The 72089-nt window shown below is 40.5% G+C and overlaps 1 protein-coding gene across 3 annotated transcripts; it reads right to left on the bottom strand.

Moving 5' to 3' along the window:
* Positions 1–34372: 34372 nt before the first annotated feature.
* On the bottom strand, positions 34373–50220 carry LOC148107020 (ubiquitin-like modifier-activating enzyme 1). 3 transcript variants are annotated; one of them, XM_087859345.1, is made up of 26 exons: positions 50135–50220; positions 48484–48600; positions 48311–48369; positions 48041–48209; positions 47813–47947; positions 46733–46839; positions 46377–46467; positions 46133–46265; positions 44797–44894; positions 44567–44713; positions 44261–44437; positions 44027–44131; positions 43858–43938; positions 43365–43520; positions 41372–41537; positions 41075–41271; positions 39668–39732; positions 39242–39437; positions 38445–38519; positions 38141–38330; positions 36239–36327; positions 35940–36032; positions 35626–35817; positions 35024–35125; positions 34816–34916; positions 34373–34667 (listed from the first exon to the last, which is right to left on the bottom strand). In XM_087859345.1, exons 2-26 carry the CDS (start codon positions 48598–48600, stop codon positions 34532–34534), a joined length of 3177 nt encoding a protein of 1058 aa, XP_087715471.1. In that variant the 5' UTR covers positions 50135–50220; the 3' UTR covers positions 34373–34531. The 3 variants fall into 3 exon arrangements, with proteins under 3 accessions (XP_087715471.1, XP_087715472.1, XP_087715473.1); XM_087859346.1 differs by lacking the exon at positions 50135–50220 and adding an exon at positions 49962–50095; XM_087859347.1 differs by lacking the exon at positions 43858–43938.
* Positions 50221–72089: the final 21869 nt, after the last annotated feature.

Raw genomic sequence — 72089 nt, 5'->3', positions numbered from 1 at the left:
TCTAGAAACTATAAATCACTCTTGAAAGACATTGAGGAAGACAGAAAAAGATGGAAAGATATTCCATGCTCATGGATCGGAAGAATTAACATAGTTAAAATGTCCATGCTACCCAGAGCAATCTACACTTTCAATGCTATCCCGATCAAAATACCAAGGACATTTTTCAAAGAACTGGAACAAACAGTCCTTAAATTTGTATGGAAACAGAAAAGGCCCCGAATCTCCAAGGAACTGTTGAAAAGGAAAAACAAAGCTGGGGGCATCACAATGCCGGATTTCGAGCTGTACTACAAAGCTGTGATCACAAAGACAGCATGGTACTGGCACAAAAACAGACACATAGACCAATGGAACAGAATAGAGAGCCCAGAAATGGACCCTCGGCTCTTTGGGCAACTAATATTTGATAAAGCAGGAAAAAACATCCAGTGGGAAAAAGACAGTCTCTTCAATAAATGGTGCTGGGAAAATTGGACAGCTACATGCAAAAGAATGAAACTTGACCACTATCTCACACCATACACAAAAATAAACTCCAAATGGATGAAAGACCTCAATGTGAGACAGGAATCCATCAAAATTCTAGAGGAGAACATAGGCAGCAACCTCTACGACATCGGCCAAAGCAACCTTTTTCATGACACATCCCCAAAGGCAAGAGAAACAAAAGATAAAATGAATTTATGGGACTTCATCAAGATTAAAAGTTTCTGCACATCCAAGGAAACAGTCAGAAAAACTAAGAGGCAGCCCACGGAATGGGAGAATATATTTGCAAATGACACTACAGATAAAGGACTGGTATCCAAGATCTACAAAGAACTTCTCAAACTCAATACACGAGAAACAAATAAACAAATCAAAAAATGGGCAGAAGATATGAACAGACACTTTTCCAATGAAGACATACAAATGGCTAACAGACACATGAAAAAATGTTCAAAATCATTAGCCATCAAGGAAATTCAAATCAAAACCACACTGAGATACCACCTTACGCCAGTTAGAATGGCAAAAATAGACAAGGCAAGAAACAACAATTGTTGGAGAGGATGTGGAGAAATGGGATCCCTCCTACATTGTTGGTGGGAATGCAAGTTGGTACAGCCACTCTGGAAAACAGTGTGGAGGTCCCTTAAAAAGTTAAAAATTGAGCTACCCTATGATCCAGCCATTGCACTACTGGGTATTTACCCCAAAGATACAGACGTAGTGAAGAGAAGGGCCATATGCACCCCAATGTTCATAGCAGCAATGTCCACAATAGCTAAATCGTGGAAGGAGCCGAGATGCCCTGCAACAGAAGACTGGATTAAGAAGTTGTGGTCCATTTATACAATGGAATATTACTCAGCTATCAGAAAGAACGAGTTCTCAACATTGGCTGCAATATGGACGGCACTGGAGGAGATAATGCTAAGTGAAATAAGTCAAGCAGAGAAAGACAACTATCATATGATTTCTCTCATCTATGGAACATAAGAACTAGGATGATCAGTAGGGGAAGAAAGGGATAAAGAAATGGGGGGTAATCAGAAGGGGGAATGAAACATGAGAGACTATGGACTATGAGAAACAAACTGAGGACTTCAGAGGGGAGGGGGGTGGGGGAATGGGATAGACCGGTGATGGGTAGTAAGGAGGGCACGTATTGCATGGTGCACTGGGTGTTATACATAACTAATGAATCATCGAGGCTTACATCGGAAACCGGGGATGTACTGTATGGTGACTAACATAATATAATAAAAAATCATTAAAAAATAAAAAATGAAAAATAAAAAATAAATTTGAGGGTCTATTTCTGGAGTCTCTATTCTGTTCCATTGATCTCTGTGTCTATGTGTGTGCCAATACCATGCTGTCTTGGTGATCACAGCTTTGTAAGATAGCTTGAAGTCAAGAATTGTGATGTTCCCAGCTTTGTTTTTCATTTTGAATAATCCCCTGGTGATTCAGTGTCTTTTCTGGTTCCATACAAATTTTAGGATTGTTTGTTCCAGCTCTGTGAAATATGTCGATGGTATTTTGATAGGAAATGCCTTCAAAGTCTAGATTGCTCTGAGCAGCACGAATATTTTCACAATGCTTATTCTTCCAATCCATGGGCATGGGATGTTTTTCCATCTCTTTGAGTCTTCCTCTGTTTCTTTCATAGTGTTCTATAGTTTCTAGAGTATAGATCCTTTACCTCTTTGATTAGGTTTATTCCTAGGTATCTTATGGTTTCTGGTGCTATTGTAAATGGAATAAATTCCTTAATTTCTCTTTCTACAGTTTGACTGTTAGTGTTAGAAATGCAACTGATTTATGTGCATTAATATTGGATCCTGCCATGTTGCTGAATTGCTGTATGAGTTCTAGTAATTTGGGGGTGGTGTCTTTTGGGTTTTTCACATAAAGTGTCATGTAATCTGTGAAGAGAGAGAACCGGCACCCCAATGTTCATAGCAGCAATGTCCACGATAGCCAAACTGTGGGAGGAGCTGAGATGACCTTCAACAAATGAATGGATGGAGACGATGTGGTCCATATATATAATGGAATATTACTTGGCCATCAGAAAGGATGAAAACCCACCATTTGCATCAACATGGATGGAACTGGAGGGAATTATGCTGAGTGAAACAAGTTAAGCAGAGAAAGACAATTATCATATGGTTAACTCATATGTGGAACATAAGGAATAGCATCGACAACCACAGGGAAGGTAGGGAAAACTGAATGGGAAGAAATCAGAGATGGAGACAAACCATGAGAGACTCTGGACTCCAGGAGCCAAGCTGAGGGTTACAGAAGGGAGGGGTGGGGGAATGGGGTAGCTGGGTGATAGGCATTGAGGAGGGCACATGATATGATGAGTGCTGGGTGTTATATGCAGCTAATGAATCATTGAGCAGTACATCAACAAGTAATGATGAACTACGTGTTGCCTAATTGAACACAATAAAAATAAAATAAAATAATGAAATGCTTGAGAACTGTTCTTAAAAAAAAAAAAGAAAGAAACCCAGAAGCTAGAGAAACAAGAGTGATTGATTTCTTTTCCGTGAGAGCTCACTGAAGAGTGTGTGTGTTACGGGGGTGCAAATTTTCAGCTTCAGGGCTAGAAAGCGGGGTGCTGCCATATTCATTCCACCCATCAGTGGTGAAAGACTTAGAGAGGGAAGGGCAAGATGGTGGAGGAATGGGGGACTCTGTTTCAACCAGTCCCCTGAATTAGCTGGATATCTACCAAGACATTCTGAACAGCCATGAAATCAGCCTGAGATGTAAGATTATACATCCGGATTTCTAACAGGGTAGAGGATCATCAGTTGGGAGATACAAAGATTGGAGTTGATTGCATGGACAGATATCAGATGACAAACAGAAGGAGGAGGGAGCCACCAGAACCTAGCCACTGGAAATTAATGTAATACCCCAGTGAAAAAGCATCCTGTACCTGGGGACCAGCAATAGCTTGCAGAGCGGTGGCAGTGAGTCGGGAAGGGCCTGATAACAGTGCTCAAACAGAATGCAGGAGCTTAAGGGACAAACCCTGGAACCAGGGCAGCTGCTTGTGTGCATCTGTGTTCATGGACTCCTGGGCGCTTGCCAGCCACCACTGTGACCTCCACCCATGCCCGCCTAGACTGGATTCCCTAGAGGTTTTGGAGGCACAGGGGCAGACACAAGTGGGAGCCTGAGTCCACCACTGAAAGAATTGCCAGTGGCATGCACCGCCTCAGGGAGGCTGCGGTGTTCAGCAGAGCTTAGGGAGGGGGAGACTGTTCTGGAGGATTCAGAGAAGAGCAGATTATGGCTTCTCTCCTCAGGAGTTGAGGTCTGGGAGCAGACATTTTCCTTCACTCTGACCCTCCAAAAAGGCAGGAAAAGCTGCCAGAGAACAAAAGTCTAAAAAAACCATTTTCCACAGATCCCAGCCCCCTGATAGGTGGCAGGGCAACTCCGCCTAAGCAGGGTTTCCTGAAAAACAACGTGGTAGACCTCTCCCCCAGAAGACAAGCTGGAAGAACAAGAGGACGACCACCCAAGGGTCCGCATAAAACTGTAAAACCCCAACCAGGGGACAACAGTATATTGAGCTCCTGGTGTTGCCTCATGGCCTGTGTATTTCTTAGACATTTTTTTATAAATTCTTCCTCATGTTTCTTCTCTGGGTTTTGGTTTGGTTTGGTTTTTTACATATTTATCATTTCAACTAGATGTTTAATACAACATATTCTATAGTAACTTTTTAACTTGTATTTTTTCACACCTATACGTTCTTCTTTTTCTTTATATATAGATTGATAGATGATAGATGATAGATAGATAGATGATAGATGATGATGATGATGATAGATAGATGATAGATAGATAGATAGATAGATAGATAGATAGATAGATAGATAGATAGATGATATAAGCTTCAAAGTAGTTCTTTTTTCCCTATTAAGGTATATATATACATATACATATATACACATATAGATAGATAGATAGATAGATAGATAGATAGATAGATAGATAGACAGATGATAGATAGATAGATAGATAGATAGATAGATAGATAGATAATAGATAGATGATAGATGATAGATAGATAGATAGATAGATAGATAGATAGATAGATAGATAGATAGATAGATAGATATAGATAGATAGATAGATAGATAGATAGATAGATAGATAGATAGATAGATAGATAATAGATGGAAAGAAGTAGATCTATCTATCTATCTATCTATCTATCATCTATCTATATCTCAGATTTAATTTCCCTGTAACTCTGGGAAATAGTGTTCTCTAACAAAGTCAACAAAATACACCCAAGAACTGAAACACCCTACCTCACCCACATTGAGAGATAAGAGTCCCTCTCCCAATACCCCACCTTTCTCCTGAACTTCATAAATCTTATTCTTGGGTTTCATTTTGTCTCAGTATTTGTTTTTTGGTGGGGGCTTGCAATTGCTCTGAACTACCCCAGGGTGTACCCTGCCTGGATTGTGGTGTATATTTTCAACTCTGTACATTTCCTCAGCCACCCCTCAACAGAATGATTAGGAGGAGACACTGCCAACAAAGAAAAGAACCAGAGACAATGACCTCTCCCACAGACCTAATGGGTATGGATACAAGCAAGATGTCAGAAATGGACTTCAGGATAACAATTACGAAGACAATAGCTAGATTTGAGAAAACCATTAATGGTAACATAGACTCCCTAAGGGCAGAAATGAGAGTTTATCAGACAAAACTTAAAAATGCTATGAATGAGATGCAGTCTAAACTAGGTATTCTAGGAAGGGGGGAAAGATGGTGGAGGAGTAGGGGACCCTATTTCAACTGGTCCCTGGAATTGAACTGGAAACCTATCAGACCATTTTGAACACCCACAAAATCAGCCTGAGATGTAAGAAGATATATCTGGATCTCTATAAACAGAACATCTCTGGCAGTTGGTCATGAGGGTGCAGGACAACTCTGCCCAAACAGGGTTGCCTGAGTATCAGTACAACATGCCCCTCCCCCAGAAAGCAGGCTGGAAGAACAAGAGGCCCACATCCCTAAGGTCCCTATAAAACAGGTGCATCTTGCTTGGGTCCTGGTCAATAGTTTGGACTCTGTACATTCCCACAACCACACCTCATCAGAATGACAACAAGGGACGTCCCATCTCTGGGGGCCAAGACGCATAGCCTGAGCTTACTGGGGAATATACCCTATAATTCAGAAAAGGCTGCTCGAGGTGGAAGCCAGCAAACCACATTTTGAAAAAAGAAAAAGAAGGAACTTGGAGTTAAGATGGTGGAGGAGTAGGGGACCCCTTTTTCAGTTGGTCCCCTTAGTCGAGTTGGATAGGTACCAGACCTGCCTGAACATCCATGGAATCAGCCTGAGACACAGGAAGATACCTCTGGATCTCTACAAATGAACATCTCCAGCAATGAGTATTGAGGTACGATGTGGGGAGCCGTGAAACCGCACACAGATATTAGAAGATAAATGGAAGGGGGACGGAGTTGCCGCATTCGGGCCCAGGGAAGCGGTAGCCACCTGCATGGGGGAGAGGGCAGACTCACGGACTAGCAGACATGAGAGAGCAGACTAAGACTGTGAGCCAGGGAACGTGCGCCACCAAACTGAAACAGAGCTCCAGTGTGCTCACTGGAACCAGACTGAGACCAGGAGCTCCAGAGCGCACAAGGGCGGCTTTCAGCTGGTGGCTGGGGTTGTTGGAAACACAAAGGACAGAGATGCGTAAGCCCTGGAAGTGAGGGCTGGGATGCCAGGTGTGGGGTGCACATCGTGGGACACTGCAGGGTTGAGCAGCACCAACAGAAACAGAGTTAAAGTGGCCAGAACATCAGTGGAGAATGGTCCACGATCCCTCTGTTCTGAGACAGAGGCTGAGATTCAGCTACAGCTGCTCTGACTCTCAGAAGAGGCACAGCAGGAGGAGGAGTTAAGATGGCGGAGGAGTAGAGGACCCCTTTTTCAGCCGGTCCCCTGAGTCGAGCTGGATAGGTACCAGACCAGCCTAAATAACCACAGAATCAGCCTGAGATGCAGGATGATGCATCTGGATCTCTACAAATGAACATCTCCAGCGCTGAGTATTGAGGTACGAAGAGGGGAGCTGTAAACCGTGCACAGATATCGGAAGATAAACAGAAGGGGGAGGGAGCCGCCGCGTTTGGGCGCCGAGAAGCGGCAGCCACCTGCACGGGGGAGCGGGAGGACTCACAGAGGGCACCCACGAGAGAGCGGACTGAGACCGGTGAGCCATGAACCCGCGCCACCAGGCATTTCCCGGAACACCGGAATCCCGGTGTGCTCATGGGATCCAGACTGAGACCGGGAACTCCCGGAGCGCACGCGGGGCAGCTGGCGGCTGGCGGGCCACCTGCACAGGGGAGCGGAAGGACTCGCAGTCGGCACCCATGAAACAGCAAACTGAGACCCTGAACCGGGTGCGCGCGCCACCAGGCTTCTCACGAAACTCCGGAATCGAGGTGTGCTCACCAGGCATAGACTGAGACCGGGAGACCCTGGAGCGTGCGGGGCGGCTGGTGGCTGGTGGCATTAGAAACACAAAGGACAGAGACGCGCCTGCCCTGGAAGTGAGGGCAGGGACACAGGGTTGGTTCGCACATCCCGGGACGCTGCAGGTTTGAGCAGCACCAACAGTAATAGAGTTAAAGTGGCCAGAACATCAGTGGAGAACGGGCCGCAATCCCTCTGTTCTGTGACAATGCAGCCTCTGCTGCTCTGACTCTCAGAAGAGGCAAAGCCGACCGCCAGGGAAAGCCACCAGAGAACAAAAGCCTGGAAATACCGGCTCAGAGAGTTCCCATCCCCATCCACCCTCGCAGGAGACACGGAGACTCTAACCAAACAGGGTTGCCTGAGTATCGGCGCGGCAGGCCCCTCCCCCAGAACACAGAAGGCAGGCTGAAAAATCAAGAAGCCCACAACCCGGGCGCCTGGGTGGCACAGTCATTGAGCGCCTGTCTCCGGCTTAGGGCTTGATCCCAGCATTCCGGACAGGAGTCCCTCATCGGGCTCCTCTGCTGGGAGCCTGCTTCTTCCTCTCTCACTCCCCTGCTTCTGTTCCTTTCTTGCTGACTGTCTGTCTCCCTCTCTCAGATAAGTAAATAAATAAAATCTTTAAAGAAGAAGCCCACATCTCTAAGATCCCTATAAAACAAGGGGCACGGCCTGGGACCCAGTCAATAATTTGGGCTCTGGACAACCCCACAACCTCTCCTCATTAGAATGACAAGAAGGAGAAGCCCCCCCCCCCAAGCAAAGAAAAGACAGTGAGTCTGTGGCCTCTGCCACAGAAATAACGGATATGGATGTAACCAAATTATCAGAAATGGAATTCAGAGTAACAATGGTCAAGATAATGAGTAGACTTGAAAAAAAATATTAAGGAAAATGTTACTGAGAATATAGAATCCCTAAGGGCGGAAAGGAGAGCGAATTTGACAGAAATTAAAAATTCTATGAGCCAAATGCAGGCAAAACTAGAGGCTCTGACGGCCAGGGTCACCGAAGTAGAAGAAAGGGTTAGTGAATTGGAGGATGGGTTAATAGAGGAAAAAATAAAAATAGAAGATGGTCTTAAATCCACGCCCACGAATGTTGGCTACGGGAGATTACTGACTAAGCGAAACAATCCAATGTTAGAATCATCGGCATCCCCGAGGGGGTGGAGAAAAACAGAGGTCTAGAAGAGATACTTAAACAAATTGTAGCTGAAAACTTCCCTAATCTAGCAAGGGAAACAAAAATTCGTGTCCAAGAGGCAGAGAGGACCCCTCCCAAGCTCAACCATGACAGACCTACACCACGTCACGTAATAGTGCAATTTGCAAATATTAGATGCAAGGATACAGTATTGAAAGTGGCCAGGGCAAAGAAATTTCTCACGTACCAAGGCAAAGGCATCAGAATTACGTCAGACCTGTCTACACAGACCTGGAATGAGAGAAAGGGTTGGGGGAGCATATTTAAACCTCTTTCAGAGAAAAACATGCAGCCAAGGATCCTTTATCCAGCAAGGCTGTCATTCAGAATTGATGGAGAAATAAAGATATTTCAGAATCGACAGTCACTAGCCAATTTCGTAACCACAAAACCAGCCCTACAGGAGGTATTATGGGGGGTTCTATAAAAGTAAAAAGGCCCCAAAGTGATACAAAACAGAAAGTCACAGCCAATACAAACAAAGACTTTACTGACAACATGGCAGAATTAAAAGCATATCTCTCAGTACTCAGCCTTAACATTAATGGTTTAAATTCTTGCTTTAAATGCCACAGGGTTGCAGATTGGATAAAAAGAAATGACCCATCAATTTGCTGTCTACAAGAGACTCATTTCAAACCCAAAGATGCATTCACTGAGAGTAAGGGGATGGAGTACCATCTTTCACGCAAATGGACCTCAAAAGAAAGCTGGGGTAGCAATTCTCATATCAGATAAACTGGATTTTAAACTAGAGACTATAGTTAGAGATGCAGAAGGGCACTATATTATTCTTAAAGGAAGTATTCAAAAAGTGGATATGACAATTATAAATATATATGCCCCCAACAGGGGAGCAGCAAGATACAGAAGCCAACTCTTAACCAGAATAAAGAGACATATAAATAAAAATACATTAATAGTAGGGGACCTCAACACTCCACTATCAGAAATAGACAGAACACCCTGGCAAAAACTAAGCAAAGAATCAAAGGCTTTGAATGCCATACTCGACGAGTTGGACCTCTTAGATATGTATAGAACACTACACCCCAGAACCAAAGAATACTCATTCTATTCTAATGCCCATGGAACATTCTCAAGAATAGACCATGTTCTGGGACACAAAACAGGTCTCAGCCGATATCAAAAGATTGAAATTATCCCCTGCATATTCTCAGACCACAACGCTCTGAAATTGGAACTCAACCACAAGGAAAAATTTGGAAGAAACTCCAACACTTGGAGACTAAGAACCTTCCTGCTCAGGAATGATTTGATAAACCAGGAAATCAAAAATCAATTTAAACAACTTATGGAGACCAACGAGAATGAAAACACAATGGTCCAAATCCTATGGGATACTGCAAAGGCAGTCCTAAGGGGGAAATACGTAGCCATCCAAGGCTCACTCAAAAGAATAGAAAAATCTAACATGCAGTTTTTATATTCTCACCTCAAGAAGCTGGAACAGCAACAGAGGGACAGGCCTAATCCACGCACGAGGAAGCAGTTGACCAAGATTAGAGCAGAAATCAATGAATTTGAATCCAGGAGCACAGTAGAGCAAATCAACAGAACTAGAAGCTGGTTCTTTGGGAGAATCAATAAAATTGACAGAACACTAGCAAGACTTATCCAAAAGAATAGAGAAAGGACCCATATTAATAAAATTATGAATGAAAAGGAGAGGTCACAACCAACACCAATGAAATTGGAAAGATTATTAGAAACTTTTATCAACAGCCTTATGCCAATAAATTAAGCAATCTGGAAGAGATGGAGGCCTCCCTGGAAACCTATAAACTAACAAGACTGAAACAGGAAGAAATTGATTCTTTAAACAGGCCAATTAATTATGAAGAGATTGAAACAGTGATTAAAAACCTTCCAAAAATTAAAATGCCAGGACCGGACGGTTTTCCTGGGGAATTCTACCAAAAGTTCAAAGAAGAAATAATACCTTTCTCCTAAAGCTGTTTCAAAAAATAGAAACAGAAGGAGAGCTATCAAACTCATTCTATGACACCAATATTACCTTGATCCCCAAACCAGGCAAAGACCCCATCAAAATGGAGAATTACAGACTGATTTCCCTAATGAATATGGAGGCCAAAATCCTTAACAAGATCCTGGCTAATAGAATCCAACAGTACATTAAAAGGATTATCCATCAGACCAAGTGGGATTCATCCCTGGGATGCAAGCATGGTTCCACATTCGCAAATCAAACGTTGTCATACATTTTATCCAGAAAGAAAAATTCCAAAATCATATGATTCTTTCAATAGATGCAGAATAAGCATTTGACAAAATACTTTCCTGATTAAAAAACTTCAGACTGTAGGCATAGAGGCATAGAGGGTACATTCCTCAATCTCATAAAAACCATCTATGAAAACCCTACAGCAAATATCATTCTCAGTGGGGAAAAGCTGGTAGAATTTCCCTTATGATCAGGAACATGAAAAGGATGCCCACCCTCACCATATTATATTCAACAAAAGTCCTTGTAACAGCAATCAGACAACAAAAAGTGATAAAATTTACCCAAATTGGCAAAGAAGTCAAAATGTTTCTCTTCACAGATGACATGATACTCTATATGGAAAACCCAAAAGAATCCACACCCAAATTATTAGAAGTTATAGAGCAATTCAGTAATGTGATGGGATACAAAATCAATGCTCAGAAATCAGTTGCATTTCTATACAAAAGAATGAGACTGAAGAAAGAGAAATTAGGGAATCCATCCATTTATAATAGCACCAAAAACCATACGTTACCTTGGAATTAACCAGAGACGTAAAGGACCTATATTCTAGAAACTATAAATCACTCTTGAAAGACATTGAGGAAGACAGAAAAAGATGGAAAAATATTCCATGCTCCTGGATTGGGAGAATTAACATAGTTAAAATGTTCATGCTACCCAGAGCAATCTACACTCTCAATGCCATCCTGATCAAAATACCGAGGACATTTTTCAAAGAACTGGAACAAATAATCCTTAAATTTGTATGGAACCAGAAAAGACCCCAAATTGCCAAGGAACTGTTGAAAAGGAAATATAAAGCTGGGGGCATCACAATGCCAGATTTCGAGCTGTACTACAAAGCTGTGATCACAAAGACAGCATGGTAGTGGCACAAAAACAGACAAATAGACCACTGGAACAGAATAGAGAACCCATAAATAGACCCTCAGCTCTTTGGGGAACTAATCTTTGATAACGCAGGAAAAAACATCCTTGGAAAAAAGACAGTCTCTTCAACAAATGGTGCTGGGAAAATTGGACAGCTACATGCAAAAGAATGAAACTTGACCACTCTCTCACACCATACACAAAGATAAACTCCAAATGGATGAAAGACCTTGATGTGAGACATGAATACATCAAAATCCTAGAAGAGAGCATAGGCAGCAACCTTTTTGTCATCGACCACAGCAACTTTTTCCATGACACATCTCCAAAGACAAGAGAAAGAAAAGATAAAATGAACTTGTGGGACTTCATCAAGATAAAAAGCTTCTGCACAGCCAAGGAAACAGTCAAAAAAATTAAGAGGAAGCCCATGGAATGGGAGAAGATATTTGCAAATGATGCTACAGATAAAAGACTGGTATCCAAGATCTACAAAGAACTTCTCAAACTCAATATGAGAGAAAGAAACAAATCATAAAATGGGCAGAAGATATGAAGAGACATTTTTCCAATGATGACATACAAATGGCTAACAGACACATGAAAAAGTGTTCCAAATCTCTAGCCATCAGGGAAATTCAAATCAAAACCACACTGAGATACCACCTTATGCCAGTTAGAATGGCAACATAGACAAGGCAAGAAACAACACAATTGCTGGAGAGGATGTGGAGAAAGGGGATCCCTCCTACATTATTGGTGGGAATGCAAGTTGGTACAGCCACTCTGGAAAACAGTGTGGAGGTCCCTTAAAAAGTTAAAAATTGAGTTACCCTATGACTCAGCCATTGCACTACTGGATATTTACCCCAAAGATACAGACATAGTGAAGAGAAGGGCCATATGCACCCCAATGTTCATAGCAACATTGTCCACAATAGCTAAATCGTGGAATGAGCTGAGATGCCCTTCAACAGATGACTGGATTAAGAAGTTGTGGTCCATATATACAATGGAATATTACTCAGCTATCAGAAAGAACGAGTTCTCAACATTGGCTGCAATATGGACGGCACTGGAGGAGATAATGCTAAGTGAAATAAGTCAAGCAGAGAAAGACAACTATCATATGATTTCTCTCATCTGTGGAACAGAAGAACTAGGAAGTTCGGTAGGGGAAGAAAGGGATAAAGAAAGGGGAGGGGTAAGCAGAAGGGGGAATGAAGCATCAGAGCCTATGGACTCTGAGAAACAAACTGAGGGCTTCAGAGGGGAGGAAGGGTAATGGGATAGACTGGTGATGGGTAGTAAGGAGGGCACGTATTGCATGGTGCACTGGGTGTTATACACAACAAATGAATCATCGAACTTTACATCAGAAACCAGATTGACTGTATGGTGACAAACATAATACTCTAGAAAAACATTAAAAAAAAAAAAGATTGATGAGGAGGAGGAACCCCCAGCAAAGGAAAGAAACAGAGACTGCAGCCTCTGCCACAGAATTAATGGATATGGATATAACCAAATTGTCAGAAATGGACTTCAGTAACAGTTATCAAGGTGATATCTAGGCTTGAGAAAAATATTAACAAAAATATGGAATCTCTAAGAGCTGAAAAGAGATCTAATCTGGCAGATCTTAAAAATGTAATGAACGAAATGCAGTCTAAACTGGATGCTCTGACTACCAGGGTAAATGAGGCAGAAGAATAAATTAGTGAGTTAGAGGATAAGATCATAGAAAAGAGGGAAAAAGAGGTGGCCTGGGAAAAACAAATCCAATTTCAAGAAATCAAGCTGAGACAGATTACCAACTCAAAGAATGTTCCAATATCAGAATGATTGGGATCCCCAAGGAGGTGGAGGAAGAGAGAAGTCTAGATTTGAGCAAATCGTAGCTGAGAACTTCCCTAATCTGGGAATGGAAACAAGTTTTCATGGCCAAGAGGCAGAGAGGACGCTTCCCAAGATCAATGAGAACAGACTGACACCACACAAATATTAGATCCAAAGAAACAATCTTGAAAATGGTGAGGGGGAAGAAATTTTTAGGTACAGAGAGAAGAACATCAGAATAATGTCAGACCTGTCCCCAGAGACTTGTCAAGCCAGAAATGGCTTGCAAGACATATTCAGGGTACCAAATGCAAAGAACTTGCAGCCAAGGGTACTGTATCCAGCAAGGCTGTCATTCAGAATGGATGGAAGACAAGGAGCTGTCAAGACTGGCAGAAACTGAAAGAATATGTGACCACCAAGCCAGCTCTGCAAGAAATAGTAAGGGGATTCTGTAAAAGGAGAAAGACCCCAAGAGTGATACAGAACAGAAATTTACACAATCTATAGAAAAAAGGACTTCACAGGCAACATGACAATGTTAAAATCATATCTCTCAATACTCACTGTCAATGTGAATGGCCTAAATGCTCCAATAAAGTGCCACAGGATTGCAGATTGGATTTTCTGTCTACAAGAGACTCATTTTGAACCTAAAGATACATCCAGACTGAAAGTGAAGGGATGGGGAGCCATTTTCCATGCCAACAGACCTCAAATAAAGCTGGGGTAGCAATTCTCATGTCAGACAAATTAGATTTCAGGCCAAAGACTGTAGTTAGAGATACAGAAAGACACTATATCACTCTTAAAGGGTCTAACCAACAAGAGGAGCTAACAATTATAAATATCTACACCCCCAACATGGGAGCAGCCACTACAGAAGACAACTGTTAACCAAAATAAAGAGACATATAGATAATGATACATTAATAGTAGGGGACCTCAACATTCCATTCTTAGCAATAGAGAGATCATCTAAGCAGAAAATCAACAAAGAAACAAGAGCTTTGAATGACACACTGGACCAGATGGACCTCGTAGATATATACAGAACACTACCCCCTAGAACAACAGAATACTCATTCTTCTCAAACACACACAGAACTTTCTCCAGAACAGACCACATACTGGGTCGCAAATCAGATCTCAACTGATACCAAGAGACTGAGGTTATTCCCTGCATATTCTCAGACCACAATGCTTTGAAACTGGAACTTGATCAAAAATTTTGGAAGAAACTTAAACACGTGGACGCTAAGGACCACCCTGCTTAGAATGTTTGGGTAAACCAGGAAATTAAAGAAGAACTTAAGCAATTTATGGAAACCAATGAGAAGGTAAAACATCAGTCTAAAACCCATGGGACACTGCAAAGGTGGTCTTAAGGGGGAAATACATAGCCATCCAAGCCTCACTCAAAAGAATAGAGAAATCTAAAATATGGACCCTGTACTCACACCTTAAATAAGTGGAGATGGAACAACTAAGTAGACCTAAACCACGCATGAAAAGAGAACTAATTAAGATGGGAGCAGAAAGCAATGAATTAGAAACCAGAAATACAGTAGAGCAGATCAATGAAACTAGAAGCTGGTTCTTTGAACCAATTAATAAGATTGATAAACCATTAATGGGCCAGAGTCATCCAAAAGAAAGAGAAAGGACCCAAATTGTAAAATTATGAATGAAAGGTGAGAGATCACAACTGACACCAAGGAAATAGAAGCAATCATTAGAAACTATTATCAGCAACTATATGCCAATAAATTAAGCAACCTGGAAGAAATGGATGCCTTCCTGGAAACCTATAAACTACCAAGACTGAAACAGGAAGAAATTGATTATTTAAACAGACCGATTAATTATGAAGAGATTGAAGCAGTGATCAAAAACCTCCCAAAAAACAAGAATCCGGGGCCTGACAGATTCCCCAGGGAATTCTATCAAACATTCAAAGAAGAAGTAATACCTATTTTCCTGAAGCTTTTTCAAGAAATAGAAACAGAAGGAAAACTTCCAAACTTATTCTACGAGGCCAGCATTACCTTGATCCCGAAACCAGGCAGAGAACCCATCAAAAAGGAGAATTTCTGACTGATTACCCTGATGAATATGGATGTGAAAATTCTCAACAAGATCCTAGCTAATAGGATCCAACAGTACATTAAAAAGATTATCCATCATGACCCTGTGGGATTTATTCCTGGGATGCAAGGGTGGTTGAACATTTGCAAATTAATCAGTGTGATAGATCACATAAATAAAGAGAAGAGTCAAGAACCATATGATCCTCTCAGTAGATGCAGAAAAAGCATTTGACAAAATACAGCATCCTTTCCTGATTAAAATTCTTCAGAGTGTAGGGATTGAGGGTACATTCCTCAATCTCATAAAAACCATCTATGAAAAGCCTACAGTGAATATCATTCTCAATGGGAAATGCTGAGAGCCTTTCCCTTAAGATCAGGAACACGGCAAGGATCTCCACTCTCGCCATTATTGTTCAACATACTATTAGAAGTCCTTGCAACAGCAGTTAGACAACAAAAAGAAACAAAAGGTATTCAAATTGGCAAAGAAGTCAAATTCTCTCTCTTCACAGATGACATGATACTTCATGTGGAAAACCCAAAAGACTCCACCCAAATTACTAGAACTCATACAGCAATTCAGCAACATGATAGGATACAAGATCAGGGTACAGAAATCAGTTGCATTGCTTTACACTAACAAAGTGATTGAAGAAAGAGAAATTAAGGAATTGATTCCATTTACAATAGCAGCAAAAACCATAGGATACCTATGAATAAAGCTAATGAAAGAAGTAAAGGATCTATACTATAGAAACTACAGAACACTTATGAGAGAAATTGAGGAAGACACAAAAAGATGGAAAAATGTTTCACGCTCATGGATTGGAAGAATAAACATTGTGAAAATGTCTATCCTGCCCAGAGCAATTTACACTTTCAATGCCATTCCTATTAAAATACCATTGGCATTTTTTGAAGAGCTTGAACAAAAAGTCCTAAAATTGGTATGGAACCAGAAAAGACCCGAAATCGCCAAGGGAATGATGAAAAAGAAAAAGAAGCCTGGGAATTTCACATTTCCTGACTTCAAGCTATACTACGAAGCTGTGATCACCAAGACAGCATGGTATTGGCACAAAAACTGACACAGAGATCAGTGCAACAGAATAGAGACCCCAGAAATGGACTCTCAACTCTGTGATCTACTAATCTTTGACAAAGCAGGAAAAAACATCCAATAGAGAAAAAAAGTGTCTTCAATAAGTGGTGCTGGAACAATTAGACAGCTATATATAGAAGAATGAAACTGGACTGTTCCCTTACACCATACACAAAGACAAACTCAAAATGGATGAAAGACCTCAATGTGAGATGGGAAGCCATCAAAATCCTAGAGAAGAACACAGGCAGCAACCTCCTCGACATCAACCACAGCAATTCCTTTCAAGACATGTCTCTAAAGGCAAGAGAAACAAAAGCAAAAATGAACTTGTGGGACTTCATCAAAATAAAAAGCTTCTGCACGTCAAAGGAAAGAGTCAACAAAACTAAGAGGCAACCCACGGAATAGGAGAAGATATTTGCAAATGACACTACAGATAAAGGGCTGGTATTCAAGATCTATAAAGAACTGCTCAGACTCAACACTCAAAAAACTAACAACCCAGTCAAAAAATGGTCAGAAGACATGAACAGACTTCTCCAAAGAAGACACACAAATGGCTAACATGCACATGAAAAAATGCTCAACATCACTAGCCATCAGGGTGATTCGAATCAAAAGGACAATGAGATACCACCTTACATCAGTTAGAATGACAAAAATTGACAAGACAGGAAACAACAAGTGTTGGCCAGGATGTGGAGAAAGGGGAACCCACTTACGCTGTTGGTGGGAATGCAAGCTGATACAGCCACTCTGGAAAACTGTATGAAAGTTCCTCAAAACGCTAGCAATAGAGCCACCCTGTGACCCAGCAATACATTACTGGGTATTTACTCCAAAGATACAGATGTAGTGAAAAGAAGGGGCACATGCACTCCAATGTCTATAGCAGCAATGTCCACAATAGCCAAACTGTGAAGGGAGCCAAGATGCCCTTCAACAGACAAATAGATAAAGAAGATGTGACCCATATATACAATGGAATATTACTCAGCCATCAGAAGGGATGAATACCCAATGACATGGATGGAACTGGAAGGGATTATGCTAAGTGAAATAAGTCAAGCAGAGAAAGACAACTATCATATGGTTTCACTTATATGTGGGACATAAGGAAGAGCATGGAGGACATTAGGAGAAGGAGGGGAAGAATGAAGGGGAGGGTAACCAGAAGGGGAGACGAACCATGAGAGACTATGGACTCTGGAAAACAAACGGAGGGTTTCAGAGGAGAGGGGGATGAGTGGATGGGCTAGCCCAGTGATGGGTATTAAGGAGGGCATGTATTGCATGGAGCACTGGGTGTTACATGGAAACAAGGAATCATGGAACACTACATCAAAAACTAATGATGTACTGTATGGTGAGTTACGTAACATTAATTTTTTTTTTTTTTTTTTAGGGAGGAAAGCAGCGCCACCTACTGGAGTCTGGAAAGTCACAAGTAAGCTCTGCCTCCCCATGCCCTGGACAAGCCTTTCCCCTATGGCAAGTCCAGCTGACAATCAGCACAACAGGCCCCTTCCCCAGGAGACCCCCCCACACAACTGCTCCCACCAAGTTTCCTGAGCAGAGAGCTGCGAAGCTTCAGTTCTAGGGGAAAGACTATCTAGAATTCTTTGTACTTTTCTTTAGTCTTTTGTTACAATATTTTCAGTTATTTTCTTATTTTTTCAATTCTTTTTTATTTCTTATTAATCTTTATTTTTATATATACACTATATATTTTTTAATCTTGTTTCATTTCATTTTATTTTATTTTATTTTATTTTTATAGACACATTGTTTTTCTTTCTTATTTTGGAGTCTAGTTTCCTTTAACAAGTATACCAAAACACGCTTAGGATCGTTTATTCTTGTTGTTGTTGATTTCCATTTTTTCTCTTCTTTTCCTGGGCAAAATGATGAGATGAAGAATTCCAACCCAAAAGAAGGAACAGGAGGTGGTACTCACTACTCATATTGAGTTGTCAATTGATTGAGTCAATCAATATGGTTGTGAGTAGGTTGTTCGAACTAGAATTTCACACAATGATTATTACAATACCAGTTGGGCTTGGAAAGACCATAGAAGACACAAGACAATCCCTTCAACTGTAGAAATTAAATAACTAGATCTAATCAGGCCAAAATTTAAAATGCTATTACTGAGATGCTTTTTAAAAAAATGGGGGCTCTAACAGCGAGAATAAACAAAAGAGAAGAGGCAGTGATATAGAAAATAAAATGATGGGGAAAAGGGAAGCTAAAAACAAGAGGGCAAGAAAACTATTAGATCTCAAGGGTAGACTTAGGGAACTCAGTTATACCATAAAGCAAAATAATATCCATATTATAGGATACCCAGAAGAGGAAGAGTGGGGGAAAGGGGCAGAAGGTTTATGAACAAAGTGTAGCTGAGAATTTCCCTAATCTGAGGAAGGAAACAGGCATTCGAGTCCAAGAGACACAGAGACTCCCCCTCAAAACCAACAAAAATAAGTCAACACTCTGACATATTACAGTGAAACTTGCAAATTAGAAAGATAAAAAGAACATTCTGAGAGCAGCTTGGGAGAAGAGGTCCTGAACTGACAAGGGTGTACACAGAAAGCTGTCAGCAGACCTGTCCACAAAGACCTGGTTGGCTAGGATATGACTGGTGTGAGAGATTCAAATTGCCAAATGGGAAACATATGCATCCAAGAATACTTTATCCAGTAAAGCTTCATTCAGAATAGGAGAGATAAAGAATTTACAAGACAAATAAAAACTAAAGGAATTCATTAACACTACACTAGCATTGTAAGAAATATTAAAAGGGCTGTTTGGAGCAGAAAGACAGACCAAAAGTAACAAAGATAAAAAGGAATAGAGACAATTTACAGCAACAGCGAGTTTACAGGTAATACAATGGCACTGAGTTCATATCTTTCAATAATTACTCTGAATGTAAATGGACTAAGTGCTCCAATCAAAAGACATAGGGCATCAGAATGGATAAACACACACACACACACACACATACACACACACACACACACACACAACCAAAAAACCAAAACAAAGAGCCATTGATATGCTGCTTAAAAACATTGATTTTAGACACAATAATTACTCCAGGTTGAAAGTGAGATTGTGGAGAAAACTTTATCACACTAACGGACATCAAAAGAAGACTGGAATGGCCATCCTTATACCAGACAAACTAGATTTTAAACTGAAGATTGTAACAAGAGATGAAGATGGGCATTGTATCATAATTAGTGGATCTATTCATCTGGAAGATCAAAAAATTGTAAATATTTATGCCTTAAGTTGAGAGCAGCCAAATATATAAATCAATTAATAACAAACTTAAAGAAATTCATTGATAATAAGACCATAATAATAGGGGACTTTAACACCCCACTCACAGCAATGGACAGGTCATCTAAGCAGGAGATCAACAAGGAAACAAGGGCTTTGAATGACACACTGAACCAGGTGGAATTTGCAAATATATTCAGAGCTTTTCCTCCTAAAAGCAGCAGAACACACATTCTTTTTGAGCACACATGGAATATCCTCCAGAATATTTCACAAATACCGGGTCACAAATCAGTTCTCAACCAGTACAAAGACTGAGATCCTACCATGCATATTTTCAGACAACAATGCTATGAAACTTGAAGTCCACCAAAAGACAAAATTTGGAAAGAGCACAGAAACATGGAGGTTAGTTAAAGAGCATCCTGCTAAAGAATGAATGGGTCAACTAGGAAGTTAAAGAGGAATTTAAAAAAAATACATGGAAGCAAATGAAAATGAAAACATGACAGTTCAAAACCTTTGGGATGCAGCAAGTGCAGTCTTAAGAGGGAAGTAAATAGCAATATAGGCCTTTGTCAAGAAGCAAGAAAAGCCTCATGCATAACCTACAGCGAAAGGAGGTAGGAAAAGAACAGCAAGTAAAGCTTAAATCAGCAGGAGAAGACAAATAATAAGCATTAGAGCAGAAATCAATGATATAGGAGTCAACAAAGCAGTAGAGCAGATCAACTAAACTAGGAGCTGGTTCTTTGAAAGAATTAAGATTGATAAACCCCTAGCCAGGCTTACCAAAAATAAAAGACAAAGGACCCAAAAATAAAATCATGAATGAAAAAGGAGAGATCACAACCAACACCACAGAAATACAAACAATTATAAGAGAATATTATGAGCAACTGTATACTAGTAAATTAGGCAATTTGGCAGAAATGAATAAACTTCTACCAAAAGTAGAAGCATATGAACTACCAAAACTTAAACTGGAAGAAGTGGAAAATATGAACAGGCCCAGAACCTGCACGGACATTGAAGCAATAATCAAAAATCTCCCAAACAAACAAGAGTCCAGGGCTGGATGTCTTCCCAGGGGCGTTCTACCAAACATTTAAAGAATTAATACCCGTCCTTCTGAAAGTGTTCCAAAAAATGAAATGGAAGGAAAACTGGCACATTCATTCTGTAGGCCAGCATGACTTTGATCCCAAACCAACAACCCCACTAAAAAGAATTACAGACCAATATCCCTGAGGAACATGGATGCAAAAATTCTCACCAAGATACTAGCTACCTTGATCTACTAGGATCCAACAGTCCATTAAAAGCACTATTCACTATGACCAAGTGGGTTTTATTCCTGGGCTGCAGGAGTGGTTCGACATCTGCAAATCAATCATAGTGATACACCACATTAATAAAAGAAAGGACAAGAACCATATGATCCTCCCAATAGATGCAGAAAAAGCAACTGACAAAATGAAACATCCTTTCTTGATAAAACCAACAAAAATCATATATGAAAGACCCACAGCTAATATCACCTTCAATCAGGAAAAACAGAGCTTTTCCCCTAAGTTTGGGAACAGGACAGGAATGTCCACTTTCACCACTGTTGTTCAGTGTCACACTGGAAGTCCTATCCACAACAGTCAGACAACACAAAGAAATAAAAGTCATCTAAATCAGCAAGGAAGAACTCAAACTTTCACCATTTGCAGATGGCATGATACTATATAGAGAAAACCCTAAAGATTCCACCAAAAACTGCTAGAGCTGGTAAGATTGCAGATTAGAAAATCAATGTGCATTCCTATACATTGAAAATGAAGTAGCAGCAAGTGAAATTAAGAAATAATCACATTTACAAAGCTACCAAAACCATTAAGATCCCTAGAAATGAACATAAACAACAAATTGAAAGACCTGTACTGTGAAAATTATAAAACACTGATGATTTGAAGATGACACAAATAAGTGGAAAGGCGTTCCATACTCACATACCAGATAACAAATAGTGTTAAGATATCCACATTACCCAAAGCAATCTACACATTCAAAGCAATCCCTATCAAAATAACATCAGCATTTTTCACAGAGCGGGACCAAATAATCCTAAAATTAGTATGGAATCAGAAAAGACCCCACATAGCCGAAGTAATGCTGGAAATGAAAACCAAAGCTGGAGTCATCACTATTCCAGTCCTCAGGTTATATTACAAACCTGTCTTCCTCAAGACACAATGGTCCTGGCACTAGAACAGACATATAGAGCAATGGAACAGAATAGAGAACCCAGAAATAGACCCACAATTCTATGGTCAACTGATATTTGACAAAGCAGGAAAGAATATCCAATGGAAAAAAGACAGTCTCTTCAACAAACAATGCTGCGGAAACTGGTCAGCCACGTACAGAAGAATAACACTGCGCCACTATCCTATGCCATACACGAAAATAAATTCAAAATGGATGAAAGACTTAAATCTTTCAGAGACTGTAATCCATCAAAATCCTAGAGGAGAACACAAGCAGCACACTCTTTGACTTTGGCTGCAGCCACTTCTTGCTAGACACATCTCCCTCCACAAGAAACAAAAGCAAAAATGAACTATAAGAACTTCATCAGGATAAAAAGCTTCTGCACAGAAAAGAAAACTTAACAAAACTAAAAGGCAGCCTTTGGAAGGGGAGAAGATATTTGCAAATGACATATCAGATAAAGGGCTGGTATTCAAGATCTACAAAGAACTTATCAGATTCACCCCCAAACCAAATAATCCAGTCAAGTAATGGGCAAAAGACAGGAACAGACATTTCTTCACAGAAGACATCCAAATGGCCAATAGACACAAGAAGAAATGTTCAACATCAGTTGTCATCAGGGAAATACAAATCAAAACCACTATGAGACATGACCTCACACCAGTCAGAATGACTGAAATGAACAACTCTGGAAACAACGGATATTAGTAAGGATGTGGAGAAAGGGGAACCTTTTTATACTGTTGGTGGGAATGCAAGCTGGTACAGCCACTCTGGAAAACTGTATGGAGGTTCCTCAAAATGCTAAGAATAGAGCAACCCTGTGACCCAGCAATTGCACTACAGATGTAGTGAAAAGAAGGGGCACATGCACCCCAATGTCTATAGCAGCAATGTCCACAATAGCCAAATATGGAAAGAAACCAGATGTTGGTTGACAGATGAATGGATAAAGAATGGAATACTACTCAGCCGTCAAAAAGAATGAAATTTTGCCATGTGCAAAGTGGATGGAACTAGAGGGTATCATGCTAAGTGAAATAAGTCAGAGAAAGAAAAATATCATATGATTTCACTCATATGTGGGATTTAAAACACAAAACACATGAACATATGGGAAGGGAAGGAAAAGTAAGACAAAAACAGAGAGAGAGAAAAACCATAAGAGACCCTTAACTGTAGGGAACAGACTGAGTGTTGCTGGAGGGAAGGTGGATGGGGGGATGGGGTAACTGGGTGACGGGCATGGAGGAGGACACGTGATGTAATGAGCACTGGATGTGATATGCAGCTGATGAATCACTGAGTTCTACCTCTGAAACTAATAATACACTATATGTTAACTAAAAGGAACTTAAATTAAAAAACAATATGTTGAATAGAATCTGGTGAGAGGGGACCCTTATTTTCTTCCTTATCATTCGAGGAAAATATTTCTATTTTTCACCATTGAAGTTGGCTGAGGGTTTGTTATGTATCACCTTTATTATGTTGAGGTACATGTATGTTTTAACATATTTTGTGATTTTTTAATGAATGGATTTTTATTCTTTTGTGAATCCACTGAGCTGATCATATAACTTTTATTTTATTTTTTAATTTATTTTATTAATTTATTTTATTTATTTTATTTATTTATTTTATTTATTTTTATTATTTTTCTTTTAAGTATAATTAATGTAGTATATTAATTTCAGGTATAAATATAATGATTCAACAAGTTTGTTTTAAAGATTTTATTTATTTATTCGACAGAGATAGAGACAGCCAGTGAGACAAGGAACACAATCAGGGGGAGTGGGAGAGGAAGAAGCAGGCTCACAGCGGAGGAGCCTGATGTGGGGCTCGGTCCCATAACGCCAGGATCATGCCCTGAGCCAAAGGCAGACGCTCAACCACGGTGCCACCCAGGAACCCCTGATTCAACAGTTTTATACATTACTCAGTGCTCATAAGGATAAGTGTGCTCTTAATCCTCTTCACCCATTTAATCCATTCTCTGCCCACATCCACTCTGGCAAACACCAGTTTGTTCTCTGAAATTGAGTCTGTTTTTTTGTTTGTCTCTTTTTTTCTTTTTGGCTTCTTTGTTTATTCATTCATTTTGTTTCTCAAATTCCACACACGAATGGAATATATATGATACATATATGATGCTTCACTATATATATGATGCTTCAGTAAATATAGGCGTGCATATATATTCAAATAAGTGTTTTCATATTCTTTGATAGTAGAAGAATTGCTAGATAACATGGCAATTAATTCTATTTTTGATTTTCTGAGGAATCTCCATACTGTTTTCCACAGTGGTTGCACCAGCTTGCATTCCCACTAACAATGCACGAGGCTTCCTTTTCCCCCACATCCTTGCCAGCACTTGTTTCATGTGTTTTTGGTTTTAGCCATTCTGATAGGTGTGGTGATATCTTATTGTGGTTTTGATTTACATTTTACTCATGATTAGTGACTTTGAGCATCTTTTCATGTGTCTATTGGCCATATCTGTGTTTCTTCTTTGGAGAAATGTCTATTATTTTCCTTTGTCCATTTTTAATTGGATTATTAGTCTTTTAGGTGTGAGTTTTATATGCTCTTTATATATTTTGGATATTACCACCTCATCGGATATGTCAGTTTCTCCCATTCAGTTCAGTTCTTTCTGTTTTGCTGATGTTTCCTTCTCTGTGCAAAATCTTTTTATTTTGGTGTAGTTTCAGTGGTTTAATTTTACTTTTGTTGTTCTTGCCAAAGGAGACATACTTAGAAAAATGTTTCTCCAGCTGATGTCCATGAGATTACTGCCTATGTTTTCCTCTAGAATTTTTTGGTTTCAGGGTCTCACATTTAGGTCATTAATCCTTCTTGAGTTTGTTTTTGTGTATGGTGTTAGAAAGTGGTCCAGTTTCAGTGTTTTGCATGCAGCTGTACAGTTTTCCCAACATCATTTGTTGAAGAGCCTGTCCATGCCCATTGCATATTCTTGCCTCCTTTATTGTAGATTAATTGACCATAAAAGTGTGGGCTTATTTCTAGAACTCTATTCTGTTCTATTGACCTGTGTGTCTATTTTTGTGCCAGTACCATACTGTTTTGATTACTACAGCTTTGTAGTATATCTGGAGTTGTGGAATTGTGACACCTCCATCTTTGTTTTTCTTTTTCAGGATTGCTTGTGGTTCCAAACAAATTTTAGTATTATTTGTTTCAGTTTTGTGAAACATGCTGTGGGTATTTTAATAGGGATTGCATTAAATCTGTAGATTACTTTGGATACTATGGACACATTAACAATATTGGCTCTTCCAATCCATGAGCATGGGCTATCCTTTCATTTGCTTATGTTATCTTCAAATTCTTTCAGGAACATTTTCTTGTTTTCTCAGTCCATATCTTTCACGTCCTTGGTTAAGTCTATTCATCGGTTACTTTATTATTTTTGGTGCTATTGTAAATGGATTGTTTTCTCAATTTATATTTCTGTTCCTTCATTGTTAGTTTATAGAATTGCAACACGTTTCTGTCTATTAATTTTGTACCCTGAGACTATACTGAAATCACTTGTCAGTTCTGGTAGTTTTTTGGTGGTCTACAGGGTATTCTGTATATCATCTGCAAATAGTGAAAGTTTTGCTTCTTCCTTGGCAACTTGAATGCCTTTTATATCTTTTTCTTGTCTGATTGCTGTGGCTGGACTTCAAGTACCATGTTGAATAAAGATGATAAGGGTGGACATCTTTCTCTTGTTTCTGATCGTATAGGAAAAGCCCTCAGTTTTTCACCATTATGATGTTAGCTGTGGGGTTTTCATAGAAGGCCTTTATTATTTTGAGGTATGTTCTCTCTAACCCTACTTTGTTGAGGGTTTTCTATCATAAGTGGATGTTGTGCTTTTTCAAAAGCTTTCTCTGCATCTATTGAGATTATCATGTGGTTTTTATCTTTCTCTTGTTAATGTGATGAATTGTGTTGATTGGTTTGTGAATATTGAAACACTCTTGTATCCCTGAAATAAACCCAGCTGATGGTGGTGAATGAATTCTTAAGTGTATTTTTGGATTCAGAAGATTTTTGCATCTATGTTCATCAGAGATATTGACCTGTAGATTTTTGTTTTGTAATGTCTACCTGGTTTTGGTGTAAGGGTAATGCTGGCTTAATATAATGCATTTGAAGACTTTCCTTCCTCTTCTATTTATGAAATAGTTGAGAAGAATAGATATTAACTTTTTAAAAAATATTTGGTAGAGATCATATGTGAAGCCATATGGTCTTGGACTTTTGTTTGTTGGGAGATTTTTTGAGTACTAATTCAATTCCATTGTTAGTAATTTGCCTGTTTAAATTTTCAATTTCTTGTTGATGAAGATTTGGGAGGTTATGTTTCTAGGAATACATCCATATCCTCTACATTGTCCAATTTCTTGGCTCATAATTTGTCATAATATTCTCTTATAATCATTGTGTTTGTGTCCATTGTTATTTCTCCTCTTTCATTTCTGATTTTGTTTGAATCATCTCTCTCTCACTCTCCCTTTTTTGATGAGTCTGACTAAAGCGTTATAATTTTTAAAAGACAATCTTCAGTAAATGGTGCTGGGAATATTGGACAGCTACATGCAAAAGAATGAAACTTGACCACTCTCTCACACCATACATAAAGATAAACTCCAAATGGTTGAAAGACCTCGATGTGAGACAGGAATCCATCACAATCATAGAGGAAAATATAGGCCGTAACCTCTTTGACATCAGCCCCAGCAAATTTTTTCATGACACATCTCCAAATGCAAGAGAAACAAATGATAAATGAACTTGTGGGAGTTTGACAAGATAAAAAGCTGCACAGCGAAGGAAAGAGTCAACAAAACTAAGAGGCAGCCCACTGAATGGGAGAAGATATTTGCAAATGACACTACAGATAAAAGACTGGTATCCAAGATCTACAAAGAACTTCTCAACTCAATACACGTGAAACAAATAATCAAATTAAAAAATGGGCAGAAGATATGAACAGACACTTTTCCAATGAAGACATGCAAAGGGCAAACAGACACATGAAAAAATGTTCAAAATCATTAACCATCATGGAAATTCAAATGGAAACCACCTTGAGATACCACCTTACACCAGTTAAAATGGCAAAAATTGACAAGGCAAGAAACAACAATTGCTGGAGAGGATGTGGAGAAAGGGGATCCCTCCTACATTGTTGGTGGGAATGCAAGTTGGTACAGCCACTCTGGAAAACAGTGTGGAGGTCCCTTAAAAAGTTAAAAATTGAGCTACCCTATGACCCAGCTATTGCACTAATGGGTGTTTATCCCAAAGATGCAGATGTAGTGAAGAAAAGGGCCATACGCACCCTAACGTTCAAAGCAGCAATGTCCACAATAGCTAAATCATGGAAGGAGCCGAGATGCCCTTCATCAGATGACTGGATTAAGAAGATGTGGTCCATATATACAATGGAATATTACTCAGCTATCAGAACGAATGAGTTCTCAACATTTGCTGCAACATGGACGGCACGGGAGGAGATAATGCTAAGTGAAATAAGTCAAGCAGAGAAAGACAATTATCATATGGTTTCACTCATTTATGGAACATAAGAAATAGGAAGATTGGTAGAATGAAGGGAAGAATGAAGAGGGGGGTAAACAGAAGGGGGAATGAAGTATCAGAAACTATGGACTCTGGGAAACAAACTGAGGGCTTCAGAGGGGAGGGGGGTGTGGGATTGGGATAGGCCTGTGATGGGTATTTAGGAGGGCACATATTGCATGGTGCACTGGGTGTTATATGCAAACAATGAATCATGGAACTTTACATAAAAAACTAAGGATGTGCTGTATGGTGACTAGCATAACATAATAAAAAATCACTTAAAATTTTTTTTTCAACCAGGTCCTGGTTTTATTGATTTGTTTGTTTTTGTTTTGTTTCATTTTTGTCTCTATGTCATTTCTTTCTGCTCTAGTCTTTATTATTTCCTTCCTTCCAATGGCTTTGGTTGTTCTTTTTCTAGCTCCTTTAGCCGTGAGGGTAGATAGTTTGAGATTTTTCTTACTTCCTGGGGTATTTTTGTATTGTTATAATGTTTGATGATGATATGTTTCTATCTTTCATTTTCTTAATGTGATGTGTTGCATTTATTGATTTGCATATATTGAACTATACCTACACCCCAGAGATAAACTCAATTGATCATGGTCTATGAACCTTTTAATGTGCTGCGAAACCAAGTTTCCAGCAAACCAAGTTTTGTTGAGAATTATTGCATCCAAATTCAACAGGGGTAACAATATATGGGTTTTTATGGTAATATCCTTCTGCTTTCCCAATAACGCTGTTTATAAATGAATTTGGGAGTGCTCCCTCCTCTTCTATTTTTTGGAAGACTTTGGTAGGATTTGCATTAGTTCTTCTTTACATGTTTGGTAAAATTCAATAGTGAAGCCATCTCTTGTCTTTTCTTGGGTGGGAGGTTTCTGATTACTGTTTCTATCTCCTTACCCCTCTTTTGTCTTCAATTTTCCTTTTTATAATATCACAAAAAAATTATTAGTATTACTATTTTCCTGCTTTTCTTAGAGATATAATTGACATAATTGTGTAAGTTTAAGATGTACGATGTGTTGGTTTGATACACATATATTACAGAAATGTTACCACCACAGCGTTAGCTAAGAGCTCTATCTTGTCATATAGTTACCACTTACTTAGCTTTGGTGAGAATATTTAAGATCTAGTTTCTTGACGATTTTCAAATATATAATGCAGTATTCACCATAATCATTATGCTTTGCATTAAATCCCCATAACTTGTTAATCTTATAACTGCAAGTTTGTGCCCTCTGATCAAAATGTTCCCATTTCCACCAGTTCTCAGCCTTTGGTAACTGTTATGCTACTGTTGTTTGTCTAAGTTCAGTTTCTTTAGATTCCACATATAAATGGTATCATACAGTAGTCATTGTATCTCTGTGTGTTGGTTATTTGTTCACTCTCATTTGTGATTTTATTTATTCGGGTTCTTTCTCTTTTGGTTTTGGTCAATCTTGCTAGGGGTTTTATCGTATTAATTTTTTTTTTTTCAAAGAACGAGCTCCTGATTTCATTGATCTCTTCTACTGTTGTGTTGTTTTTGTTGTTGTTTCTATATCATTATTTCTGCCCTAGTCTTTATTATTTCTCTTCTCCTGCTGGATTTAGGCTTCATTAGTTGTTGGTTTTCCAGCTCCTGCAGGTGTAAGGTTAGGTTGCATATTTGAGACTTTTCCTGCTTCTTTCGGAAGGCCTGTATTGCTATCTACTTTCCTCTTAGGACTGCATTTGTGTCCCTGTATTTTTTAAATTTCTTCTTTGGTTTTCTGGCCAACCCATTCATTCTTTAGTAGGATGTTCCTCAATCTCCATGTATCTGTGATCTTTCCAATTTTTTTTTTTCTTGTGATTGACTTTAAGTTTCATAGCATTGCGGCCTGTAATCAGGTTCTATCATGTAGAAAGCCAGCGTAGTTGCACGCAAACAGGGGGATGGTTTTTTGGAAGGTTGGTAGAAAGGACAGGGATGCCGGCGAAGAAACACAGTTGAGTGAGATATTAATGTAGATCATTGATGACTCCCTTTTGTAGCCAAATTTTCTTTAGTGCAAATACAAAAGTATCTATGGTTGCAGGAGGGGTGAGAAATAACCAATGGGGCTATCCAGTGTCACCCCATATGTAGCCCCTTTTCGGAGGGAAATTTAGTCTTTCTTGAGAGACTTGAAATTCACCTGCCAAACAATTTCAAAGAGAGGATGGCTGCAATTTAGGAAAATGAAATATGGTCTACTACATGAAACCCAGACATTATTTTAAGTGTAATGATAGAATTACAGTTATGTAATAGGGTTATTTTTTAGCGATATAAACTAAGGCATTATAAGCATTGTGTTATGTGTCACATGGTTTAAACCTATTCCAAAGGGAAAGAAAAAAGGATTACAAATACGACACAATATTAAGTCTAATTATTGGATAATCTACAATTCACTCTAAATGCATCTAAAAGAATTAAAAGAACTAGACTTTTAAACGTTTTTTTATAGTTGTGATAGTGATGGTATGGTTTTGTGGATGTACAGTCCTTTGTTTTAGACAAACATATTGAAGAACTTACAAATATAATATGGTGTTCCAACTTGATTTCAATGTGATGCAGTGCTATTAATCAAACTGGCATGACTCGAAGATTATTGAACCTACCTGATGGGTATTTGGAGCTCATTATACTATTGTTGTTATGATAATTCTTGATAAATGTCCAAAATTTTTTATTTTTTAAATTTTTAAAAAAGATTTTAAGTAGTCTCTACACCCAACATTGGACTCAAGCTCGCAACCCCCAGATCTAGAGTTGCATTCTCTACCAACTGAATCAGCCAGGTGTCCCCCCTGCCAATTTTTTTTTTTAATTGAGTAAAATCATCCATGGGAGATGGGCAGGGTTGGGCCAAGTGGGTGATGGGTATTAAGGAGGACACTTGTTACGATGAGCACTGGGTGTTATATGTAAGTGATGAATCACTAAATTCTATTCCTAAAACCAGTATTACCATATGTGTTAACTAACTAGAATTTAAATAAGATGTAAAAAAAATAAAGTTAAAAAATTACGTTGTTACAAAATTAAAGGTCAGGAACAGGCAAAACTTTAAATCTAGCAAAACTGTAAGAAACGATTTAGTATCTAGAAAGGAGCATCAGAGAATCTTCTAGAAAGATGGCCATGTTGTATTCTGATACTGATTGCATGTGTGTGTTACCTTTATAAGAATTCTTCAAGCTGTACTTTTGTCTTTTGTATTTTTATGTTTTGAGGGATTTTACATCATGTTTCAAGAAGTTTACCTAAAAAGTAATGGATAAGTGTCCTTCCATAAATAAATAGAAAAACAAAATTGATGTACAAAGCTGACTATTGTTCAATCTTAAAAGGAAGAAAATTCTGACAAGTGCTACGGTATGATTCCACTTATATGAATTTAAAGTAGTCAAATTCGTAGAAAGTAGAATAGTGGTTGCCAGGGACTGGAGCAAGGGTAGTTTCAAGACATAATAAAGTTCCAGATAACGGATGGTGGTGATGATTGCCCAACAATGTGAATATATTTAATGCCACTGAGCTGTGCACTTAAACATGGTTAAGATAGTAAATGTATGTTATATATATTTTATCACAATTTTATTAAAAAGAAAAAAAAACAATGAAGTGTCATGGGTTGTTCTGAATGTTTGAAAACTTTCTATAAAGGTAAAGTAAGTTAAAATCTAAAAACAACAACAACAAAACCCTGTGTATTAAACATAACTTCCTATGACATCAAGATACAAAACCAAAAGCACCTGCTTGGAGACGACATAACCTGAACCTGATACAATCTACAAACAAACTCTCTGCAGCAGAGCCATCCTCCCACTTTTCCACTGGCCTGCTAATTCCCTAGTCTCAGTCATTGTCAAGAAGGTTGTGATTTATTCCCTTAAACTAAGGACAGATGTTTCATGGGATCTACAGAGATATAATTGCAACCTGAAATGAGTGTAGTCGGGAGGTCATTGTACCCTTAACTGATCATACTTCTATCCCCACCCCAGACTCAACTTGGGTGTGTTTATTTGCCTATACAAGCCTGATTGCCCTGGGAAGCAAATTAGTGAGGAGGTTGACCTCATTACTGTCAAGTGCATGCTCGGAACAAGAGAACCTGGTTTCAAAGCAAGTTTTGGGCACACCAGTTCCTAACATCTGCTCATGTACAAACTTTTTCACCTGCAAAGAATGTGTAAAAAGTTACAAAGAATGAGTAAAGGAGGAAGTAGCAGAAGTTAGGTCAGAAGGATACATGCAATATAATTATGAGGTTTGGGGGATGGTGGCAAGGATTCTGGTAATTACACCAGTAAGAAGGGAGACTGTGGCAACACTTTGAGCAGAGAAAGGACTCACCTTGACTCTGGTTTCAGAGAAAGGACTCACCTTGACTCTGGTTTCAAAATCCATGAGCAGATCTTAAATCTCTCAACCTGATCAAGCCTCTCCTGCAACCCTAAGCACAGTTATCATGATTTTAATTTTATGTGTCAACTTATATGGGCCACGGGATGCCTAGAGATTTGGTTAACCATGATTTTCACAGGTGTTTGAGAAGGTGTTTCTGGGTGAGCTTACCATTTGAATTTGCAGACTAAAAAGGCGGATTTTCCTTTTTAATATGGGTAGGCCTCATCCAACTTGTCGATGACCTCAATTGAACAAAAACGCTGAGTTTAAAGAATTGTCTCAGTCTATGTTCAGGCTGGGACATGGGTCTTGCCCCGCTTTGGCCTCAGACTCCAACTGGAACAGCTTTCTTGCTTCTCAAGCCTTTGGACTTACACTAAACCATTGGCCATGTGGAGTCTTTTGTTTGCAGATCTGGACTACAGAGCTTGCATTTCTCAGCCTTCACAAGCCTATGTGGAACATGTTAATATATCCCTTCCAAGATGAGTACTAAATAGTTGCGTGTGGTACATCTTTCAACTAAAAAGGACTCATAATGCCTACTGAGTCTGAATTGTAAAGACAACATATTACCCTTTTGGGTGTGTTACTCTGATCTGTTGTTTGCAGAGTGGCCCAAGAAGTTACTAGTTGTTCTGAGAATCCAGAACCGCAGAAAATTCTACAACAGTTCCAGACAGGCCTTCAAAGTGTTCTGCCATGTGGGCCATATAATCTAATGGTGCTTAAATGCTGTTTGTGGCAGCTAGGCATGCTGTTTGGAGCCTCTGGTAGGCCGTGCAGTTGAACTATAGCACAGGCCTTTAGAATTTTTTAGCAAATCCCTGCCATCTTTACTAACCAGCCTTTGGTCTGCTACTGGCCTCAGCAGAGACTAAACCAAATAGGAACTGGACCGTGGACTAACGATGCAACCTCGCCTTCCCATTATGAGCTGGGAGTCATCTGACCCATTAGGCCATCAAGTTGGGCATACACAGCAACACTGCATCATCAAATGGAAGTAGTGTGTATGAGATCAGGCCCAAGGAAGTTGTAAAGGCACAAGGAAATTAGATGAATCGGTGGCCCAAATGCCTGTGATCCCCACTCCTGCTACCCTGCCTTCTATCTCCCAGCCTGCACCGATGGCCTCTGGGCATTCCTAGAAAGACTCGGGCCTCGTTTCAGATGCTCTTGCACTATATGCAGGTACCACCTAAAAGTAGACAGCTGTACCACCACAGCCCCTCTCTGGCATATCCCTGGACAGGGGGTGAAGGAAAATCCTCCAGTGGGCAGAATGTTGAACAGTGCTCAGTGAGGTTTCTGAGTGGTATTTTAAACCACCCAAGTGGTACCAATGGAGAAGACACAGATGTGGATGTGAAAAAAGACTGGTGCCTTCTGCTATGTGGAGAAACTGTGTGCCCTTGCATTACTTGTGGGGATAGCAGTAAGACTCCTGCTGTCAGATTTAACACATAAAACCCGTCAGTCTTGGAAGCGAGCTCTCTCCTCAATGGTAGGAGGCCTGAAGACTTTTGAGGAAGAGAACAAGGAGACCTATGGTAAAGGGAGGTGGGGTGGAGCAAGAAAGAGTTTTTGTTTTGTGGATGTGCTCTGCCAAATAATTTCATTAGTAAGTGTATAATGTGTCTTAAGGCACTGGCATCACAGTCCAGGAGCGCTTTGTGAAGTTCCCCTTACAGAACCATTTTGTAGACGGTCTCAATGCATCAAGTGTGGTGGGATGGCACCAGGTTCTAATACAAAAAAAAAAAAGAAGTTTAGAGTAGCTAAAGTACACTCTCAAATAGTAAAAGCATATGTATGTACAACACATACCATACGCCAAGAAGTAACCACCTTATAGACATTAAATGCCCTTATCCCTCGTAACCCTTTATTCCTTTATCAGGCACAAAACAGTTAAGAAATGTATAATGCATAACATACATTGGCAAGTCTTAGTATTCAGACCCACAGTTTGGGTCCAGGATGTCTACTACATCTCAAAATCAGTATGGCAGGTAGCTGGACGTAGCAAAGATAGGATTAGAAACTGAGTGAAATTTAAGACATAGGGCAAAGGCGGACCTGCTCTGTAGCCTTCAATTGCCCCTATTTCTTTTTTGAAGAGGGAGGACAGAAGGAAAAGGTAGTAAACCTCACATTTATGAGATCAGCTGCATTTAATATTCTCAGTCTCATAACATTACATCTGGGGCCAATTTCAGGTTTCTGGGATGGGGATGAACCCTTTGAATTTCTACCTGAACAAAGGTATAGGTAGCCCATCATTTACCAGAGGAAAGAGGGCATGGGCCACTGCCAAAACCAGGACATGCCACAACTGTATTAATAAGTCTGTTTATTAACAATTCCAATTTTAAACAGTAGAAAGCAACCACAAAAAAAGTTCTCTAAAGGATGTAAAGCTTAGTGCCTGGCTAGGCACATGTTTTGCCACAACTAGAAGGGATCCAAAAGTAAATCGTTTGGGGACGGGGGAGTCAGCGGATGGTGTATCGTACATAGGGAACTTCGACATCCTCGCCAGTCTCATCATTGCAGCATAGCTCAAGCACCAGTGCCCGCACATGGTGGTCCAGCTTTCGCTGTGACACACGGCTCACAATTTCTGTCACCCTGAGAAGAGAGATGAGGGTCAGGGATGTAGAAAGCAAGAGAGGAGAGACATATGGGGGTGAAGAAGGTAGGGAAAACCATGAACATAAGTGGTCAGGGTTCCCACCCCACATAGGGCCTTCCTTTCCCTGCCCAGTGGCCAACTCACGGCTGATCCAACCGTTCCCTGAGTTTGGTAGCTGGCATGAAAAAGGAGTACAGCATGGATACACCTTGGGACAGCATGGTAATCTCTAATTTGTGCTCTGTCTGGAGAGGGTGGGAACGAGGACAGACAACAGTGTCATAGAAAAGGGGAGTAGGAATCACCTGCACAACCACCATCTCTAAGTGGAGTGAGTGTATAAAAGGCTCACCTTAAAATAGTTAAGGAACTGTTTGAGAGTCATCTCTTCACCATTAGGCTGTAGCCCCTGTACCTCAAAGCGATCCCACAATGTCCACTCTTGGTTACAGTACTGTAGGACCAAACACAGGGGAGTGGAATATGGGCTAACGCAGATGATCCTAGCCCAACCACCTGACCTGACCTTTTAAGACATATCAATCACAACGTTTTTTCTTCCCTATCCCTCCCACGGCCTTCTATCATTGTGTGCAAGCAACTGATGTTCTTATATTGACCAATGGTCTTCACAGTAAGGAGATCCCAGTATCTCCTTCACTCACCTTCCACTTCCTTTACCTTTCCATTTAATATCGTCTAACTATACCGGCCTTCTCATTACTTCTGAAATATGCCCAGCCACATTCCAACTTTGCAAAATTCAAAAAACCATTTAACGAATGGACAAACAGTATATGAAAGGTACAGGTACCCAAACATACAAAGCCTCACCTGCTATGAGGCCATTCTGCAAATATACAGACTCACACACACCCTACCCACCACATACACACAGCCTCACTCACTCACTGATGGGCAAAACCAAAGGTTTCCATATAAGCAGACCCCCACCTGGTGACGGGGTGGGGCAAGAGGTTCAGAGAAGCTGAAGAAGGGCAGGGCCAAGTTCATAAAGCTGTTCTTATAAGATTCAAGCTGCCGGTGTCCCTGCACCACTTTGTATAGCTCCAGACACACGAGGCCAACTATAGCTGCTGTCGTTGTGGCAATAGCAGGGATGATCTTCCCTGCAATCATCTTGCTCTGTGAGACAGAAGATGACCAGCAGAGGTAGTCACTAGAGGGGTTCAGGCTCTACAGAAGAGGACAAATGTGGGAGAGGCACCCTTGGAAAGGGTGAAAGCTTGGCTCTAGACTATCATTACCTTATGCCGATCTGCAGGGGGAATGTTATAGTTTTCTGCTCGGAGGTTGGATGCAGCCACAATGAAATCCATATGAAAGTTGGTATTATCATCCTATTTTGAGTGGGAAGGGAGGACGGACATGAAAGAGGGAGTTACAGGAAAACCATGTTTCTTGGCTACTAAGGATTCAACTGTATTGCACCTCAATTAGTTTCCAGACCAGCCAAAGAATCTAGCAGGCCTATAATTCCCACAAAAGCCTATGATGGCTCAGTCCACGCTGCTACCCTGTTGAGGACCCCACCCCTCCCCAGCACCTTCTCAAAGTTGATAGGGTACATCTTGAACCCAGGGAGCTTCTCTGGGCTGGGAAGCATGGCTTTGAGCTCCTGTATGCAACTATCATCTGTAGGAAAGGAGAGACATGTTAGTCCTTTTAAGTCCAGGCCAGGGTCTGAGGAGAAAGCAGCAGACTAGAATGGGGCAGAGATTTCAGACAAAGGATTTGAATAGGATAGACGCTGTGGGAAAGAGTTGGGGGAGCAGGGAAAGGTCGAGCAAAAAACACCCCACACAAGAAAGAAAGAGGTAGACAGGCGTAGGGCCATGAAGAGAGATATAAATGCAGATGTTAAGGAACAAAGATAATAACATTAAGAAAGGATGCAGATAGTAGCACTATTCAGAACAGGTAAGAGATGGACGCAGTCCAAGTGCCACTCATGGATGAATGGCTAAAGAAGAAGTGGTGTGTGCACAGAATGGGATATTGCTCAGCCGTCAAAAAAATGAAATCTTGCCATGTGCAAGATGGATGGAGCCAGAGTGTATTATGGTTAGAGACAGAAAGACAACTACTTCATGATTCCACTTACATGAGATTTATGAGTCCAACTTCATAGACACAGAAAATAGAATGGTGGTTGCCAGGGCCTGGGCAGAAAACTGGGGAGTTATTTTAGTGCGGACAGAATTTCAGATTTGAAAGGTGAGAAAGTCCTGGAGATGTTTCAGAGCAACTGGTATATTTAACAGTACTGAACAGAACACTTAAAAATGGTTAACACTCGGGGCGCCTGGGTGGCTCAGTCGGTTAAGCGACTGCCTTCGGTCCTGGGATCAAGACCCACATCAGGCTCCCTGATCAGTGGGGAGCCTGTTTCTCCCTCTACCTTGTCTGCCACTGCCCCTTCTTGTGTGTGTGTGTGTGTATGTGTGTGTGCACTCTCTCTGTCAAATAAATAAATAAAATCTTTAAAGAAAAAGTGGTTAACACTGTAAATCTCAGGTGTTTCTACCATAATTTAAAACAATGTAGATTACGAAACAGAGATAGGAGATTTTAAAGAATGACACAGAGGGAAACAGATGTGGAGGGAGACAGAGACGGAAACAGGACAGAAAGGGAGGGGAAGAAGATACAAGAAGGAGAAGTAGGGAAAAATAGGAAGAGGAGAGACATGTGAATCAGATAAAAACAAAATTCGAAGATGGAAAAGAAGAATGGCAGAGATAAAGAGTATGTATGGAAAATGAGCTAGAGGAAAATACGTGCAGGGTTGACAACTGAAGAGATACACACAAAGAAATATACAGAAAAGAACAGGAGAGATGAGGTATTTGGGAAAGAGCAGGATGGTGACAGATATACAGAGGAAAAAATGGAAAGATATATACAGAAAACATACAATATAGAAAGGGACTTACAGAGCATGAGACATGATAAGAGAGAGAGGAGGAGACTGAATGAAGAAAATGGTGAGATGAGGAGGAAGATCTTCAGAGGAGATGAAGACAGACACGGACGTCAACACTAGGATGAAAACACATACAGATGGAAGTTGGGGATATGGATGGGGATATTGGGAAGGAGATGACCCAGGGAAGACATCAAGGCACACTACTCGCCAAGAGTCTGAAAAACAGAACAAGAAGAAAATGGAGGAAAGGAGAACAAAAAAGGCAAACACACAGATAGAAGATGTAAAATTAATCCTCCTGAGAGCCAGAATGGGAAAAAGAAAAAGGAGAAACACATGAAAGAATTTACCTCAACCACCCATCTTTATTTTACACTGGAGGAAACAAAGGCCAAAGGCAGCATGGGTAAAACTCAGGCTTGGAAACTCAGAGCAGAAAAACTAGAACATCTAGTGAAGAAACCTGGACAGGAGGTAAGTGGAATGGTGCTCTGGGCCAGATGGATTAAGAACCCTCACCAACAGAGGCACTGGAGTTCTGAAGCTCCTGGTCAGAGACATGAATCTTGACATCAGACCTGGGGGTGAATTCAGGGATGTGCACAGACTGTAGAAGTATGGCCACAGCAGCTCGGTCCTGAGACCCCATCAGCCCATAGGTCTGGGCAAAGAGGTTGGCAGCAGCCATCACATAATCCAGATGTAGGGGCTAGAAGGCAAGATATGGACTGGTAAGCACATCAGTCCTCACCCTGGAACCTCAGACTTTTTCCCAGCCACCCACTTTCCACCCGATCCCAGGATACCCTAGGGTGAGACTTACATTGTTGACATCAAAGATGAGTGGGTGTGGACAGCGTTTGGGCCCAGACCAGAATAGGGCTCCAGAGCTTGTAAGCTAAGACGATAGAAAGGGTTTGGGGAAGAGAGCCTGAGAGGAGACAATCCAGACCCCTCATCTCCGACCTGGAAGTCCCAACTCACTATCCCTGGGCAATCACTTTGTGATACACATAGAACTATTTATCAGCATTTTATGAATTACCAGGCATATGCCAACTTAAAGAACTTAATAAATACAAATTAACCCTCAAAAAACTCAAAAGAACTAGGTCATTCTTATTCACAGATGGAGATACTAAGGTGCAGACAGAAAACACATGCCTTGCCCCAAGGTCAAATGAAGTTGGAATGTGAACCACTTGTATTTTTTTCTTTTTTTAAAGATTTATTTATTTATTTTATGGGGGAGGGGTAGGGGAGAGGGAGAAACAGTCTTTTTTTTTTTTTTTTAAAGATTTTATTTGAGTGAGAGAGAGCGCACAAGCAGGGGGAGTGGCAGTATTGGGGTAGCGGGAGAAGCAGACTCCCCACAGAGCAAGGAGCGTGATATGGAACTTGATCCCAGGACCCTGAGATCATGACCTGAGCTGCAGGCAAACGCTTCACTGACTGAGCCACCCAGGTGCCCCAAAGCACTGGCCCAATCATTTTATGAGATCTCATAAAATGGTCTTGGTGTGCCTGCCATAGCTGAATTAGCTGTGTCAAGAGCCCTCAGCACACTCCCTGTTTCCAGAAAATGCATTCTGCCAAGTGAACTCAGCAAGTATGTAATACCTGGTCAGGTGGAAAGTTGTGCAAAAGCTGGCGAATGTTGTTGGAGTACTGAGTGTGCCAGTGGTGGTAAGCCCAGGTCACACAGTCAGCCCAGGTGTGTGGCCGCTGTAGCACCAGGCTACGCTGCACAGCCTCCAGCATCTCCAGGGGTTGGGTACCTGCCAGGCACAGTGTCCGTTCCACAAAATTGGAGTCTCTAATAGGAATCAGAGCGAAAATGGGCAACATTACACAGAGGAGAGCTGGTTCCCAGGAGTGGGCCTACTTGCATGAAGAGCTGGTTCTGACTGTCCAATGGCATGAGGCCCAAGCATTCATTGATTTATTCAAAACATGTGACTGGTCCTGAGCCATACAGTGTTACAGTATGGTTGGTTGGCATGTACGCAGGGGACAAGTGAGAGAACATTTGGCAGGATTACTCACGTGAGATACTGGTTGACATTTTCTGCTGGCTGCTTGAAGAGACCTTCAAACTCATCCCGAGCCCACTGCAGACAAAGCAAAGAGACTACATGGGGTTGAAAGACAAAATGGGTTTCTGTAGGCACTAGAAAGACCATCAGTGAATGAAGCAATTAGGAACTAACATGGCTACTACAAGAGAAAAGAGGAAGAAAGTCCCTCAAAAGTGGCCCCTGAAACTTCTCACGCCCTACCAACCCCAAGGCCAGCTCTGCCGCAGTGTTGTGGCATACAAGGTAACACCTTTATCTCTGTATCCTTATTCTGAAAACATATTCTGTAAAAGAAGTATCTATAACTCATGGGTTGATATGTTGAAATGATCATACATGTACATATGTAAACGTTATCTAAAATGGTGCCATGTACTTATTAAATGGTAAATACTTTAGAAACCCTTGAGAGAGATACTTCTCTCATCCCATTTTATAGATAAGGAATCTGAGACGGGAAGAGATTAAGTCCAAGAGTCACATACTGAATTTATTTTAAGAGACGTTTTATAGTCTTCCTGCATGTGTGGCCCCACAATAGTGATTATCTAATAAAAGTTACAGGTATGGACACAAACACATACATATATGTTTATAAACACAGATTTGTGTACATGTACACACATATGCAGACATGCGCACACATGGTGGGATGGAGACACATACACACTATAGTGAATATATCAGTTAAAACACATCCATTTGGTAACTTAGGTTGCACACGAGTAGATCAAACTGTGTTCCGTTTCTCGTCATTTTTCTTCCTACCCCCCCCACTCCTACACATGGTTTTTAAGGACTTTTAAGACTCATTTGCACAATACAGTGTTCATTTTTCAGTTCAAAGAACACTGGAATTAGGGTTACGTTCTGGGTATTGGTTAAATGGATATGTTTACTCTGTCCATTTAGAGGATATATACACCGTTGTGTATGTACGTTATACAAACAGAATTATCCTGACACGCCAACTGTTAAACATTTTTGGTTTAACAGTTAGGGAAATCCCAATACGGACTAAATGTTAGAAGTAATTAAATAACTAGCTGAGATATTAAGGAATTGATTTTTTTAGCAACAATATAATATCCTCTTTACCTAAGATCACACCTTATTTCTCAGATATAAATTACATAGAATACATTACATATTATAGGAATACCCATCTCTGTGCTTGCAAATTAAAAATTTTTAAGTTAAAAGGAATGAATCATTTAGTAAAGCCTAGACTGCAAGGTGTAAAGTAAGGGAAAGAGATTTGAAGAAAAGGCACAGGCCACACTGACATTTACATCACCTGAATGACAAGTTTGGTGGCTGAGAGGCTGCTTAAGTGCCGTCTCTTCCACCTCTCCCTCCCTCCAAAAGTAATCACCTGCAATGTGTGTTCGATGGCATTGGGGAAGTTCTTCAGTGTGCAGATGGGGATGGACTTCTCAGGAGGGTCCTGGCTGGAGCTGTAGGACTCTGTCAGGAAGGGGATAACCACCTGCACATTGCCCTTGGTGCCCAGCGTGCCTGACTCCAGCAGTGGTTTACGGTAGTACACGCAGCGGCGGTCCATGTACATGCCTGTGGGAAGATGATAGGTGGTGATAACATTAGGGTAGGGGATATTCCCCAAACAGACACGTATTACCCTGCCCTCATCCTCGCCCGCCTCCAAACTCACGAGTATCCACATTGTCCAGGGCATTGGCAACACCATCGAGGTTCTGGAAGAAGCTGTCGTCATAGATATGCTCTGTGTCAGGGCCAACACGATTCTGATGGCTCATTACCCGGATGTACGGATTTATGTGGCGCACAGCTGCAGCAGCTGTGTCAGATTTCAACTTCTGGGTAGGGATGGAGGAGGAGCTGTCATTCATATGTTCACCTAATAAACATTTACAGAGTTGTTCTGACAACTGATTTATCTAATGATGGGGGCAAGATCTACGCTCTGAGTTCAGCAGGCTCCCTGGTTTAGCAGTAGTCTGTGACAAATGTCACATGGCTGAGGCTGTGACAAATGGGCCAGGGGGTGAGCAGAAAAGGAACAATAAGACAGGTAGGAGACAACAGATCAGGTATCTGCAAAATTCATTGCTTTTTATACTTAACAGCGTCCAGAGTTGGGATGCCATTACCCAAATAAACCCAAGGTTTTGTACAAATACAAACAGTATCTTCTGAAAGCCCAAGTAAGTCAGCTCACATCCCTCTTTTGCTCCACTAGCTCCCACTTTCACTTAGGGTATGAGTTGGGCTACATTACTTCTACAACCACATCTCCTACCACCATCCCCTCTGAACGGCCGCTCTGTTCCTTAAACATTACAATGAGCTATATTCTAACATCACGGTTTTGCTCAGACTGTTATCTTTACCTGGATTACATTCTCCTCTATCATCCAAGAGTGATTACATCACTCTTTCCTGGATTACATTCTCCTCTATCATCCAAGTCCTGAGGAAATGCTGCTCTTCCACTGAGGGCTTCTTTTACCACAGTGCAAACCACTCTCCATGACACTTCCCTCTCATCCTTGTTTCTCATTTTTCACCGTACTTTGCAACTTCCTAACATCAGCCATACACTTCACTATGGTATTTACTCTTTATTGCAACCATCCTCAAATATAAGCGTCTTCAAAAGAGCTTTTACTAGGTGGGGCTACCGCTACCAATATTTCCTGTATTAGAAATATAAGCTGGCAAAATTTTACATTATTATTAGTTGATCTGAAAATGGAATGATTCCACTACGTAGTACAAATATGAACAGTATGAAAAAAGCAAATTGCATGTACATTTTTGCAAATGTTTTAAGTTATGGAATCTCTTAGAAGGCAGCTGGATTCTAACCTCTACCACATTCAATCTGTTAAATGTACATAGAAGAATATGCAATTTCACACAATATTTTAATAGCATTTTCAGATAATTGTTGGTATTAAAAAAAAATCAAAACCTGAGAAGTGATAGTGTTTTAAAGTGTGGCTGCAAGGTAAAATCTTCAATCTATACCAATATCTACTGGTTTGTTTTGCATTTCAATGGATCTTCAGGTACTGCCCTATTTTGTACCATCCTGCATTTGGTCATTTGGAAAAAAGCAATGTTACTGAGTTACGGAAGCCTTCCTAGAGTAGCATGGAAATTTTCACCTAACAAAATAAGACAAATAATGTCTTAGTGGTCTTAAAACAATTATGGTCTTGGGAACTTGAGGAAAAGTGCTGTGGATCTCCAGACTTTTCTCACTAGACAAGGGCAGGAAGCTCTCCTTTGTTACTATGTAATGCATTCCAAATATCTAGGGCAGGGCAGAGTAGTAGGATGATAAAATGAAAACAAAAGTCTCTGAGTGGCAAAAATAACACAGAAGACTTCTCAGACTGACCCTTCCACATACCTAGCTTCCATAGTCCTACCAAAGATTGAAAGAGGAAAAAAAGAAAAGAAAAAGTGGGGGTAGGTATAAAATGATGAATTAAATGAAAAGACATGGTAAGTATTCCAATATCTGCTAAAAGACTGAACGGTAGAGAATAAGAAAGGAGGGGAAAGCAGAAAGAAAGACAGAGGCAAAAAGACCGAAGCTATTAAGATTAATGACAAGAAAGACAGGAGGAAAGAGAGAGAAGCAGCTCACCCACTTACCATGTCCACCTACTCACCGTGACATCCCAGGGCCGGAACAAAAACTGTCGGTTGAGATTGGACTTCTCAATGGTGTCCATGTCAGTAACAGTGACTGCTCCATCCTCCCCACAGCCTAGACCAATCATGGCAAAGTTCTTGAGGAGTTCACAGCCAATGGCCCCTGCACCCACCTGAGAGGTTGCCAAGAAGAGAGACACAGACGGGTTAGGGTGCACGAGCAAAGCAAAGAAACCTATTAGTCGTCACTCCCCCTGAAGATAGTGAGAGAGGGTAAGAGGGTCTAGTACTACATATTCAAATCCTAGAGGCATAAATACCCACTGTCATCAAAGGAAGGAGGCACCAGAGGGGGGACTACAGGCATATATCAGGCTTTCTTGTGGTATAAAGAAAATGGAGAAAGGGAGGAGATGACAATTACCCTCCCTTGAGGGGCAGGAGACTCCAGCAAAGACTGGCCGGAAGCAAGTAAAGATGATGCAGCTGGTGCCCAATGGGATCACTCACCAAGAAGTACTTTTGCTTGCCCAGCTTCTCTTGCAGGTCTGAGCCAAATACAGCCACCTGCCCATCATAACGGTTCTGGCACTGAGTCATGTGAAGGGAGGAGGATGAGAGAAGAGCTGTCTTGCAGAGACCCATAATAATACCTTCCCCGTGGGGCCCCCTCACATACCGGGAGACACTTGTCCTCTGTGAGGGCCTGTTTGTCCTCGGGGAGACACTCAAGGGCATCAAAGTACAGCCACTGCATAACAGGCATAAACTTCCCAGAGCAGGCCTGGGGAGATGGTAAGAAATGGGAGGTCATAGGTGCTTAATGGGAATCCGACCCAGATGGAAAGCCAGGGATGGAATCAGGAAGGCACCTGGCCTGTCTTCAACTCTGCCCTTCTTTACCCACACTGACCTTCATAACTTCCTGAGCAGCCAAGCCCCCAATAAAGGCGTTTATGGGTGCCAGATCCCCAGCAGCCACATATGACAGCTTTCGAATGAGGTCCTCATCCAGGATGTCCTGCTGCACTGCTGGCAGGGCTCGGGCATTCACAGCCTGTGCTAAGGTCACCAGTTCTGTTGCATCCTCCTGGAAGGGCAAACAGAACCAAGAGAGGACCAGTCAGGCCAACTGTGGGGAGAGAGACAGGGAGAGACTAGATGGGAGAACAGGTGAGCTTTGGGCCAAAAATGCTGGCTGGCTTGCCCACTCATCTACCTCATTGTGGGGCCGAGGGGCCCGGCCATGCTGAGCACAGAAGTGGTGCAGGGCCTGGAAGCCAATGTGCAGCTGACCAGGGCGAGAATACTTGGCAAAATCCGTTATCACAAAGTCTGGCTCTGCCAGTGAGGCTGGCAAGGATTTCTGTGGAAAGTGGGATATCAGCACCAGAGAAGTGAAAATCCTAGAGGTGTAGAACCCTATAGCCCACCCCCACACATACTTACAAAGCTGATCTTCTTAGGTACTTTAACCTGACTGACAATACCTCCCCGGATATACTCAGAGAAGCTAGAAGTGTCACAGATACTAAAGGTATAGGGACCTAGGGAAGGAAAAGAATGGAGTATCTGTTACTTCAACCACCAATCCTCCTGTCCCACCACAGAGAATCAATAGCACCACCAAAACAAGAATGAAAAATCCATCCTAACCCGGCTCTACACTAAAACAAACTATTCAAAATACAACACGGAGGGAAAACAAACAAACAGACCCAAAATAAGTCAAGTAGCTTAATATGCATCTGATTGGAGTTTTGGAAAGAGATAAGGGGGAGGGAGGAAGTAAGAGAGTAACATTTTGAAAAAAATTATGGCCAATAATTTTCCAAACCTGATACAACTATAAACCCACAAATAATGTAGTTCAATAAACCTAAACAAAAGAAACATGGAGAAAACTACACTACGGTGCATTGTCATGGTCACCCTGTTTATAATTGGTGGTAGAGAAAATAAGCACATTACATACAGGCAAACAAACAAGGAAAAGAATGAAATCACACTTGTGGAAAATAATGGAAGCAAGAAAATACAGCAACATCTTTTAAGCAATAGAAGAGAAAAAACTGTCAATCTAGAATTCTAAAGTCCACAAAAATGTCTTTCAAAAACACAGGCAAAATAGAGATAACTTAAATCATTAAAAAACTAAAAGAATTACCACCAGCAAACCCCATGAGTACAACAAATGGTAAAGGACATCCCTCAGGTAGAAAGAAAACTATACTAGATGTAAAACTGGATAAACAGAAAACAAAAAAATGGTGGCATATGGGTAAAAAAGAATTTATTCTCTTAATTATTTCAAATCTCTTTAAAACAATAACTTTTAAACCCAAGCCAACATATTGAGAAATATGTGACAGACATAAAATATAAATGGGGAACCAGGAATTGGGAATATTCTGTTGTGAGGCTATTTTTTTATACATGAGGTGATAAAGTGTTACTTAGAGACTATATACTAAATACACATCAAGTTCTGTACTATAAATTCCAATGCAAACAAACAAAAAGAGACATAGCCAACAGACTACACAGGAAATAAAACCAAACACTAGTGGCATAAACTTCTGCCTCTATAGTTCAGTTCATGTCTATTTGGAAAGGTCCCATGGACACATCTCTCCTAAGTCTTAGCTCAGGTTTCGAAAGGCATCTCCTCTTGGCTTTTGGTCTAATTCATATTACAGTTATGTGTCACATTTTTGCCTCTGGAACAGCCTACAGCTCTCCCTTTGGTCCAGGCAATCATTTCTTGTCCCCAGCCTTAACATACCCAGGACTTTGATCTCTATGGGGTAGGTGCCGTTGAGTTCATGCATGCCTTGGACTTCTGTGAAGGAGACAAAGTCGCCGCTCTCAAATCCATGCCGGGCCTCATCCAGGCAGGTGACAACACCAGGGCTATCCTAGTTGGAAGAGAAGTAAGCCTCAAAGGTAGGCTCAGGCTATCATGAGGAGACAGGGAGAATTACTGCTGCCCACCTGCCTGCCAGAACCCTTGGGGCTGATCTCCTTACCTTTGTAACCATAGATACCATAGCACTGAGCGGCTGCTCCCCATTGGAATCTGTAAGGATCATTTCCTCTCCAAAGTCACAAAACAACTGCCTGTAGGAGACAACAGGACTAGAGCCTAACACCCATGCATGCAGGTACTCTATGTGTCCTTCAAGATGCAGTGAATAACTGCTAAGCAAACTCAGCCCCTTACTGCTGGCAATCAGATGGCAGTCATGCCAAATGGGGAAAGCTAAATGTACAGAATCAAAACTTAGGCTTGGGTTGGCTGGAAACAGAATGAATTCAGTGGGAGCAAAAGGATCTTGCCTGGGCCTGGCAAGTGCTTGGGAGAAAGTGAGAGGCAGGCACTCACCCAAATAGGCCTCGTGTGTCTGCCACGACCAGCTTGATTCCACGGCTATGACAGAACTCACCCACCTGCAGCTGGTCCTCCAAGGGAGTATTGGTGAGGACCACCACCTATACAGAGAAGGAGGCTCACATACAAAGGCTTAGCAGTGGGATGCAGGAGAGTTAAGAAAATAAAAGAGAAATGCTGACTGGGGTCGGTGAAGTGTCAAGACAGTCCAGCATTGGTGAGGCATCAGGATTTAAATTTTGCTGGCTCAGTCTTCTTCTATTTATAAAGTATCTGTGTGTGTCACGCTCAGTGAGAGCAAAGTCACTGGAGAAAAACAGGAATCCCCAGACTCAGATAAGAAAGGTAAAGAGAGTACTGAAAAGACCAACAAACTCTTTAATTTGACAAACACCTAATCCTGCCTTCCTACCACCTAACGGTATCTGGGGAGACAAAAATGAACATACTCTGTTCCCAGCGTCTGAGTTTATGCCCCATATTACACCCTCACTTGCTTCAATTCAGAAATAAGTTAAATATCTGCCCAGATCAGATCTGTGGGGATCTGTGCCTGTTGTTCCCTAGTTCTATAGCAGGAAATCCAGTACGCCTCTCCTCTGGGAAACCCTACAGAACCATATCAGTCCCTCTTCCCAGTGTAGTTACTTAACAAACATGTATTTGGAACTTACATTTTGCCAAATGCTATTCTAAGTATTTAACCATCATAAAAACTCTGAAGTCATTATTGCTATTATTCCTATTCTACAGAGAGAAAAATAAAGGCAGATGAAACTAAGTTACTTGTTCACTGTCAGGCAACTCTAAGAGCAAGGTACCCACATACCAAGGTAGTTTGGCTTCAGCGTTCAGTGTTCACAAACACTGCATCACAATATTTGGCCATTTCTTCCCTCCTGAAAAGGTGTGAGATCTCCCTAGGGCAGGTCCAGGATCTAATTCCTGCCTATATCCCTGAGCCTCCCCACACAAAACCTAAACACTGGGATGGCCTATTAAATAAATCCTGAACAGATCAACCAGAAACAGAATCTGAGAAAATTAGGCAAGAGGCAGGATATAGCAGGGTACCTGGAAACCACAAAGGAAGTCCTCAACGAGGGCCCCAGTATAGGTGCTGACAGGCACATAGCTGTTGAGCTCAGCAAGGTGGGGCTGTGATACCTCAGCCCGGTTTTTACCGATGTCCTCTTCCCGAAGGTAGAACTACAAGAGGGTATAGGAAGAGAAGTTAATGCAAAGCCCAAGGGGGTTGGTACATGGGCAAAAGTAGTAAAGGAGCCAGGAAGAGGGAGGTACCTGGGAGGAGAGGTCAGCCCACTGGGCAGTGCCCTGGTCATGCAAGGTGACAGCTTTGACCCCACCAAGGATGATATTCTTGGCAATTTCCACCCCGAGGCCCCGGAGGCCTGACACCAGTACACTGGATGTCTGGAGATGCTTCATTGCCTCATGGCCAAGCACATACCTGCCAGGTTGGGGGAGATTCTGGGTCAGGACTTGACCCAACCAATACTATCCTGTCTGTGCCCCCTCCCACTCCACATCCCCATACTTAGTCACACTTACAGCTGCCGGGAGTAAAGACCCTCATCTATGTCTGTTCCACTGTCTTTTTTTGGCATTCCCTAGGAATGGAGGCAGCAGTTAGTAGGAATGGAGCTTAAACAGTCAAGAGACTGCTACTCTGTTACCAACCACCCTGCACCCCACCCATGAGTCTGTAAGGAGAAGATACTCACGTTGGTTGGTCCCGAAGGCACTTTAAACATTACCGAATAGGCAGAGGAGCAGTCAGAACTTGGTTTTGGATCAGGCCCAGGCACACAGCGTTTCTTGGATAGTGGCGAGCTGGACATCTGAAAGAAAAGAGCTAGAGGTGAGCCAGATGTGGGAAGCTTTTCTTGTTAGTGGCAACTTTGGGGGAGAGAAGGCATTAAATACTAGCAGCCCTTTTTACAGTAAAGACATGACAGGTATTGGGGCTGTTGTGAGGAAGTGAAAAGATAAGGCTAAGCTCAGACCATTCAGGCCTAAAAGAATGATTGAGGAAAGACTAGCTAGAATCTGAAGTTCTCTGGTTTCTCTTACCAGTCAGTAAACTTAAGCCTACAGAGAATCAGCACATGCTGGGAAAGTGATCTACTCTGTTGGGAATCTGATGAGGAAGGGGATATCTGATAATGGTAAGCGATCCTGCGGCAGAAAGCAGAAGGTGAGGGCTCCTGAGAGAACATCTGAAAGGCTCTCGGGGCAGACTACTATGCATGATGTGGCGTCAAGGGATAGTCACTGAAGCTAGGACAGCTGCTGACTTTTGAATGCACAGACCTGGCTAGGATGAGGCTGGGAAGATAAATATCTGACAGAGGTAGTTAGGACCCAAATCTATAAGGGCAGACACTGTGGGAGTGAGGGTGGCACTAGGAGAATCCTCTGATGGACAGCTTTGCCCCAACAATTCCTGTCTGATGTCTGTCTCTGAGGACGCTCCAGGGAAGATAGTCAGGATTATGTGGAAAGAATGCTGGGGCCATAAAAAAATGGGAGATTCTTCAAAAGTAGATTCTGAGGGCTTGTCACTGAAGGACAACGTTGGATCCAAAGGAGTTTCTGATGGAAGATGCTAAGATCTTGAGGAGTTAGGGGAAATGGGCCATTGAGTACAAATGCTGCGTGTAGAAGGTGATGTAGAAAGGAAGACATCTTTAGCAGTGGGTAGTAAACTCAAATGTTAATGGCATATGTTCACTAGGTATGTTCAAATTGCTGACTTTGGACGCTAGATCTGTAAAGGAATGAGATTTGTGTCTAGGTATGTTTAGCCTGAAACTATAAAAGCTGGTACCAGGCCCTGGAAACCCTAGCTCAGATTTCTGAAAACAAATGTTGGGGGCGCCTGGGTGGCGCAGTCACTAAGCGTCTGCCTTGGGCTCAGGGCGTGATCCCGGCGTTTTGGGATCGAGCCCCACATCCGGCTCCCTGCTCCACTAGGAGCCTGCTTCTTCCTCTCCCACTCCCCCTGCTTGTGTTCCCTCTCTCTACGGCTGTCTGTCAAATAAATAAATACAATCTTAAAAAAACAAAACAAAACACCCAAATGTTGGCCCCGCCCCAGGATCAACCCATCCGCTACCGCGACAGCAGCCCAGCTCAGGCCCTTCCAAAGTCTCCCGAAAAACCTGCCCGGGAGGAGGCGCCTCCAAAGACCATTTGTTACCAATGCCGCTTCCACTGGTCGCCCCGCCGCCAGCTCCTCACGCAGCCGCAGCCGTGCCCACCCGCCGCCCTTCTTTTACTCCACCTCCCCGGCGGACTGGCTAGCGGAGAGCTGCACCGCCGCAACCTTCCCCCTGTCCTGGCAGTCCCTCCCACGAACGACGCCTCCTTTACCTCAACCGCCGAAACAAGATGGCGGCAGCTGAGCCGGAGGCTCAAAGGAGTCGTTTGGTCCTGCTCGCGTCGCGCTTGATAGTGAATCACGTTATGACGTCGGCAGCCCTTGTGTGACTCATTACGCAGGCTGCCGGTAGGAGGAGCACAAGTCCATCTGGTGGCTGCATCCAGTAAAATGGGTATAAATCAGTACACAGAAAATTCCGGCCCTGAAAAACTCAGGGACAATAGCAAAGTCCACATAGACCTCACGCGTCTTGCTCAAGAATTATGCATGACAGTGTATAATAAGAATTCAGGGGAAGTCCTTGCTGCAAAACACTTGCAAAACAGCCAGGCGAAACTGAAGAGGTAATGAAGTTTCCCACATGGCTCATAGGTTTTGAAGAGCCGTGAAATTTAAGACCTTATTATTTCAAATCTGCTGCTAGGACTAGCCGATTTCCACTCCACCTCTTCAACTGCACACTTGACTACAGACCAGTGTCTCGGTTTCCCCTTCTATACAACTGTGATAACAGCATCCATCACTTTAGCTCAATATAAGTCATGAAATTTGAAATATAACATGTGTGAAAATATGATAAAATGAAAAATACGGTGTTAAAGTTGACAACATTGTCTTATATATAGTAAACATGAAATGTTACTTTCATATTTTTATTCATGTAAAACTCATTTTTTATGTTAACATAAAATTATTTATGGTGAGGATATACTCAGTCATCTCAGAAACCTTCAGTTTGGGGCATTATGTCAATACAAGGCCTTGAAACATACTTCTGAGGGATGCTGGAAAGCAAAGTGATCAACGTTATCAATGTCCATTTAGTAAGAAACACAGATACCAGATCACCAAAGGCACCATGATGTAACAAAATTCAAGGCACCCGATAAGCACTCAATGCACTTCTGATGAATATTAATAAATATCATATTAACTGAATGCTAATAGATGATCAACTCTGTATCTATAACATTTCCATTAACAACTCAGGAAAACATTTGGTAAAATTAACCCTAAAACCATCTGGCCCCAGGCTTTTTCCTGTGGAAATTTTGATTAATAAGGCAATCTCTTTAACTGTTATAGGTCTATGCAAATTTTCTACTTAAAAAAAGATCGGTAGGGGAAGAAAGGGATAAAGAAAGGGGGGTAATCAGAAGGGGGAATGAAACATGAGAGACTATGGACTATGAGAAACAAACCGAGGGCCTCAGAGGGGAGGGGGGTGGGGGAATGGGATAGACCGGTGATGGGTAGTAAGGAGGGCACGTATGGCATGGTGCACTGGGTGTTATACGCAAATAATGAATCATCAAACTTTACATCAAAAACCAGGGATATACTGTATGGTGACTAACATAATATAATAAAAAATATTATTACAATAAAAAACTTAGCTTCAGGGGCTTGTGTTTTTTTCTAGTAATTTGGATATTTTATCTAGGTTAAGAAATTTGTTGGCATATAAGTGTACATGGTATATTCTTTTAATCCTTTTTGATAAAGTTCCTAGTGATGTCCTTATTCATTCTGGTTTTAGTAATTGAGTCTTCTCTATTTTTTTTCTTGTTCTGTCTAACGGAAGTTTGTCAATTTTGTTAATCTTCTTAGAGAACCGACTTTTGATTTTTGTTGATTTTCTCTATTCTTTTTATTATTCTCTAATTTATTTCCATCTTAGTCTTTGTTATTTTCCTCTTTCTTTTTGCTTTGTGGTTATAATTTTTTTTCTCCCTAGTTTCTTGAGATGTGAGATTGGGCAATTGATTTAAGATATTTTTATCTCATGTAGGCGTTTACAGCTACACATTTCTTTCTGATTACTGCTTTTGTTGCATTCCATGTTGTTTTTTATATTGTGTTTTCATTTTCATTTATTTCAAGGTATTTTCTGATTTCCCTTGTGAATTGTTTTTTGACCCCTGAATATTTAAGAATGGGTTGCTTAATTTCCACATATTCTAAATTTCCAAAATTTCCTTTCATTATTGATTTCTAGATTCATTCCAATCATTCCATTCATACTTGCTATGATTTCAGTCCATTTAAATTATTGAAACTTGTTTATGGCCTAACATATGGTCTATCTGGGAAAATACTGAATGCACCCTTGAGAAGAATGTATATTCTGTTGGTAGTGGTAGTGTTCTGTATATATCTGTTAGGTCCAACGGGTTATAGTATTGTTTATATCTTCTAGTTCCTCAGTGATCTTTTGCTCTTGTATCCTTCATTGGATGTATTGAACTATCTATTTCCCTCCCAAATGTTGTCCGTTTTGACTCAGATATTTGGAACTCTGTTGTTAGATGGACATGTTTATAATTCTTGTATCTTTAGACAAATAGACCCTCTTATCAATATATAATGTCCTTCTTTGTAGTAAAATATTTTGCTTAAAGTCTGTTTTGTCCATGAATAGTAGAGCCCCCACTGCATTCCTTTGGTTACTACTTGCATGGAACTCTTTAAAGCATCTTTTTACTTTAATGTGTTAATTTGATTTTACCATCTGTTGTAGACAGCATGTAGTTGGATCATCCATTCTGCCAATCTTAGTGTCTCATTCACATTTTTTCCCCTCTTGAACAGATACACCATTTCTTTGTTTTATTGAAGTATCATTGGCATACAATATTATATTAGTCTCAGGTGTACAATATAGCAATTTGGCAATTCTATACATCACACAGTACTCACCCAGATAAATATAGTTACCATCTATCACCACACAAAATTATTATAATACTGAGTATATTCCCTATGCTCTAATTTTCATCCCTGTGGCTTATTTATTTTATTATTGGGCAAATTTTCTACCTCTAATCCCCTTCACCTGCTTTGCCCATCTGCCCAAATCCCCTCCATCACTTTGTTCTCTGTATTTACAACTCTATTCTGTTTTTTGTTAGTTTGTTCTTTTTATTTTATTTTATTTTTTTTTAGATTTCACGTATAAGGGAAATCATATGACATTTGCCTTTCTCTTTCTGACTCATTTCCCTTAGCATAATGCCCTCCAGACCTATACCATTCTCCACAGTATCTGCACCAGTGTTCATTCCCACCAACAGTACATGAGGGTCCCTTTTCCTCCACATCCTCACCAACATTTGTTGATTTTAGCCATTCTGACAGGTGTGAGGTGGTATTTCATTGTAGTTTTGATTTGCATTTCCCTGATGATGAGTAATGTTGTTTCATGTGTCTGTTGGCCATTTGTACATCTTCCTTGGAAAAGTGTCTATTCAGGTACTCTCCTCATTTTTTTTTTAATTGGGGTAGTTGTGATTTTGGTGTTGAGTTGTAGCAGTTCTTCATATATTTTAGATATTAACCCCTTATCAGATATATCATTTGAAAATATCTCCTCCCATTCAGTAGGTTGCTTCTTCACTTTGATGAAGGTTTCCTTCGCCATATAAAAGTTTTTAGTGTGGTGTAGTCCCAACAGTGTATTTTTGCTTTTGTTTCCTTTGCCTAAGGGTACACTACATTGCTAAAGTCTATACCCAAGAGATTACTCCCTATGTTTTCTTCTCAGAATTTTATGATGTCCGGTCTCACATTGGTCTTTAATCCATTTTGAGTGTATTTTTGTGTATGGTATTAGAAAGTGGTCCAGTTTCATTCTTTTTCAAGTAGCTGTCCAGTTTTCCATTCATTGGAGAGACTGCCTTTTCTCCATCGTATATTCTTGCCCCCTTTCTTGCAGATTAATTGGCCATACAAGTATGTCTAAACTGTTCCATTGATCTATGTGTGTATTTTTGTACCAGTACCATACTGTTTCAATAACTTTGTAGTATATCATGAAATCTGAGATTGTGAAACCTCCATCTTCGTCTTCTTTCTCAGGATTGCTTTGGCTATTGAGGGTCTATTGTGGTTCCATAAAAATTTTAGGATTATCCTAGTCATGTGAAAATGCTATTAGTTTGATAGGGATTGTATTTAATCTGTAGGTTGTCATGTGTATTAGCGACATTTTAACAATATTAATTCTTCCTATTCATGAGCATGGAATCTCTTTGCATCTGTTTGTGTTGTCTTCAATTTCTTTCATCAGTGTTTTACAGTTTTCAGAGCACAGGTCTTTCACCTTCTTGGTTAAGTTCAGTCCTAGGCATTTTATTCTTTTTAGTACAATTGCAAATGGGGGTTATTTTCTTAAGTTCTCTTTCTGCTACTTTGTGTATAGAAATGTGTGTAGAAAGAGTGTATAGAAATGCAACTAATTTCTGTATATTAACTTTGTATCCTGCAATTTTACTGAGTTCATTTATTAGTTTAGTAGCTTTTGGGGGGTGTCTTTAGAGTTTTCTCTGCATAGTATCATGTCATATGCAAACAGTAGAAGTTTTTTTTCTTTTTTACCAATTTGGATGCCTTTTATTCCTTTCTCTTGTTTGATTGCTGTAGCTAGGACTTCCAGCACTTTGTTGAATAAAAACAGTGAGAGTAGGCAATCTCTGTCTTTTAATTAGACATCTCCTAGTGAGGCATTTTAAATATCTTAGGGTTTGTTTTGTTTGTTTAAGTATCTTAGGTTTTTTGTTTGTTTTGTCTTTTGTTGTCTTACGTCTTGTTTTTTTACTACATATTTTAGAGTCATGCTATTAGGGTTTGCCTTGGAGATTAAAATTGACATCTTAAATTAGTTTAATGCCAACCTCATTTAAAAATATATAAAAACTTCGATTCTCTGTAAATCTCCACCCTTGTTGTTTGTTTGTTTGTTTGTTGTTAGCACAAATTACATCTTTGTGACATATCACAAATTATAAGTCTATACTTTATAATTTTTCCACAGTACATCAGGGTTTCAAATCAGATAAGAGAGAAATGATTACTGCATTAATTCATTCTTCTTCTTGTAACCAATTTCCACAAATATCTAGGGCTAAGACAATACAAATTATTCTCTTTACAGTTCTGATATCAGAAATTCAAAACCCATTTTTCTAGGCTGAAGTCAAGGTGTCACCAGCACTGACTCATCTGGAGGCTCTGCTAGGATAATAAACTTTCTTGACCCTTTCAATTTAGTAGCTGTGTCTATTCCTTCACTCAGGGCCTCTTTCTCTATCTTCAATTACACCACTCCATTGCTCTTTTCTTTTTATGTCTTTCTCCTCCGACTATGACTCCTCCTCATTCCTCTTATAAGGAACATGTTGCAATGGCTCAAATAATCGAAGATAATTTCCTCATCTCAAGGCTCTTAATTTAATCATATTTGTAGCACTCCTTTTGCTAGATAATATAACATGCACAGGTTCTGGGGTCTAGAATGTGGACATATTGTGGGCCTATTTTCAGTCTACCATGACTCAAACAAAAAATACATTTAAGCTATCAGTTGTACTTACCTATACACTTTTACTGATGCTCTTTCTGTCCGTATATCTGTGCTACTGTCAAATATTCTTTCATTTCAGTAGGAAGGGCTCCCTTCAGGAGTCTTCCCCTCTTGCAGAAAAATATGTTAACAATGAAGGTTCTGTTTTTGTTTGTGTTGGATTGTTCCAATTTTGTCATTTACAAAAGATAGTTTTGCTGCATTTAAAATTTTTGGTTGACATTTTTTTCCTTTCAGTATTCAAATATATCATCCCACTGGATCTGACCTGCATGATTGCTAATGAGAAATATGTTATTACTCTAATTGAGAATCTCTTGTTGGTGATGAATTACTTCTTTCTTGGGGCTTCCAAGGTCCTCCCTTTGTCTTTTATTTTAATAGTTTAATTATGATATGTCTTGGCATGGATCTCTTTGAGTTTATCTTACTTTGAGCTTGTTTAGCTGACCAGATATGTAGATTGAGGGTTTTCATCAAATTTGGGGTACTTCTTCTGTTTTTGTTTTTTGTTTTTGCTTTTACGATACTTTATTTTTTTTAATTAAAATTTTTATTTAAATTCTACTTAGTTAGCATATCATGTAATATTGGCTTCTGGAGTACAATTTCGTAATTCATCACTTACATTTAACACCCAGTGTTCATAATAACAAGTGCACTGCTTAATACCCATCACCCATTTAGCCCATCCCCCACCCACATCTCTCCATCAACCTTCAGTTTGTTCTCTATTATTACGAGTCTCTTATGGTTTGTTTCCCTCTCTTTTTTTCCCCCTTTCCCTATGTTCATCTGTTTTGTTTCTTAAATTCCACATATGAGTGAAATCATGGTTTTGTCATTCTCTGATTTATTTTGATTAACATGATACGATCTAGCTCCATCCGCATCATTGCAAATGGCAAGATTTCATTGTTTTTTTTTTTGGCGGCTGAGTAATATTCCACTGTGTGTGTGTGTGTGTGTGTGTGTGTGTATGCGTAGATATAGATATCTACAGCACATCCTCTTTATCCATTCATCTGTTGATGGACATCTGGGCTCTTTCCATAGTTTGGTTATTGCAGACATTGTTGCTACAAACATTGGGGTGCATGTGCCCCTTCAAATCACTATTCTTGTATCCTTTGGATAAATAACTAGTAGTGCAACTGCTGGGTTGAGGGTATTTCTATTTTTAATGTTTTGAGGAACCTCCATAACGGTTTCCAGAGTGTCGCCATCAGTTTACATTCCCACCAACAGTCAATGGGTGTTCACCTTTCTCTAAATTGTTGATAATGCTGCTGTAAATGTTGGGGTGCAGGCACCCCTTCAAATCTGTATTTTTCTATGTTTTGAGTAAACACCTGATAGTGCAATTGCTGGGTCATAAGGTAGTTCTATTTTTAACGTTTTGAAGAATCTCCATATTGTCTTCCAGAGTGGCTGCACCCAGTTTGCATTCCCACTGCAATCCTTGCCAACATCTCTAGCTTCCTGAGTTGTTAATATCAGCCATTCTGATAGGTGTGAGGTGGTATCTCATTGTGGTTTTCATCTGCATTTCCCTGATGGTGAGTGATGCTGAGCATCTTTTCATGTGTCTGGTAGCCATCTGATGTCTTCTTTGAAGGAGTGTCAGTTCATGTCTTCTGCCCATTTCTTAACTGAATTCTTCTCCTTCTCCTTCTTCTTCTTTTTCCTTTCTTTTTGTAGGAGTTGAGTTTGATAAGTTCTTTATAGATTTTTGGATATTGGCCCTTTATCACGTATGTCCCTGGCAAATATCTTCTTCCATTCTGTACGCTGCCTTTTAGTTTTGTTGATTGTTTCCTTCACCGTGCAGAAGCCTTTTATCCTGATGAAATCCCAATGGTTCAGTTTTGCTTTTGATTCCCTTGCCTGTGGAGACGTGTCTAGCAAGAAGTTCCTGTGGCAGAGGTCAAAGAGGTTGTTGCCTGTGTTATCCTCTAGGATTTTGATGGTTTCCTGGCTCACATTTACATCTTTCATCCATTTTGAATTTATTTTTGTGTGTGGTGTGAGAAAGTGGTCCAGTTTCATTCTTTTGCATGTGGCTGTCCAATTTTTCCAACCATTTATTGAAGAAACTGTCTTTTTCTTTTCCATTGGATATTCTTTCCTGCTTTGTCAAAGATTAGTTGACCATCTAGTTGAGGGTCCAGTTCTGGGGTCTCTTTTCTGTTCCATTGATCTGTGCATCTGTTTTAGTTAGGGTTCATTGTTCCACTCCATGAGCAAGAAATGCTTTCCATTTCTTTATGTCCTCTTCCATTTCTTTCATAAGTATTCTATAGTTTTCGGAGTACAGATTTTTACCTCTTTGGTTAGGTTTATTCCAAGTCTCTTATTGGTTTTGGTGCAGTTGTAAGTGGGATGGAATCCTTGATTTCTTTTTCTGCTGCTTCATTATTGGTCTATAGAAATGCAATGGATGGGGCGCCTGGGTAGCGCAGTCGTTGAGGCGTCTGCCTTCGGCTCAGGGCGTGATCCTGGCCTGCCGGGATCGAGTTCCACATCGGGCTCCTCCTCTGGGAGCCTGCTTCTTCCTCTCCCACTCCCCTGCTGTGTTCCCTCTCTCACTGGCTGTCTCTCTGTCACATAAATAATAAAATCTTTTTTTAAAAAAAGAAATGCAATGGACTTCTATACATTGATTTTATATCCTGCAACTTTGATGACTTCCTGGTCCAGCAATTTTTTTGGTGGAGTCTTTCAGGTTTTCTACGTAGAATACCATGTTGTCTGCAAATAGTGGAAGTTTGCCATCTTCCCTGCTGATTTGGATGCCGTTTATTTCTTTTTGTTGTCTGATTGCTGAGGCTAGGACTATGCTAAATAACAATACTAAGCCAAATAACAGTGGTGAGAGGGGGCATCCCTGTCTTATTTCTGACTGTAGAGGAAAAGCTCTGTTTTTTTCCCCTTAGGGGATGATATTAGCAGTGGGTCTTTCACACATGGCCTTTATGATGTTGTGGAATGTTCCATCTATACCTACTTTGTTGAGGGTTTTTATGAAAAAAATGGTTGCTGTATTTTGTCACCTGTTTTTTTCACATCTATTGAGAGGATTGTATGGTTCTTATCCTTTCTTTTATTAATGTGGTGTGTCACACTGATCGATTACTGAATATTGAAACACTCCAGCAGCCAGAGAATAAATCCCACTTGATTGTGGTGAAAAATTCATGTAATATACTGTTGAATTTGATTTGCTACTATCTTGAGGATTTTTGAATCCGTGTTCATCAGGGATGTTGGTCTATAATTCTCCTTTTTAGTGGGAACTTTCTCTGGTTTTGGAATCTAGGTAATGCTGTCCTCATAGGAGGAGTTGGGAAGTGTTCCCTCCATGTCTATTTATTGGAACAGTTTGGAGAAGAATAGGTATTAACTCTTCTTTAAATGTCTGGTAGAATTCCCGCAGGAACCATCTGGCCCTGGACTTTTGTTTGTTGGGAGATTTTTGACCACTGATTCAATTTGTTTGCCAGTTATGGATTGGTTCAAATTTTCTGTTTCTTCAGATTTCAACTTTGGTACTTTGTATATTTCCAGGAATGTATCCATTTCTTCCACATTGCCCAGTTTGGCGGTGCATAGTTTTTCATAATATTCTCTTATTTGTTTGTTTGTATTTCTGTGGTATGATCTTTCCTCTTTCTTTCATGACTTCATTTATTTGGGTCTTTTGTCTCTTCTATTTGATAAGTCTGTCCAGGCATTTATCGATCTTATGAATTCTTTTAAAGAACCAGCTCTTGTTTCACTGATCTGTTCTACTGTTTGTTTTTGTTTGTTTCTACATCATTTATTTCGGGTCTAGTCTTAACTATTTCCCTTCCTCTGCGGGCTTTAGGCTTTATTTGCTTATTTTCTCTTTCCAGCTCCTTTAGCTGTTAGGTTAGATTATGTATTTGAGACTTTTCTTCTTGAGGGAAGTATTGCTAGATACTTCTCTCCCAGGACTGTCTTTGCGTGTATCCAAAAGGTTTTGCACTGCTGTGTTTTTATTTTCATTTGTTTCCATGTATTTTTTTTCTATTTCTTCTTTAATTTCCTGTTAACCCATCCGTTCTTTACTAGGATGTTCTTTAACCTCCATGTATTTATGGTCTTTCCAAGTATTTTCTTAGGGTTGACTCCAAGTTTCATAGCATCATGGTCTGAAAATATGCATGGTATGATCTCAATCCTTTCGTACTTGTTGAGGCCTGCTTGGTCACCCAGTCTATGCTCCATTCTGGAGAATGTTCCATGTCCACTTGATAAGAATGTGTATTCTTGGGTGAACTGTTCTGAGTAAATCTGTTAAGTCCATCTTCTCCAGAGTGTCATTCAAAGCCATTGTTTCTCTGTTGATTTTCTGCTTAGAAGATCTGTCCACTGCCATGATTGGGGTGTTAAAGTCCTCTATTATTATTGTATTATTTTCAATGAGTTCCTGCATGTTCTTCATTAATTGATTTATATATTTGGGTGCTCCCAAGTTAGGGGCATAAATATTTACAACTGTTAGATCATCTTGATGGCTAGACCCCTTAATTATGATATAATGCCCTTCTTCATCTAAGTATGGCTACTCTGGCTTTCTTCTGATGTCATTAACATGATAGATGGGTCTCCATCCCCTCACTTTCAATGTGTATTTAGGTCTAAGATGAGTCTCTTGTAGGCATTATATACATTTGTTTTGTTTTTTTATCCATTCTGATACCATATGTGTTTTGATTGGGGCATTTATTCCATTTACATTCAGAGTGATTATTGATACATATGAATTTAGTGCCATTGTGCTGCCTGTAAATTTAGTGTTTCTGGTCATGTTCTCTTTTTTTTCTAGTGTTTGTTCCTTTTGGTCTTTCTTTCCCACTCAAAGAGTCCCCTTTAATATTTCTTGCTTGTTTGTTTTAGTGGTCATGAGCTTTAGTATTTGTTTGTCTGGGAAACTCTGTCTCTCCTTGTATTCTGAATGACTGCCTTGCCTGATAATGTACTCTTGGCTGCATGTTTTTCCCATTCAAAATGAATATATGTTACCACTCTCTTCTGACCTGCCAAGTTTCTGTGGACACATCTGCTGTAAATCTGAGCTGTCTCCCCTAGTAGGTTAAGGACTCCCCCCAACCCCCCGCCTGCCTTGTTGCTTTCAGGATTCTTTCCTTTTCTGCAGATTTTGTCAGTTTGACTATGATATCCCTTGGTGATGTTGGCATTTGTTGAATATAATGGGAGCGTTCTGTGCTTCTTGGCTTTCAATATCTGTGTCCTTCCTCAGATTCAGGGAGTTTTTGGCTATAATTTGCTTACATAAAACTTCTGCCCCTTTTTCCCTCTCTTCCTCTTCTGGGACTCCCACGTTAGGAATGTTACTATGCTTTAAGGAGTCACTGAGATACCTAAGTCTACATTCGTGATCTAATACTTTTCTTTCCCTCTTCTTTTCAGCTTCATTATTGTCCTTAATTTTATCTTCTGTATCGCTGATTCTTTCCTCTGCTTTGTCCATACTCATTGTCATTGTATCCAGGTGGTTTTGCCTCTCAATTATAGCATTTTTCAATTTCTGCCTGACTAGTTTTTAGTTCATTTATCTCTGAAATAGGGGATTCTCTGGTGTCTTCTATGCCTTTCTCAAGCCCACTTAGTATCCTTATGATTGTTGTTTTATATTCTGATTCAGACACCTTATTATAACTGTTTTGATCAAATCCCTGACTCTGACATCATCTTTATCTTTCTTTTGGGGTGAATTCCCCTGTCTTATGTTGTTTAGGTCAGTGTGTGTGTGTGTGTGTGTGTGTGTGTGTGTGTGTGTGAAGCCTATTATATTCCTGCCCCTGAAAGTAATAGCCATATTAAGAAGAGGTCCTATACTGTCTGAGACCTGGTGCTTCAGGAAGTGTTTCAGAGTGTGCACCCTGCTGTTGTGTATTGGCTGCCCCTTTGCTCAGGTCAGTCCTCTGCATAGTTTCTCCTTGCTTGCAATGGGAGTGTTTGGACCTTGTCCAATGGGTGGCAAGTTTTAACTAGGTATGTTTTGGTCTGCTTGTTAAAAGAGGTTAGATGCTATTTCCTCTAGAGCTGAAGCTTTGCAGCACTCTATGGTCAGTAGACCTGGTGTGTGAAGGGGGTTTGTGCTGGTCTTCTGAGGGAGGGGCCTGCTTGTTCTGATTCTCATTTGGACTTGGCCCAGTAAAGGTACACCTGCAGTGTGCAGGGCAGTGGGGCTTGGTGTAAGTGACTCTATCTTCCACCTGGGGGTGATTTGTTCATCACTGAGGTCAGTCAGTGATGATGGCCACAGAGGAAATGACATCACCCCACTCTGTTGGCCAGGAGTAGGAGTTCACACCCACCACTCTTCAGGAAGCCCTCACAGAAGAGCCATCACCCCTCTTGTGTCCCCAGCTTCTGTCAGATCCCTGCCCTCATCCTGTCTGTGTCTGACATATCTGCCTGCCAAATTCTAGGGACTGATGTGGCACAGGCCCTCACTGATCCTCTGGGAGATGGTCTCACCGTGCTGTGGCCAGTGCCCGTTTGCCCCAGAGAAGCAGTCACAGGACTGCACAGCAGTTCAGAGTTTAGGGTAAAACACAGCAAAAAGCCAGTACCAAGTTTCACTGCCACCAGCTGATATCTCTCTTCCTATGGTAATGAACAGGGCAGTATGTTGGCACAGCCAGTCCTTTTGTCCTTGGAGAAGCCATGCCACCTCTCCCAAATGTCCTCCAAGAAGGGGAATAATTTCCCCCAAGCAGCCCAGGGATCTTCAGACCATACTGCCTGCTCCCAGGCCTCTGTCCCCCTTTCCCACTCGAGTAGCAGTAAGCCGCCAGGCATGCCCCCAGTGATGGTGCCGACTTGTAAAACTTCAGACTTTGTGGTCCGCTGCTTATCATGACTTGCAGTAATCAGCCCCTCTCCTTTTCCCAGTCAATGGTTTTGGGGAAGAGTTTTTCCTGTGCAATCCCCCGTGTGTGCTCTCACTCTTTCTCTCTCTCCGTCTGTCTCTCCCTCTCCTGTCTCTGTGATCAGGCCTCCCTCCCCTCTACAGCACCCACAGTTTTTCTCTCCCCAAAATCAACCCTCTGCCCCGCCTACGTTCCATGACGTGGCCATATTTCTACCTGCAGATGTGCAGTTTGTTCTCTCAGTCCTTGTTTTCTTGGGTGCTCAGAATGATTTAATATTTATCTAGCTGTGTTTGAGGGAGGAGGCAAGATTACTGTCCACCTGCTCCTCCATCATCTTAACTCCTCTACATTACTTTATCAAATAGTCTTTCTCTTCTTGTAACTGTTTAGGTAACTTACCAAGGAGAATATATTTGCACTGGGGAAGCTCTAAATCAGGTCAAATATAGGCAGCCTTGCAAGTGGAGTCTTCCAAGGAACATCTCAGACACATAAAATAATGAAAAATCTTTGGGGGTGAGGTTTTAAAAGACCTTGTAGTTTTGTTCTCCTCTCTTTGGTGGCTATAAGGATGCAAGAAGAATGAAAGCTCTTGTTTTCCAAGGCTATCATGGAGCTCAAAAGAGGAGGATGGGATTAGGACAAGTCAAAATCTATAGTCTGATGATCTTTCCAAGACTCAGTCAGTTTTTAAAAAACGTGTAATATTTTAAGTAAATACTTCTCTGCTTGCCACAATTTTTTTTTTCAATGTCTAGAGCTTTGAAAAAGCTATTTCTAAGAACTCTGCTCTTTGGTGGAGAGAACCTCCTTTTTGGAGGTCCTTCCTTCCAAAATGTTCTGACAGTATTAGCTATCCTTTTTGTGAAAGAAACAGAGGTTCTTTTATGTCTCAGTTCAAAGGTGACTTAGGAGACATCTTGGACCCTTACAACAATCTTTTCCATCCATTAATTGCTAACCGTGTGATCTAGGTGCAGATACTTTACTTCTCTGGGCCTCGGTTTCCTTGCCCATGAAATGGGAATAATGCTAGTAAACTACTTGTGATAGAGTTTAAAGGAGTAAATATGAATAAAGTGCTTGGAACAGTGTGAGACACACAGAAGGTGCTATGTAATTGACATTACCAGTAGCAGTACTATTAAATTGCATGGAATTATGATTTGGCTAAGACTTACATTCTAGGGTTACTCCACAGGCACACACTGTAAAGTGCTTAATAAGTGTTTGTTACTATTATTACCTTCATATTCCCCGGTGGGTGCCACATAATTTGTCCAAGATCACAGAGCTAACAAAGAATAATGCTAGAATTTTCACTGGGATCCTTTTCACTAACTGGAATACTGGACCAAAAGGCTTTGCCCTTCACATACATAAGAGCACCCACTCTTTCACTAACTGCAAGGAATAAAACCCTATAAACTATATGGTTAACACTTATATAGCTTAAATATATGAACAAACAAAGGCCATACATTGCATGATATATGTACAGTGGCCTGAGAAAGGATCTTTAAATGGAAGATCTACTCTCCCTCCTGAATTACCAATTCATATAGTTTCACCCATTATCTTTACTCTTTTAGCTACTCTTCTTTCTCTGAATCTTGAATGAATGATGAATAAAGAACTGCAGCCAATGGAGACCTGATGGTACCCTGTTCTCAGCAAGAACCTAGAGGACTGGGCTCCAGTTTCCATTTTCAGCCTGAGTTGGAGGCCGTTCTTCCAAAAAATGTGGGTCCTCGTGTATCCAATCCCATTTCCTCAGGGTTCCAAGGGCAAGAAGGACACCCTCATGCAACCCAGGTCACAAAGGCCACTTTGGCAAGTTCCCAAACACTTTTGTCAGGACCTTTACTAAAATAAAGACTTCTAAAATCCTGCTTTGATGGGAACCCTCCACCTCCACTTCAGAGAACCACCTTAATACTATAGGCAATGCAAACATGAGCAAATGCCTCCTACCAAACATCTCTAAATCTTAATTCAGGAGAGATAGTCCTCCAAAAATATTACAAAATTCCACCTGAAAGTCCCCAAACAACATTTACTATAGGTCCTCTGCCCTTAAATGTTGCCCTGGTTCCTACAAACATACGCACATGTCAGAGGATCCCTGAAGTTCATACCTCTTCCACAAATGTTTGCCTAGTGTTTCATAGGCCAGGTTTTACTCCTTCTGACTCTGTGCATGGGCAGAAGCTAGTCTTCCTGTTGGTGATAAAGCTACAGAGCAGCAGAGTAGCAGCTAATGCTGCAATCACCAACAACATGGATCTGGATTCAGCCAAGTTCAACACATAAAGCAAAGAGGACCCAGAGGCTGGGCCATCCCATTATCAAAGAGGGACCTGAAACTTAGTATCTCTTCAAATCTACTTACTATCAAAAGGGGTGGTTCCTTGTGGGCGTTAGAACTCCTGAACCATCTTCCTCAGGGTTCAAAGGAAGGTTGTTGTTGGCACAGTGCTTGGGAAATGGGGAGAGTTTAGGAGATAGCAAGAGGGAGGTGAGACTGGGGGTTCCTCAATGCCATTATGTCATAGAAGTATGTTTAATTAATATCTCTGTTTCATGGAGTGATATTCTAAATGAAATAACGGGGAAGCTTAGGAAAGTTGCCAAATAAGATGACCCTGAGCTCAGTCCATCCCATGTTTACAACTAGATATCATCCACATCCAAGTCCATCAACCAGAGAGTGATGTGAAAACAGGCAGAACAAACTCCACCACTAAATACAGAGAAGAAGCTGCATCCAAAAGGTTAGGGAGGTCATAAGAAGGGAGAGATATTGCCTGCAGGAGAGAGGGAACTGTAATTGGAGAGGGCAGAGCAATGGGCCCTTTCACAGCAGGATGCTCACACAAGGACTACTAATCCCATGATAGTTGGCTTTAAACACCAGAGGAGCTAAATTCCATTAGTTTATATAACAAGTGGGCCTTGGAGCCTGGAGCTTTGGAGGTCAGCTGAGTCAGCACTGGGCAAGCTGGGAGGGCAAGCTGGGAAGGGTCACTGCCCTTAAGGAGACAGACCCTGCGTGGAGAGACAGCATACAAATGGCAGTTTACACAATGTCATGGGCAAATGGGACAGATCTGTTCCACTGATTTTAGAACGTGTTGGGGACTTCTCTGAAAACAAGGAAGCTGGCAGGTGCCATTGTCCTCTCCCCTCAGCATAGGCACAGATACCTGCAGAGACAGGACTGGGTTGTTGAGTACTTCGAACATGCTACCCTAAGCCCTGAGCTCAGGGCAAATTTTGTTGAAGTCACATGGGAAGCCCGCCCATCTGCTGGGTACACAGCTGCCATCACATGCATGGCCAGCTACCATGATGCACCTGGCCTCACACCCCAGCCACCCACTCCAGCCACCTTGTGGGCCGCTCCCAGTTGTCACAGTGTTTCAGGAGATCCAGCATAGGACTAATGGCCCAGCATGAATCTTGCTAACATGACGACTCTGCTCCCAGGTTGCCCAGCAGGCAACCCCCTCCCCTTCCCCAGAACTAGCCTGCCTGGGTCCCACTAACACCACACAGAGAACAAAGTGCACAACAGGAGGGAAGTCGGGGCAGACAATGCCTCTGAAAGGAAAAGTGACACAGACACAACGGCAGGACAGTACCAACAGACATACAATACTCTTCTGATGCGCCAGGTTCTGGTGAACAGGGGACACTGCACTGCACTCATGATCTCGTCTTCATAAAGTCACTACTTTCAAAAAAAGACACATATTGCATGGTGCACTGGGTGTCACGTATTGCATGGTGCACTGGGTGTTATGCGCAACTAATGAATCATCAAACTTTACATAAAAAAATTAAAATTAAAATTAAAAATTAAAAAAAAGAAGATGTATCCGACTTTCCTATAACACAGAAACAGACACAGAGAGACAGACAGTGAGAAGACAGGTGAATTCTGTCCCAAAGGAATGGGACAATGCCATGGCCAGAAATCTGAGGGAAACAGACTTATGTAATATGCCTCATAGAGACTTTAAAGCAATGATCATAAGGATACTCAGTGGACTTGAGAAAAGAGTGGAAGACATGAGTGAGACCCTTAACACAGATATGAGAAATAACAGCAGAGATAAAGGGCTCAGTAAACAAAATGAGAAACATACTTGATGCAAAGGAACTGTGTAGAAGAAGCAGAGGTGTGAATTAGTGACCTAGAAGACAGAGTAATAGTAAATCAAGCTGAATGATGGAGAAGGAAGAATTATCCACATGAGAATAGACTTAGGGAACTCAGTGACCCCATCTGACACAGTAACATTCATAGCATGGGAGTTCCAGAGGAAGGAAGAAAAAGGGGGCAGAAAATTTTATTGGATGAAATCCAGAATAGGAAACAGACATCCAGATCCAGAAGGCACGGAGAACTCCTATCAAAATCAACAAAAGCAGAGCAATGCCAAGACATATTGTAATTAAATTGACAAGATATAGTGTTAAAGAAAACAATCCTAAGAGCAATAAGACAAAGGAAGTCCCTAACCTACAAGGGAAGACCCACAACACCAGCAGCAGACTGCTCAACAGAAACTTGACAGGCCAGAAGCAGGTGGCATGATATATTCAAAGTGCTGAAGCGGAAAAACATACAGCCAAGAATACTCTATCCAGCAGGGTTGTCATTCTGAATAGAAAGAGAGAGAAAGAGTTTCCCAGAGAAACAAAAACGAAGTCAGTTCATGACCCCTAAACCACCCCTGCAAGAAATATTCAAAAGGACTCTTTGAGGGCAAAGGAGAGACCATAATGACAAAGAAAAGAAAGGACCAGAGAAAGTCTCCAGAAACAGTGACAAAACAAATAATAAAATGTCACTAAATACATATGTATCAATAATTACTCTGAATATAAATGGACTAAATGCTCCAGTCAAAAGACATTGGGTATCAGAATAGATAAAAGAAACCAGACCCTTCTATATGCTGCCTACAAGAGATTCATTTCAGACTGAAAGACACATACAGATCGGGAGGAGAAAGTTTACCATGAAAATGGTTCTAAAAAGAAAGCTTAAGTAGCAATACTTATATTGGACAAAATAGACTTTAAAACAAAGACTGTATATATAGTAAGAGATGAAGAAGGTCACTATAAAGGAGACCATCCAATAAGAAGAACTAACAATTATAAATATTTATGCCCCTAATATGGGGACACCCAAATATATAAAAACAATTAATAACAAACATAAAGGAACTCATTGATAATAATACGATTATAGTAGGAGACATTAACACCCCTCTTTCCAGCAATGGACAAGTCATCTAAGCAGAAGATCGACAAGGAAATGAGGGCTTTAAATGACACCAGATGGACTGGACCAGATGGACTTCATGGGTATTTTCAGAGCAATTCATCCTAATGCAGAAGAATACACATTCTTTTCAAATGCATGTGAAGCAGTCTCCAGAATAGATCACATACTAGGTCACAAATCAGGTATCAAAAGATTGAGGTCATACCATGCATATTTTCAGACCACAATGCTATGAAACCTGAAGCCAAACACAAGAAAAAATTTGGAAGGACCACAAATATGTGGAAGTTAGAATGAATGAGTCAACCAGGAAATTAAAGAAGAATTGTAAAAGTACATGGAAGCAAAAGAAAATGAAAACATGATAGTCCAAAACCTTTGTGATGCAGCAAAAGCAGTCCTAAGAAGGACGTATACAGTACTGCTAACCTTCCTCAAAAAGCAAACGAAGTCTCAAATGCACAACATAAGCTTACACCTAAAGGAGCTGCAAAAGGAACAGGAAATAAAGCCCAAATCCAGCAAAAGAAGAGAAATAATAAAGATAAGAGCAGAAATAAATGATAAAGAGACTTAACCCAGTAGACTAGATCAATGAAACCAGGAACTGGTTTTTTGAAGTATCAAAATTAATAGGCCCTAGCCAGACTTACCAAAAACAAAATAGAAAGCACCCAAATAAAATCATGAATGAAAGAGGAGATCACAAGCAACACTGCAGAAATACAAACAATATAAGAAAATACTATGAAAAATTATAAACCAACAATTTGCTCAATCTGGAAGAAATGGATAAATTCCGAGACACATAAAAACTACCAAAGCTGAAACAGGAAGAAATAGAAAACTTGAACAGACTAATAACCAGGCAAAGAAATTGAACCAGTAATCAAAAATCTCCCAACAAACAAAAGTCCAAGGACAGATGGCTTCCCACGGGAATTTTATCAAACATCTAAAAAAGAGTTAATATCTATTCTTCTCAATCTGTTTTAAGAAATAGAAATGGAAGGACAACTTCCCAATCCCCTCTGAGCCCTGTATGAACTTTGTTCCAAAACCAAAGACCTCACTAAAAAAGAGAACTGGGGGTCAATATCTCTGATGAACAGGGATGTTCATAAATACCAGCAAATCAAATCCAATAGTACATTAAAAGGACTATGGACTCTGAGAAACAAACTGAAGGCTTCAGAGGGGAGGGGGCTGGGGGATGGGATAAACTGATGATGCGTAGTAAGGAGGGCACGTATTGCATGGTGCACTGGGTGTTATACACAACGAATGAATCAGCGAACTTTACATCAGAAACCAGGGATGTACTGTATGGTGACTAACATAATATAATAAAAAATATTATTATAATAAAAAAAATTAAAATAAAAATAAAAGTACAAACTCACCACAATCAAGTGGGATTTATTCCTGCACTGCAAACGTGGTTCAATATTCAGAAGTTGATCAACCTGACACACCACATTAATAAAAGAAAGGATAAGAAACATATGATCCTCTCAGTAGTTGCAGAAAAAACATTTCACAGAATATGACATGTCCATTCATGATGAAAACCCTCAAGAAAGTAGGTGTAGAGGGAATGTACCTCAACATCATAAAGGCCATATACGAAAACCCTCAGCTAGTATCATCCTCAATGGGGAAAAACTGAGAGCTTTTCTTCAAAGGACAGGAAAACGACAGGGCTGACCACTCTCACCACTGTTGTTCAACACATATTGGACATCTTAACTGCAGCAATCGGACAACAAAAAGAAATAAAGAGACATCCAAATCAGCAAGGAAGAAGTCAAAGTTTCACTATTTGCAGATGACATGGTACTCTATATAGAAATCCTGAAAGAGTCCACCAAAAAAAAATTGCTAGAATTCATAGACAAACTCAGTAAAATCACAGGATTAAAAAAAAATCAATGCACAGAAATCTGTTGCATCAATAAAGCAGCAACAGAAAGAGAAATCAAGGATTCAGTCTCATTTGCAATTGCACCAAAAATCTAGGAATAAATCTAACCAAAGAGGTAAAAGACCTGTAGTCTGAAAACTATAAAACGCTAATGAAATAAACTGAAGAGGGCACACAAAAAAATGGAAAGATAGTCCATGCTCATGGACTGGAAGAGCAAACATTGTCAAAATGTCTATAGTACCCAAAGCAATCTATACATTTAATATAACTTAACCCTAAGTATACCACCAGCCATTTTTCACAGAACTGGAACAAACAATCCTAACATCTGTATGGAACCACAAAAGACCCTGAATGGCCAAAGGAAGCTTGAAAAAGAAAAGCAAACCTGGAGGCATCACAAGTACAGAATTCAAGTTATATTACAAAGCTATAATGAATAGTGGCACAGAAACAGACACATACATCAATGGAACAGAATAAAACACCCAGATATGGACCCTCTATGACAACTCCATGTCCACTAATCTTCGATAAAGTAGGAAAGAACATCCCATGGAGAAAAGACAGTCTCTTCAACAAATGGTGCTGGGAAAACTGGACAGCAACATGCAGAAGAATGGAACTGGAACCCTCTCTTACACCATACACAAAAATAAGTTCAAAATGGATGAACGACCTAAATGTGAGACAAGAATCCATGAAAATCCGGGAGAACACAAGCAGTAACCTCTTCAACCTCAGCCATAGCAACTTCTTAGTAGACATGTTGCCAGAGGCAAGGGATACAAAAGCAAAAATGAATTATTGGGACTTCATCAAGATAAAAAGCTTCTGTACAGAGAAGGAAACAATCAACAAAACTAAAATCCAACCTATGGAATGGGAGAAGATATCTGCAAATGACATACCTGATAAAGGGTTAGTATGGAAAGTATTTAAAGAACGTATAAAACTACACACCCAGAAAACAAATAATCCAGTTGAAAAAATGGTCGGAAGACAAGGACGGACATTTCTCCAAGGAAGACATCCAGATGGAAATCAGACACATGAAAAGATGTTCAACATTATTCATCTCATCTGGGAAATACAAATCAAAACTCCAGTGAACCATCCCCTCACACTTGTCAGAATGGCTAAAATTAACAACACAAGAAACAACAGGTATTGGTGAGGCTGTGGAGGAAGGGGAACCCTCCTGCAATGTTGGTGGGAATGAGAACTGGAGCACTTACCGTGGCAAACAGTATGGAGGGTCCTCAAAAAGTTAAAAATAGAACTACCCCTAGGATCCAGCCATTGCATTACTAGGTATTGACCCAAATTATATAAAAACACTAATTTGAAGAGATATATGCACCCCAATCTTTATAGCTGCATTATCAACAATAGCCAAATTATGGATAGAGCCCAAATGTCCACCAACTGATGAATGGATACAGAAGATATATAGACATATGTGTATATCTGTATACATCTGGATATCGTGTGTGTGTGTGTATCATGTATACCGTATTATGTCATATATATGTATCATATATCTGTATGTCTTATATATACATGTGTGTGTGTGTATATATATATATATATATATATATATGTATATCAAGTGTGTGTGTGTGTGTGTGTGTGTGTGTGTGTGTGTATACATATGATGGACTATTAGCCTGGTGCACTGGGTGTTATACACAACTAATGAATCATCGAGCCTTACATCGGAAACCAGGGATGTACTGTATGGTGACTAACATAATATAATAAAAATCATTATATATATATAAAAAATGAAATCTTGCCATTTGCAATGATGTGGATGGAGCTGAAGAGTATCATGTTAAGCAAAACAAGTCAATTAGAGAAAGACAAATACCATCTGATTTAACTCATATGTGGATTCAAGAAATAGGAACAAGCAAAATGAAACAAAGGAGAGAGATGACAAATCAGTAAGGGACTCTTAACTCTAGAGAACAAACTGATGGTTACCAGAGGGGAGTGGGTGGGGGATGGGTGAGGTGGGTGATGTGCATTAAGAAGGGCACTTGTTGTGATGAGCACTAAGTATTGTATGTAAGTGACGAATCACTACATTCTACTCCTGAAACTATTACAGTGTGTAAATCATACCTACATAAAAAAGAAATTAGTTGCATTTCTATACAGTAACCATTACCAAAAAGAAAATTAAGAAAATAATCCAAATTATAATAGAATCAGAAAGAATAAGTAGTTAGGAATTAGGTTAACCAGGGAAGTGAAAGTTTTGTATAATGAAAATGATGAAATATTGCTGAAAGGCATTAAAGACACAAGTAAATGGGAAAACGTCCATGCTAATGGATTAGTAGAGTTAATGTTAAGATGTCCATGATACCCAAAGCTATCTACAGATTCAATGCAATTACTGCCAAATTCCCAATGA

This window comes from Ursus americanus, chromosome 37 (genome assembly GCF_024610735.1).
Source record: "Ursus americanus isolate L20-20 chromosome 37, mUrsAme1.1.p, whole genome shotgun sequence".
Taxonomy (NCBI): Eukaryota; Metazoa; Chordata; class Mammalia; order Carnivora; family Ursidae; genus Ursus; species Ursus americanus.
This window is presented reverse-complemented; position numbering and strand designations above follow the sequence as displayed.

Bases quoted from the DNA above. Each gene is read 5' to 3' on its own strand.
- LOC148107020 (XM_087859345.1), bottom strand. From the start codon at position 48,600: ATGTCCAGCTCGCCACTATCCAAGAAACGCTGTGTGCCTGGGCCTGAT. The intron at 46,840-47,812 runs GTACCCTGCTAT...TTCTCTGTATAG, and splicing joins ACTTCCTTTGTGGTTTCCAG to GTGGTGGTCCTCACCAATAC. The intron at 39,733-41,074 runs GTGATTACTTTT...CTTTGTCTGCAG, and splicing joins CCATCGAACACACATTGCAG to TGGGCTCGGGATGAGTTTGA.